At 36.6% G+C, this 72,089-nt stretch overlaps 2 non-coding genes and 1 pseudogene across 2 annotated transcripts; 2 read left to right on the top strand and 1 right to left on the bottom strand.

The window, feature by feature from the left end:
* Window positions 1-12,829: 12,829 nt before the first annotated feature.
* On the bottom strand, window positions 12,830-14,077 carry LOC148548483 (uncharacterized; annotated as a pseudogene).
* Window positions 14,078-32,289: 18,212 nt separating this feature from the next.
* On the top strand, window positions 32,290-32,397 carry LOC148548484 (small nucleolar RNA R71). The gene has a single exon (XR_015897150.1). It is a non-coding gene; the product is annotated as a small nucleolar RNA R71 (small nucleolar RNA).
* A 20,164-nt stretch (window positions 32,398-52,561) lies between these two features.
* On the top strand, window positions 52,562-52,669 carry LOC148548485 (small nucleolar RNA R71). Its single transcript, XR_015897033.1, has one exon. It is a non-coding gene; the product is annotated as a small nucleolar RNA R71 (small nucleolar RNA).
* The last annotated feature ends 19,420 nt before the right edge of the window (window positions 52,670-72,089 follow it).

Genomic DNA, 72,089 nt, shown 5'->3' on the forward strand with positions numbered 1-72,089 from the left:
ACTTTTATTATAGTTGAGAGAGATAACTAAGTTGGACCTCTAATTTCCCTTATCTTGCCAAAAGTTGTTTTACAGTTATTATTTATTTTTAATTGCCATTTAATTCACTCGTCATTTAAATTACTTGCTTCTCACCTTCTAAACCCCGATTACAACCTTTATAACCAATAATAAGAACATACTTCCTCGCAGTTCCTTGAGAAGATGACCCGAGGTTTGAATACCCGGTTAACAATTTTTAAGGGGTTTGTTACTTGTGACACCCAAAACGTTTGTACGAAGGGATTTTTGTCGGTTTAGAGACTATATCTACAACGCGACTGTTTTTATGACATTCTTTACTGGCAAAAATCCTAACGTCATGCACCGAGGACGGTACAATATTTAAGTGTGGGGAGGTCGATACCCACTTTCGTGGGTAATAACTCCTCTTTCAAACACCTATACTTTAATTTTCTTTGTTAGTTAGCATAATTTATTTTTTTTGTAGTTAGTTATTGCATGATAGATTGCATGACAGTTAGAGTTTGTACATATTATACCCATCTTTGTGCTACGACTACTTGGTTGAAGTGATGACTTCTTTCCCAAGAAAACTATTTTAGAGCATTCCACTAATATGAATCAGAATTTTTGTTGAACTTGCTTGAAGGAATTAATTTTGGAACATGGTTTAAGAGCTAGAACACACAAGCCTAGTGAGGTTTCAGCCTAATTGATTCGTTGCATCTTATCAACCAATATTTTATTTTAGTGTGTGTTGTTCTCTCTAAGATTGTGATCTTTGTCTTGCTTGATTCTATATGTCCATTGTTCAATGTATGAATGTGTTTATGTGATTGAGGCCTTTGTTTCACTAAAGCTCACATACCCAAATGGTCTTACCCTTTCATGATCCTTTGCAATCTAATGTTGATCCTATTTAACCCCATTTGTTCTTTATTTTAGCACATCACTAACGTTAAGCAAAAAATAATAAATATCCTTAATTTGAATCCTTGGTTGATTTAGACTAGTGAGAGTATGCATAATTTAAGTGTGGGAAAATTGGGTTTGGGAATATTTGGTTTGGGAATTAGGTATTTTATACTTTTTTGTTAAAATGTGGAAAAAATTTTGGGCGTATATTCATACATTCAATACTTTAATCATATGCATTCATCTCTTGTGTATATATATACATTCTCTACTATATACACATATAAAAAAATGAAAAAATAAAAAGAAAAATAAAAAAAAAGAAGAAAAAGAAAAAGAGAAAAAGAAAGCAATAAAAAGGGGACAAAAATGCCCCAAGGTAAATAGTGATAGCAATGCATATGAATTACGTTTAAAATTCGGATGCCTGAATATGTAGAAAAGATAGTTAATGGGTAGTTAGGCTTACGTTTTAATTACGTTGATTATTTTAGGTTAGGTTGGGAAGTTTAGGTTAATCAAGGATCCAAATTCTAGTCCACTTGACCAAATACAATCCCACATTGACCTTAATCCTATTACAACCCTTGAAAAGGCCTCTTGATATATGTATCCATAAATTGAATATATGTTGATTGGTTGAAGAAGAACAAGCCTAAGAAAGCAAGATTAGTAGAGAATGGAGAGAATCGACCCTCAAACACTAGAGAGATTAGAGTTACACTTCCAGTGAGGGTTCGATACTCAATCTCTTGTTCATTGCTTTCACGAGCTCTCTTCTTGCAAGTTTGTTTATATTTCATTTTGATATTTGTATTGGTGGAATTCATGAATCATCAAACTATGTTAGCCCTACATGTTCATATATGTTCTTGGAGATTGATTCATTTTTAATAAAGTAGGTAGAAGCATTTTGCATTTAGTTGCATTCATGTAGATAGGGTGCATTTCACAAGTCCGACCATCTCCTTCACCCCCTTTGTAGTTTTCTTGAGCTTAGCATGAGGACATGCTAATTTGTAAGTGTGGGGAGGTTGATAAACCACAATTTTATGGTTTATTTTGGATTGAATTGAGTGTATTTTGTCAACTTTTGTCATACTTATTCATATAAATTGAATGTTTTTCAGATTTCTTTATAATTGTGTGTTATGGTTCAAAACATACTTTTTTTTACCTTAAAAATGCTAATTTTTAATCCCTCTTATTGTAATTCGATGTCGTGATGCATGGGTTAAGTGATTTCAGGATTTATAGGGCAGGAATGGCTTAGAGGATGGAAAGGAAGCATCCAAAAGTGGAAGGAACACAAGAAATAGGAGAATTGAGAAGCTGGTACCGACGCGTGTGCGTGACTGATGCGTACGCGTGACCAGATGCAGTAGTCGACCGACATTAGTCTAGTTTTTACATATTTTTGAATTCTAGAGAGAGAAACTCTCACTTCTCTCTAGGTTTTAGTGTTCTTTGCTCATTTTGACTTGAATCCTTGGATTAGATCCTTTTTAATTTCAGTTTTTGTTGCTTTAATTGTAGTTTCTACTCTTTAATTTTACTTAGCACTTTTGCAACTTTAGTTATTTTGAGTTTTGAATATGGATCTTGTTGGAATTAATTTCTATTAATGCATTGAGTTTTCTTTCATGTTCATTGGTGTTATTTGGTTTGTTATTAACAATTTTTTTTAGTGGGTAGCTTTGATTTGGATTTATTTCTCAATTTTATAATGGCTTCTTTTAGTTCACATAAGTTATTTGTGAAAATGCATCTTATGATTATGGAGTAGTGATGAACAGATTTTTGCTAGTAAAGAATTCACAATAAATTCCCATTGCAAGTATAGTTTCTAAACCAACAATAATCCTTTCATACAAAAATTTAGTTGTCACTAAAACAAACCCAATAAAATTAGACCGAAGTTTTTAAACCTCGGGTCATCTCTTAAGGAATTGCAGGGAGGTGTGTTACTTATAATTGGTTATGAGACTGTATCTTTTTGGGTTTTTGAGAGGTTGGACAAGGAATGTAAATCATAAGAAAATAAACCAATAATTAAGAAAGCTCTTGGAAAGGTATGAAAATTAGAAGTCCTATCATAGCTATCATTATCAATTGTGATGAGAATTGTCCATTGCTCCCACTTAGTTAACCTCTAAATATGAAGGAAAGTCAAGTGGATGAATCAATTTGATTCCTCAAGTCCTAGTCAACTCCTAAGGAAATACTAGCTTTAGAGGGATCCAAATCAACTAGCATCTTTAAATTATCAATCAACAAAGGAGTTTGATAACTCAAGAGTCTCCAATTACTCAATCTAAGCTAAGAACATAAAAACGGAGAAAACAAGCAAGGAATATTAAATCTAAACAACCTATTGCAAGCATCAATGATGATAATTAAAGGAAGAAGCAATAAACATGAAATACCTCAAATTACAATAAATAGAAAATCAAATCTAACATGGAGTTCATAAACCAAATTGGAGAATAAATAAATCAACAAGGGAAGATAGATAAACTAAAGTGCTAGAACAAATAAGAGTAGAAGAGAGACTAATTAAACTGAGATAGAAATCTAACATTGAAAATAGCTAAACCTAAGAATCCTAAAACCTCAAGAGAGGAGAGACCATCTCTCTCTAGAAAACTACATCTAAAACCTAAAATTATGTGAATGAAAGTTGTGTCGCTGATTCCTCCACTCTGCAGCCTCTAATCTGTGTTTTCAGGCTTGGAACTGAGGTAAAAGCAGCCCAGAAATCACCCCAGCATTTTTTGATACGTACAGCACGTGGCTCTGTCACGCGTACGCGTCGCTGAACTTTTGCATGGTCACGTATACGCGTGATGCACGCGTGCGGGTCGCTTAACTATATGGCAACCATTGCAAATTGCATATCATTTTGGAACCCCAGATGTTATCTTTCCAACGCAACTGGAACCGCCTCATTTGGACTTTTGTAGCTCAAGTTATGATCAATTTAGTATGAAGAGGTCAGGCTTGACAACTTAGCAATTCCTTCATTTTCTTGTATTCCTTCCACTTTTGCATGCTTCCTTTCCATCCTCTAAGCCATTCCTACCCTATAAACCCTAAAATCACTTAACACACATATCAAGGCATCGAAGGGTAATAAGAGAGGATTAATAATTAGCAATATTTAAGGCCAAAGAAGCATGTTTTCAATCATAGCACAGAATTAGGAAGGAAAATGTAAAATATTCAATTTGCATGAAAAAGTGTGAGAATAATGGATAAAATCCACTCAATTTAGCATAAAATGTTCCATGAAATAGTGGTACATCAAATCTCCCCACACTTAAATATTAGCATGTCCTCATGCTAAGGTCAAGAGAAGCTATAAAGGAGTGAAGAGGAATGGTAAAACTTATAAAATGCAACCTATCTATATGAATGCAAATAAATGCAAAAATACTTCTACCTACTTGGTTAAAAGTAAATAAATTCTCCAAGACAAACATAAATCAGATTTTACTAATTCAAATCACATAATAAAAGACAAGTAAACTTGTAAGAAGATAGCTCATGAAAGCCGGGAACACAGAATCAAGCATTGAACCCTCACTGGAAGTGTATATGCACTCTAATCGCTTAAGTGTCTAGGGTTAATTCACTCTAATCTCCTCTAGTCATGCTTTCTAAAATTTTGTTCTTCATCTAACCAATCAACAAATATTTCATGTACAAATGCAAACATTATGAGGGCTTTTTAAGGTTGTAATGGGGCTAAGGTAAGGGTGAGGATACATGTTTGGGCAAGTGAGTTATACTTTGAATCTTTGACTAACCTAAATTCTCACCTAACACACACATATACTCTATATAATTCTAAAATCATGCCTAGCTACCCAAAATCTCACTTTTGTATATTTCACATACTCATGCATCAATTTTTAATTCCATCACATGTGCTTTGATCTTTTTATTGAACTTAGCATTGATCTTTTTATTGAACTTAGCATTGTGCAAGTATAGAGAAGAAACACACAAGAATAAAAATCATGGTTAAATAATGTAACCATATAATTAAGCTCAAAATCTCACAGGTTGTGTGTTCTTAGCTATAATTCATGTTCCAAATTACAATCTTCAAACAAGTTTAACAAAAAAGTTTTAATTTAAATTAGTGAAATGCTATAAAAAGGGTCTTGAAAAAGAATTTATCACTCCAACCAAGTAGTGGTAGAAGAACATGCACAAAATCAAACAAACATGCAATCAAACATGCAAATGCAACAACTAATTTAACAAGGAAAATTAAACATTGGTGTTGAAATAGGAAATAACTAACCCACGGAAGTCAGTATCGACCTCCCCACACTTAAAGATTGCACCGTCCTCAGTGCATGCTAAGATGTGCAAGTGGACGGGTTGCTCCAACTGACGCTTTTTTTCCCAAAGAATGTGCGTAGGAACTTGTTTGTCGCCCCATGTAAACGTCCTCCGGTTCCCTTCCTGGTGGCCATCCTGAAAGAAGAGAAAAGGGAAGAAAAGTAACCCAAAAACAAAGATAGAAAACAAATAAAATATGGTTGAGTTAATGCCAAATAGTGAGGGTCTCAATTACATGGTAGCTACAACATGCAAGTGAGAAAACAGTAAAAGCAAATGGCATATCAATAGTGCAAGAATTGCAACAATGGGGAAGAGAGTGTGGGTAATGAAAGACAATATAAATTCATGTCAATGTAAAAGGAATACAGGTATCATAAAAGATTGGCATTGGCAGATAAATAATATCACCAACCATGTAAAACAAGACACGAAGCACCAAAATAATACAAGAAAAGATACAACAGTTGAATAAGAACATTAACACCAATGGTAAAATAATAAAATTAGAAAAGAAAATAAAAAGATGAACAAAATTAAAATGCAATGAAGGAAAGTATGCAAATGCAATAAGTAAAAGAAATGGAAAGAGAATATGGATGAGAATGTAAGGAACTGAAGAAGAAGAAAGAAGGAGAAAAGATAAGAGAACAAGAAACGGACGCGACGCGCGCGCAAGCATCACTCGTACGCGTGAAAACTGAAGAAGCCATGCGACGCATAAGCGTCCCGCACGCGTACGTGTGGGTGGCCAAACATGCACACTGACGCGTGAGCATCGGTCACGCGTACGCGTGACTACTCGCACGCTTCTAGCACGGTGGCCGCACAACTCTCTGTCCAATTCACCAATAACGCCGATTTTTCATTCCACGCGTACGCATCACGGGCGCTTACATGTGGATTGGCAAAATCTCATAGGGCGCGTACGTATGGGGCATGCGTACGCGTGGGTTGGCTTATGTGCCAGGCACCCCTCCCGCGTCGTTCCAGCACAACTCGCTGTCCATTTTCTTAATATTACGCACTGACACATGACGCGTGCGCGTCATCGACGCTTACGCATCGAGGGCAAATTTTTTTGTTTTTAAATAATAATAAACCAGAAATTAATAAGCAACTAAACCATAAATTAAAGGAGATAAACATAACTAAAAATGAAAATATAACTTATTACTAACATAAACAAAAAGGGAAATTAGAAAGAATTTACCATGGTGGGGTGTCTCCCACCTAGCACTTTTAGTTATTGTCCATAAGTTGGACATTTGGTGAGCTCCTTGTCATGGTGGGTTGTGTTTGAACTCATCTTGAAACTACCACCAACGTTTGGACTTCCAATAAGCTCTATGAATACCAAGTAAATTCCCCATGCTTTGATGGAGTTCTTCACAAGTTCTGAGCTCCCAAAATTCATCCTCATATATTCCCGGATCCCAAATCTTGTTTCTACATCCGTCTTGAAGTGGATCCCCATTGTCCCAACTGGGTGGCAAGCAGTCCGAATTCTCAATGTACTATCAAACTATTCTTTTAGATCTAACCAAATTATCACCAGTTGAGCCCTTACATCTAACTCTTGAAATATCACCCTTAATGTTCCTTAATTTGCAACTCCAACCACTAAACATCCTTTTCTTACGCTTAATGCCACAAAGCCTCCTAAGTTGACCATCCGTTTCAAGAATACCATATTCAAGTGGGACAATAAAGAGAATAGAGATAAGTCTTACCCACTCAAATGAAGGAGTAGATGGCCACCTAGGTAGAGAAGTCTCCAACGTTCTTAACAAAGCGTACTCAACTCCCGTCCACCCTTTTTGAAGGACTTCTACTTCCACATCATTCTTAGACTCAATCAATGAAGGGTCTTCATATTCAAGGAGTTCATTTGCGAATGTAGATTCATCACTAGGACAGCTTGATTCATGATCCTCATCACCAAGGGAACTTGTTTCTTGATCTATCCCATCCAAGTCTTCATAGGAAATCTGCCATGGAGGTTGTGCACTGGCCTTCTTGACATCAATTTCAATCTTCTTGGAGGAATACTCTACAACTCTGGATTCCCTTGGAGGTTTAGCACCTCCTAAGTCTTTAACCACATCTTCCTCTTCAACTATTACAGCTTCCTCCACTTGTTCCAATACAAAATCACGCTCCTCAATGTCCACCGAAGTTTCTAGTGTCTCCTTCATACTACGCTCTTCTATTGATTCTCCACATGTAGCCATGGAAGTGCTTTGAGTATCGAAGTATAGAGAGGCTAAATTACCTACAACCTCGGTCAAGGTAGCTACGAACTCTTGTGTTGTCCTTTGCATCTCTCTTTGCCCTTGAAGAAGAACACTTAGAGTGTTATTCATTGAAGATTGGGGTGGATATGAGTGTTCATTACTTGGGAGAAAAGGTTCATGATATGAGGGTGGTTCATCATAACAAGGATGTGGTGGTTCAACACTCTCCATCTTTTCTACTTGTTGCACAACACACTTCAGTTCCTTATTCTCAGCTTGAGATACTTTAGCCATGAGAGCTTCATGTACTTTCCGAATTTTAACTTGCTCTAATTGATGAAGGGTTGCTTGAAATTTATCCAGTGTTTCCTTGAGACAATCCCTTGACTCTTGTTCTGCTTGGATTCCATAATTAGAATTATATGCCTCTTGGGTTGATGGATATGGGCAAGGTGTATGGAGGTAGTGGTTCTTGGGAGTAATTGGGTTGGAATTGGGGTGGTTCTATGTATGGTTCATATGGCTCATAAGGTGGATGGTATGGTGGATATGGGTTAGAATCATATGATGGTGTTTGGTAGTAAGGGGCTTGTGAGCATGGTGGTTCAAAGCTATGTTGATGAGGGGGTTTGTAGGCATATGGTGGGGCTTGTTGGTAACTACGAGGGGGTCCACCATATCCATTATCTTGGTACGCATCTCAGAATGGCTCTTGCTCATAGTAAGTTGGAGGGAGTTGTTGCCAAGAGGGTTGATCAAATCCTTGTGGCTCCTCCCATCTTTGATTGTCCCATCCTTGATGCAAGCTTTCATTGTAATCTCCCCTTTCTACAACATGATTGTAACCAAACTCATAGCCAAAGGGGTCAGAATTCATAGTATCAAGGGAAAATAGAAATAAAAACTAATAAGGAATAATGAAACTAAACTCCTAAAACTAGAAATAACTAACAGAGAAACGAAAAAGCAAATTTATTCACAATAACCAATAATAAGGCACACAATTGCAATTCTCCGGTAACGGCACCATTTTAATGAACGTATTTTTGCTAGTAAAGAATTCACAATAAATTTCCATTGCAAGTATAGTTTCTTAACCAACAATAATCCTTTCATACAAAAATTTAGTTGTCAGTAAAATAAACGCAATAAAATTAGATTGAAGTATTTAAACCTCGGGTCGTCTCTCAAGGAATTGCAAGGAGGTGTGTTACTTATAATTGGTTATGAGATTGTATCTTTTTGGGTTTTTGAAAGGTTGGACAAGGAATGTAAATGATAAGAAAATAAACTAATAATTAAGAAAGCTCTTGGCAAGGTATGAAAATTAGAAGTCCTATCCTAGCTATCCTTATCAATTGTGATGAGAATTGTACATTGCTCCCACTTAGTTAACCTCTAACTATGAAGGAAAGTCAAGTGGATAAATCAATTTGATTCCTCAAGTCCTAGTCAACTCCTAACGAAAGACTAGCTTTAGAGGTATCCAAATCAACTAGAAACTTTCAATTATCAATCAACAAAGGAGTTTGATAACTCAAGAGTCTCCAATTACTCAATCTAAGCTAAGAACATAAAAAGCTAATTTAAAATCCAACCAAGAATTTTGTCAAACACTTGGAAGGCACAACATAAAAATAGAGAAAGCAAGCAAGGAATATTAAATCTAAACAACCAATTTAAAGGATCAATGATGACAATTAAAGGAAGAAGCAATAAACATGAAATACCTCAAATTGCATTAAATAGAAAATCAAATCTAACATGGAGTTCATAAACCAAATTGGAGAATAAATAAATCAACAAGGGAAGATAGATAAACTAAAGTGCTAGAACAAATAAGAGTAGAAGAGAGACTAATTAAACTAAGATAGAAATCTATAATTGAAAATAGCTAAACCTAAGAATCCTAAAACCTAGAGAGAGGAGAGACCCTCTCTCTCTAGAAAACTACATCTAAAACCTAAAATTATGTGAATGAAAGATGTGTCACTGATTCTTCCACTCTGCAGTCTCTAATCTGTGTTTTCGGGCTTGGAACTGGGCCAAAAGCAGTCCAGAAATCGCCCCTAGCATTTTCTGATACGTACAGCATGTGGCTCTATCACGCGTACGCGTCGCCCATGCGTACGCATCACTTAACTGTATGGCAACTATGGCTAATTATATATCATTTTAAAGCCCCGGATGTTAGGTTTCCAACGCAACTAGAACCGCCTCATTTGGACCTCTGTAGCTCAAGTTATGATCGATTTAGTACGAAGAGGACAGGCTTGACAACTTAGCAATTCTTTCAATTTCTTGTATTCCTTCCACTTTTGCATGCTTCCTTTCCATCCTCTAAGCCTTTCTTGCCCTATAAACCCTAAAATCACTTAACACACATATCAAGGCGTCGAATGGTAATAAGAGAGGATTAATAATTAGCAATGTTTAAGGCCAAAGAAGCATGTTTTCAATCATAGCACAGAATTAGGAAGGAAAATGTAAAACATTGAATTTGTATGCATAAGTGTGAGAATAATGGATAAAATCCACTCAATTTAGCATAAAATGTACCACGAAATAGTGGTGCATCAAATCTCCCCACACTTAAATATTAGCATGTCCTCATGCTAAGGTCAAGAGAAGCTATAAAGGAATGAAGAGGAATGGTAAAACTTATGAAATGCAACCTATCTATATGAATGCAACTAAATGCAAAAATACTTCTACCTACTTAGTTAAAAGTAAACAAATTCTCCAAGACAAACATAAATCAGATTCCACTAATTCAAATCACACAATAAGAGACAAGTAAACTTGTAAGAAGATAGCTCATGAAAGCCGGGAACACAGAATCAAGCATTGACCCTCACTGGAAGTGTATATGCACTCTAATCGCTTAAGTGTCTAGGGTTAATTCACTCTAATCTCTTCTAGTTATGCTTTCTAAAATTTTGTTCTTCATCTAACCAATCAACAAATATTTAATGTACAAATGCAAACATTATGAGGGCTTTTTAAGGTTGTAATGGGGCTAAGGTAATGGTAAGGATACATGTATGGCCAAGTGAGTTATACTTTGAATCTTTGACTAACCTAAATTCTCACCTAACACACATATATACTCTATATAATTCTAAAATCATGCCTAGCTACCCAAAATCTCACTTTTGTATATTTCACATACTCATGCATCAATTTTTAATTCCATCACATGTGCGTTGATCTTTTTATTGAACTTAGCATTGGGGTGATTTTATCCCCTATTCATTTATTTCTTTTCTTTTCTCTTTTTTTTCATCTTTTTTTTTTTTATCAAAAATGAAAACATAATATATCAATGCATATGGTTTTTCTGATTTCATATGAGTAAGCACCCAAATTTCTAATATTTGTCAGTAAAAACACAACACATTTTCATCAACCTAAGTTTCCACATTTCTCCACACTTAGTTGACACACAATCTCTATCTTAAGCTAACCAAAGATTCAAATGGATTAATTAATTATTTTTCTGCTTAAGGCTATGGATGTGGTAAAATACAGAACAAATGGGGATTAAAAGGCTCAAAGTGGCAAACAAAGGTAATTGAAGTGGTAGGCTATTTGGGACAAGTGAGCTAATAATAAATTATGGCCTCAATCATATGTATGCATGCAAATACACTAAACAGTGGACATATAGATGGAACAAACTATAGATTGTAATCATAGAGAAGAAACACACAAGAATAAAAATCATAGTTAAATAATGTAACCATATAATTAAACTCAAAATCTCACAGGTTGTGTGTTCTTAGCTATAATTCATGTTCCAAATTACAATCTTCAAACAAGTTTAACAAAAAAGTGAAATGCTATAAAAAGGGTCTTGAAAAAGAATTTATCACTCCAACCAAGTAGTGGTAGAAGAACATGCACAAAATCAAACAAACATGCAATCAGACATGCAAATGTAACAACTAATTTAACAAGGAAAATTAAACATTGGTGTTGAAATAGGAAATAACTAACCCACGGAAGTCGGTATAGACCTCCCCACACTTAAAGATTGCACCGTCCTCGGTGCATGCTAAGATGTGCAAGTGGACGGGTTACTCCAACTGATACTTTTTTTCCTGAAGAATGTGCGTAGGAACTTGTTTGTCACCCCATGTAAACGTCTTCCGATTCCCTTCCTGGTGGCCATCCTGAAAGAAGAGAAAAGGAAAGAAAAGTTACCCAAAAACAAAGATAAGAAACAAATAAAATATAGTTGGATTAATGCCAAATAGTGAGGGTTTCAATTACATGGTAGCTACAATATGCAAGTGAGAAACAGTAAAAACAAATGGCATATCAATAGTGCAAGAATTGCAACAATGGGGAAGAGAGTATGGATAATGAAAGACAATATAAATTCATGTCAATGCAAAAGGAATACAGGTATCATAAAATATTGGCATTGACAGATAAATAATATCACCCAACAATATAAAATAAGTCCCGAAGTATCAAAATAATACAAGAAAAGATACAACAGTTGAATAAGAACATTTAACACCAATGGTAAAATAATAAAATTAGAAAAGAAAATAAAAAGATGAACAAAATTAAAATACAATGAAGGAAAGTATGCAATTGCAATAAGTAAAAGAAATGGAAAGAGAATATGGATGAGAATGTAAAGAAATGAAGAAGAAGAAAATAAGAAAAGAGGAAGAAAGAAGCAAAAAAGATAAGAGAACAAGAAACGGACACAATGCGTGCGCAAGCATCACGTGTACGCGTAAAAACTGAAGAAGCCATGCGACGCGTAAGCATCTCGCACGCGTATGCGTGGGTGGCCAAACATGCACACTGACGCGTGAGTGTCGGTCATGCGTACGCGTGACTACTCACAAGCTTCCAGCATGGTGGCCGCACAACTCTCTGTCCAATTCACCAATAACGCCGATTTTTCATTCCACACGTACGCATCATGGGCGCTTACGTGTGGATTGGCAAAATCTCATGGGGCGTGTACACGTGGGTTGGCTTATGCGCCAGGCACCCCTCCCGCGTCATTCCAGCACAACTTGCTGTCCATTTTCTCAATATTACGCACTGACACATGACGCGTGTGTGTCATCGACGCTTACGCATCGAGGGCAAATTTTTTTTTAATAATAATAAACCAGAAACTAATAAGCTACTAAACCATAAATTAAAAGAGATAAACATAACTAAAAATGAAAATATAACTTATTACTAACATAAACAAAAAGGGAAATTAGAAAGAATTTACCATGGTGGGGTGTCTCCCACCTAGAACTTTTAGTTATTGTCCTTAAGTTGGACATTTGGTGAGCTCCTTGTCATGGTGGGTTGTGCTTGAACTCATCTTGAAACTGCCACCAACGCTTGGACTTCCAATAAGCTCTATGAATACCAAGTAAATTCCCCAAGCTTTGATGGAGTTCTTCACAAGCTCTGAGCTCCCAAAATTGATCCTCATATATTCCCGGATCCCAAATCTTATTTCTACACCCGTCTTGAAGTGGATCACCATTGTCCCAACTGGGTGGCAAGCAGTCCGAATTCTCAATGTACTACCAAACTCTTCTTTTAGATCTAACCAAATTATCACCAGTTGAGCCCTTACATCTAACTCTTGAAATATCATCCTTGATGAGCCTTGATTTGCAACTCCAACCACTAAACATCCTTTTCTTACGCTTAATGCCACAAAGCCTCCTAAGTTGACCATCTGTTTCAAGAATACCATATTCAAGTGGGACAGTAAAGCGAATAGAGATAGGTCTTACCCACTCAAATGAAGGAGTAGATGGCCACCTAGGTAGAGAAGTCTTTAACGTTCTTGACAAAGCGTACTCCACGCCCCTCCACCCTTTCCAAAGGACTTCCGCTTCCACATCATTCTCAGACTCAATTAGGGAAGGGTCTTCATATTCAAGGAGTTCATTTACAAATGTAGATTCATCACTAGGAGGGCTTGATTCATGATCCTCATCACCAAGGGAACTTGTTTCTTGATCTATCCCATCCAAGTCTTCATAGGGAATCTGCCATGGAGGTTGTGCACTGACCTTCTTGACATCAATTTCAATCTTCTTGGAGGAATACTCTACAACTCTGGATTCCCATGGAGGTTCGGCATCTCCTAAGTCTTCAACCACTTCTTCCTCTTCAACTATTACGGATTCCTCCACTTGTTCAAATACAAAATCACGCTCTTCATTGTCCACCGGAGTTTCTAGTGTCTCTTTCATGCTACGCTCTTCTATTGATTCTCCACATGTAGCCATGGGAGTGCTTTGAGTATCGAAGCGCAGAGAGGCTAAATTACCTACTACCTTGATCAAGGTAGCTACGAACTCTTGTGTTGTCCTTTGCATCTCTCTTTGCCCTTGAAGAAGAACACTTAGAGTGTCATTCATTAAAGATTGGGGTGGATATGAGTGTTCATTACTTGGGAGAAAAGGTTCATGATATGAGGGTGGTTCATCATAACAAGGATGTGGTGGTTCAACACTCTCCATCTTTTCTACTTGTTGCACAACACACTTCAGTTCCTTGTTCTCAGGTTGAGATGCTTTAGCCATGAGAGCTTCGTGTACTTTTCGGATTTCAACTTACTCTAATTGATGAAGGGTTGCTTGAAATTTATCCAGTATTTCCTAGAGACGATCCCTTGACTCTTGTTCTGCTTGGATTCCTAATTAGAATCATATGCCTCTTAGGTTGATGGATATGGGCAAGGTGTGTATAGAGGTGGTAGTTTTTGGGAGTAATTGGATTGGAATTGGGGTGGTTCTATGTATGGTTCATATGGCTCATAAGGTGGTTGGTATGGTGGATAAGGGTTAGAATCATATGAGGGTGTTTGGTAGTAAGGGCATTGTGAGCATGGTGGTTCAAAGCTATGTTGAGGAGGGGGTTCGTAGGCATATGGTGGGGCTTGTTGGTAACTACAAGGGGGTCCACCATATCCATTATCTTGGTATGCACCTCGGAATCGCTCTTGCTCATAGTAAGTTGGAGGAGGTTGTTGCCAAGATTGTTGATCAAATCCTTGTGGCTCCTCCCATCTTTGATTGTCCCATCCTTGATGCAAGCTTTCATTGTAATCTCCCATTCCAACAACATGATTGTAACCAAACTCATAGCCAAAGGGGTTAGAATTCATAGTATCAAGAGAAAATAGAAACAAAAACTAATAAGGAATAATGAAACTAAACTCCTAAAACTAGAAACAACTAACAGAGAAATGAAAAAGCAAATTTATTCACAATATTCACAATAACCAATAATAAGGCACATATTTGCAATTTCCCGGAAACGGCACCATTTTAATGAACGGATTTTTGCTAGTAAAGAATTCACAATAAATTCCCGTTGCAAGTATAGTTTCTAAACCAACAATAATCCTTTCGTACAAAAATTTAGTTGTCACTTATAATTGGTTATGAGATTGCAGGGAGGTGTGTTACTTATAATTGGTTATGAGATTGTATCTTTTTGGGTTTTTGAAAGGTTGGACAAGGAATGTAAATGATAAGAAAATAAACTAATAATTAAGAAAGCTCTTGGCAAGGTATGAAAATTAGAAGTCCTGTCCTAGCTATCCTTATCAATTGTGATGAGAATTGTCCATTGCTCCCACTTAGTTAACCTCTAACTATGAAGGAAAGTCAAGTGGATGAATCAATTTGATTCCTCAAGTCCTAGTAAAATCCTAACGAAAGACTAGCTTTATAGGGATCCAAATCAACTAGCAACTTTCAATTATCAATCAACAAAGGAGTTTGATAACTCAAGAGACTCCAATTATTCAATCTAAGCTAAGAACATAAAAAGCTAATTTAAAATCCAACCAAGTATTTTGTCAAACACTTGGAAGGCACAACATAAAAACAGAGAAAACTAGCAAGGAATATTAAATTTAAACAACTAATTGCAAGCATCAATGATGACAATTAAAGGAAGAAGCAATAAACACGAAATACCTCAAATTACATTAACTAGAAAATCAAATCTAACATGGAGTTCATAAACCAAATTGGAGAATAAATAAATCAACAAGGGAAGATAGATAAACTAAAGTGCTAGAACAAATAAAAGTAGAAGAGAGACTAATTAAACTAAGATAGAAATCTAAAATTAAAAATAGCTAAACCTAAGAATCCTAAAACCTAGAGAGAGGGTCTCTCTAGAAAACTACATCTAAAACCTAAAATTATGTGAATGAAAGTTGTATCACTGATTCCTCCACTTTGAAACCACTAATCTGTGTTTTTGGGCTTAGAACTGGGCCAAAAGCAGCCCAAAAATTGCCCCCAACATTTTCTGATACGTACAGCATGTGGCTCTGTCACGCGTACGCGTCGCCCACATATACGCGTCGCTGAACTTTTGCAAGGTCACACGTACGCGTGATGCACGCGTGCGCATCACTTAACTGCATGGCAACTATGGGAAATTGCATATCATTTTGAAGCCCCAGATGTTAACTTTCCAACGCAACTAGAACCGCCTCATTTGGACCTCTGTAGCTCAAGTTATGATCGATTTAGTACGAAGAGGTCAGGCTTGACAGCTTAGTAATTCCTTCAATTTCTTGTATTCCTTCCACTTTTGCATGCTTCCTTTCCATCCTCTAAGCCATTCCTGCCCTATAAACCCTGAAATCACTTAACACACATATCAAGGCATCGAATGGTAATAAGAGAGGATTAATAATTAGCAATATTTAAGGCCAAAGAAGCATGTTTTAAATCATAGCACAGAATTAGGAAGGAAAATGTAAAACATTCAATTTGTATGCATAAGTGTGAGAATAATGGATAAAATCCACTTAATTTAGCATAAAATGTACCATGAAATAGTGGTACATCAAGTAGATTTCTACTATTGTTTTTGGGGTTGAGTATTGGAAGTGAATTGTCAAAACCTAATGCGGATTGTTAATTGGAAGGTTCTAGTTAGCTTGAACTTCACTAAAGCTAGTCTTTCACTAGGAGTTAACTAGGACTTCTGAACTCAAGTTAATTGTATTCACTTGACTTTCCTTCATTTGTTAGAGGATAACTAAGTCAAAGCAATAGACAATTTCCATCACATTTGGTAATGATAATGAGGATAGGAACTCCAATTCTCACCCCTAGCCAAGGTCTTTATATTGATTGATTGTTATTCTTATATGCTTTTAGTTGTAGTTGTCTTGATGCATGCTTGTTAGTTAGACAATGCTTGATTGATGTATCTAGTTGTCTCATTTCATTGTTAGTTGGTTGTTGCTTTTATATACTTGCCATTTTACTTCTTCCGTAAGCAATCCAAACTTCCAAAATTCCTAAACAATGATGTGCATCATGTTGCAAGTCCTGGAAGACGACCCAGGATTCTACTCCCGGTTATGGATTTGATTATTATGACGTTCTTATAAACTTTGACTTGAGGATAATTTGTCGGTTGGGACTATACTTTGCGACATTGAATTGGAAAATCCTTTGGTCATTTCTTAACCGACATTTATCCTCTATCACACAGCTTGAAAGTAAATTTCTCCTATATTGCTAATTACTTGAACTAATCTGGATACATCACATATAATTCGTTTAGCTTTGGGTAATTAGGGTTTTTATAGCCATAAACTAGATTTGAACTTAACCCTCTAATCAGAATCAAGTGACCAAGAGATTGGTGGTTTATGAAGATTAGATGAGACTAAATCACTAAGAGATTAGGGTTTAGTCAATTACAATTTTTCATGAAATGAATCTTGCATGATTCAAATAGTTGGTAAAAAAACTTGATCTGAAAATGTAAACATCTCCGATACCTTAACTATTTCTCTCATTGATTTCTACACCAAACTCATTATTTGCTTTCTTTACTCTTGCTTTATTGTTTAATGCTTTTTAAAACCCATGAAACCAACTTTTTATTTCGCCTGACTAAGCCAGTCAGTTGACCATTGTTGCTCAGTTCCTCAATCCTCGTGGGATCGATCCTTACTTGCCTGAGGTATTACTTGGATGACTTGGTGCATTTGCCGGTTTAATTGTGGATATTCTCAAAATCTGCACCAAGTTTTTGGCGCCGTTATCGGGGACTGACTTTGATTGACAACTACCGGTTATCTGATTGCTTAGATTAGATATTTTTCTTAGTTTTTTTGTTTATTTTTATTCTATTTCTCTTTCAACTTTCGAATTAGGTTTTATTAGTTTTCCTTAATTTCTTATTTTAAGTTTCATGTTCCTTTAGTGATTTTTCTTATTCACTATTTTCAAAAACTCTAGTATTTTTCATTGTTTAATTTTTGAAAATTTTGGTTTACCTTTTCTTACTAGTTTTCAAAATCCTTAGCTTAATTGCTTGCTTTATTTTATTTCTTTTTACGTAGGATATCTGACTGGGAATTCTCTATACTCTGAAATAGAGATTTCCACTTTTCTTTATTTTCTATTTGTTTATGAGAAGGAACAGGAATAGAGAACCACTTCTTGATTTTGATCCTGAACCGGAAAGGACACTGAGGCGACGTTTGCAATAAGCTAGAGCTTACAGAGCCGGTGAGAATCTCAGGGACACCTTTGAGAAGGAAGCCATGGACCCCAACAATCTCAATAATGGGGGAAATCTGAATGGTAATTAGCATACAAGGAAGACTTTGAGCTCCTACACTGCTCCCACTCCTAACTTTTATGGGCATAGTATTTCAGTACCTCCCATAGGTGCCAATAATTTTGAACTAAAGCCCAGTTGATCACTCTCGTGGAACAAAACTGCCAGTTTCATGGACTCCCACAGGAAGATCCCAATTTGTTTATTTCTAATTTTCTGCAGATCTGTGACACTGTAAAGACTAATGGAGTAAATCATGATGTCTACAAGCTCACACTCTTCCCATTTACTGTGAGTGACAGAGCAAAGCAGTGGCTGGATACTCAGCCCAAGGAGAGCTTAGACTCCTTGGACAAGGTGATCAATGAATTTCTGACCAAATTTTTTCCACCTCAGAAGTTGACTAAGTTAAGGGTGGATATCCAAACTTTCAGGCAGAAAGATGGTGAGTCCCTCTATGAAACCTAGAAAAGATACAAGCAGATGATCAAGAAGTGAACCCCAGATATGTTTTCAGACTGGACCAAGCTGCAGATTTTCTATGATGGCCTCTCTGAAATGGCAAAAATGTCTTTGGACAATTTTGCAGGTGGTTCTTTGCACCTGAAGAAGACGCCTATAGAGGCTAATGAGCTTATTGAGATGGTTGCTAACAACCAGTATCTATACTCTTCTGAGAGGAATCCTGTGAATCTTGTAAAGAAAGGAGTTATGGAGGTGGACACCTTTGATGCCATCTTAGCTCAGAACAAGATTATGTCACAACAAATCAACATGATTTCTCAGTACTTGAGTGGGATGCAAGTCTCAGGTGTTAGTACTCAAGAGGCACCTTAAGACATGAATGGAGGATTCAACCAAGGGGAGAATTATGGTTATGCTCAACCCACTCCTGAGCAAGTTAATTATATGAGAAATTCCTCCAGAAATCCCAATAATGATTCTTATTCAAACACATTCAATCAAGGATGGAGGAATCACCCTAATTTTGGATGGAGAGACTAACCCCAGAAGTCTCAACAGAACATCAACAACAACTCTCAGGGCAGTTTCAATCAGAACAAGTTCAACAAATTCACCAACTGTTTATGTTGTGCCTTCCAAGTGTTTGATAAAATGCTTGGGAGAGTTTTAAGTTAGATTTTTATATTCTTAGGTTGAATTGATTAATTGGAGACTCTTGAATCATCAAAGTCTCTTGTTGGTTGGTGATTGAAACTAGCTAGTTGACTTAAACTTCACTAACTCTAGTATTTGATTAGAACTTGTGAATCCAAGTTGATTATTGCTCACTTGACTTTCCTTTATTGTTAGAGGTTAACTAAGTGAGAGCAAAAGGCAATTACCATCACAAGTGACTATGGTAATAGGGATAGGAATTCCAATTATCAATCCTTGGTAGGACTTTTCTTAATTATTAGTTTATTTCCTTGTCCTTTATATTCCTTGTTCAACCTTTAAAAACCCAAAAACATACTATCTCAAAACCAATAATAACATACTTCCCTGCAATTCCTTGAGAGATGACCCGAAGTTTAAATACTTCAGTTTATTTTTATTGGGTTTGCTTAAGTGACAAACAAATTAAATTTGATTGAGGTTTAATTGTCGGTTTAGATCTATACTTGCAACGCGATTACTTTTGTGAAATTCTTTACTAACAATTTTGCCCCCGTCAATTTTTGGCGCTGTTGCTGGGGAATTGCAAACGCGTGCCTTATTATTGGTTATTGTGAATATTATGAATAATTTTGCTTTTTCATTTCTTTGTTAGTGTTTCTAGTTTTAGGAGTTTATTTTTATTAATTCTTATTAGTTTTTGTTTTTACTTGTTACTATGAATTCTCACCCCTTTGGCTATGAGTTTGGTTCAAATTATGTTGTAGGGAATGGAAGCTATAATGAGAACATGCATCAAGGTTGGAACAATCAAAAATGGGAGGAGTCACAAAGATTTGATCAACCCTCTTGGCAACAACCCCCTCCAATGTGCTATGAGCAACAACCATTCTACGATGCATACCAAGACAATGGTTATGGTGGACCCCCTTATAGTTACCAACAAGTTCCACCATATGCCTATAAACCCCCTCCTCAACATAGCTTTGAACCACCATACTCACAAGCCACCTACTACCAAATACCCTCATATGATCCTAATCCTTATGCACCATACCAACCACCTTATGAACCATATGAACCATATATGGAACCACCCCAATTCTAACACAATTACTCCCAAGAACCACTACCTCCATACACACCTTGTCCATATCCATCAACCCAAGAGGCATATGATCTTAATTATGCAATCCAAGCGGAATAAGAATCAACGGATCGTCTCAAGAAAACAATGGATCGGCTTCAAGCAACCATCCGTCAAAAGATAGACTCATGGGATTCATATCATAAGCAAAACATGCCCACAGATAATTGTGGAAAAGTAGCCGAAGAGAGGAGTATGGGTGAGATTCTAGAGTCTCAACTTGAGAACAAGGAAATGGAGTGTGTTTTGCAACAAGTTGAAAGGATGGAGAGTGTTGAACTGCTACATCCGTATCATTATGAACCACCTTCCTATCATGAACCTTTTCTTCCAATCAATGAACCCTTATATCCACTCCAATCTTCAATGCATGACACTCTTGGTGTTCTTCTTCAAGGGCAAAGAAATATGCAAAGGGAAGTACTAGAAATCACGGCTGCCTTGACCGAGGTAGTAAAACGATTAGCTTCTCAATATTTGGACACTCAAGGAACTCCCATAGCTACATGTGGAGAATCAATAGAAGAGCGTAGGATGAAGGAGACACTAGAAACTCTGGTGGACAATGAGAAACGTGATTTTGTATTGGAACAAGCGGAGGAAGCCGTAATAATTGAAGAGGAAGAAGTGGTTGAGGACTTAGGAGATGCCGAAACTCTATGGGAATCTAGAGTTGTAGAGTATTCCTCCAAGAAAATTGAAATTAATGTTAAGGAGGCTAGTGCACAACCTCCATGGCATATTTCCTCTGAAGAATTGGATGGAATAGATCAAGAAGCAAGTTCCCTTGGAGATGATGATCATGAATCAAGTCTTCCTAGTGATGAATCCACATCCACAAATGAATTCGTTGAATATGAAGATCCTTCTTCGGTTGAATCTGAGAATGATGTAGAAGTAGAAGCCCTTAGGCAAGGATGGGCAGGAGTTGAACATGCGTTGTCAAGATCGTTGGAGACTTCTCTACCTAGGTTGTCGTCTACTCTTTCACTTGAGTGGGTAAGACTTATCTCTATTCGCTTTACTGTCCCACTTGAATATGGTATTCTTGAAACAGATGGTCAACTTAGGAGGCTTTGTGGGATTAAGCGTAAGAGAAGAATGTTTAGTGGTTGAAGTTGCAAATCAAGGCTCATCAAGGTTGATATTTCAAGAGCTAGATGCAAGGGTGAGACTAGTGAAAATTTGGTTGGATCTAAGAGAAGGGTTTGGTATTGCATTAAGAATTCGTATTGTTTGCCACCCGGTTGGAGCGATGATGAGCAACTTATAGACGGGTGTAGGAACAAGATTTGGGATCCGGGCATACAAGAGGATCAACATTGGGAGCTCAAAGCTTGTGGAAAACTTCATCAAGGCTTGGCAAATTCACTTAGGAATGTTGAAGCTTATTGGAAGTCCAAGCATTGGTGGAAGTTTCAGGATAAGTTCAAGCACAAGCCACCATGACAAGGAGCTCGCCAAATGTCCAACTTAAGGACTTTAACTGAAAGTGCTAGGTGGGAGACACCCTACCATGGTAATTTCTTTCTAATTTCCCTTTTATTTATATTAGTAATAAGTTAGATTTTTATTTTTGTTTTTAGATATGTTTATTTGGTTTAATTCATGGTTTAGTTGTCTAAACAAAAAAAAAAGCAGAGGTGCAAGCGTCTATGACGCATACGCGTCATGCGTGAATGCGAAACACATTAGAAATGAACAGAAAGTCATGCGGGAGCTGTGCAGGAAGCATGCTAGGAGCACAAGCCAACCCACGCGTACGCGTGCCTCACGCGTGCGCGTCACCTGCGTTTTTGACAATCCACGCGTAAGCATCCCTGATGTATGCGTGGGCATGAAAATCGGCATTAATAGTGAATTGAACAAAGAGTTGGGCTGCCATTGTGCTGGAAACGTGCGAGTAGTCACGCGTACGTGTGACCGACGCGCACACGTCAGTTTTCAATTTTTGGCCACCCACGCGTATGCGTGGTCAACGGTTACGCGTCGCATGGCCGTTTCAGTTTTCACGCGCACGCGTGATGCATGCACATGCGTCGCGTCCTATTTCTCATTTTCTTCTCCTTTCTTCTCTCATTTCTCCTTCTTTCTTCTCTCCTTTCTTACTCTTTCCTCTTCCTTTCTCACTTTCTTCTTCTCCAATCTCATCCTTATTCTCTTTCATTCTCTTACTTCTTGCATTTGCATACTTTAATTCATTGCATTTTTTAATTTTGAGCATATGTTTTATTTTCTTTTCTAAGTTTATTATTTTACCATTGGTGTTAAATGTTCTTATTCAACTGTTGCGTCTTTTCTTGCATTATTTTGGTGCTTCGTGACTTGTTTTATATTGTTGGGTGATATTATTTATAGGTGAATGCTACTCCTTTATGATACTTATATTCCCTTGCATTGATATGAACTTATATTGTCTTTCATTACCCATTATCTCTTCACTATTGTTGTAATTTTTACACTATTGATATGTCATGTGCTTCTATTATTTTCTCACTTGCATGTTGTAGGTACCATGTAGTGAGACCCTAATCATTATTTGGCATTAACCCACCCATAATTTATTTGTTTTCTTATCTTTGTTTCTGGGTTACTTTTCTTTTTTTTTTCTCTTCTTTCAAGATGGCCACCGAGAAGGAAAAGGAAAAGCTTCTCAATGGGGCAACAAACAAGTCCATCTGCATAATCTTTGGAGAAAAGCATCAGTTATAGCAACCTGTCCACTTGCACATCTTAGCATGCACCGAGGATGGTGCAATCTTTAAGTGTGGGAAGGTCAATACCGACTTTCGTGGGTTAGTTATTTCCTATTTCAACACCAATGTTTAATTTTTCTTGTTAAATTAGTTGTTGCATTTGCATGTTTGATTGCATGTTTGTTTGATTTTGTACATGTTCTTCTACCACTACTTGGTTGGAGTGATAAGTTCTTTTTAAAGAACCTTTTTATAGCATTTCACTAATTTAAATTAAAACTTTTTAAACCTTGCTTGAAGAAATTTTATTTTGGAACATGGTTTAGAGCTCGAACACACAAAACCAGTGAGATTTTTGAGCCTATTTGATTGGTTGCATTTTATCATCCAATATTTTATTTTTTGTGTGTGTTGTTTTCTCTAAAATTGTGATCTTTGTCTTGCTTAATTCTATATTTCCATTGTTTGATGTATGCATGCACTTATATGATTGAGGCCTTGTTTCACTGAGCTTACATACCCATATGGCCTTAACCTTTTCATTATCTTTTGTAAACCAATGTTGAGCCTACTTATCCCATTTGTTCTTTACTTTAGCACATCATCAACTCTAAGCGTAAAACAATAATATCCTTAATTTGAATCCTTGGTTAGCTTAGACTAGTGAGAGTATTCATGATTTAAGTGTGGGGAAGTTGGGTTTAGAAACATTTGATTTGAGAATTGGGTGTTGTATATTCTTGTGAAAATGTGCAAAACAATAGTTGAGCATATATTCTAGCATTCAATATCTTAATCGTATGCATTGAGAAAAACAAAAGAAAAAAAACATTAAAAAACGGAGAAAAAGAAAAGAAAATGAGCAAATAATAAAAGGGGACAAAATGCCCCAAAGTAAATGGTGAAAGCAATGCATATGTACTGTACTCGAAATTAGGATGCATGAATATGTGGAAAACATGGTTAATGGATAGTTAGGTTTTGTATTTTGATTACATGGATTGTCCTAAGTTAGGTGGGAAGTTTGGGTTAATTAAGGATTCAGATTTTAGTTCACTTGACCAAATACAGTCCTACCTTGACCCTAACCCCATTACAACCCTAAAAAGACCTCTTGATATGTGTATTTGTGCATCAAATTATTTGTTGATTGGTAGAAGAAGAGCAAGCCTTAGAAAGCAAGGTTAGTAGAGAATTGCGAGAATCGAACCTTAAACACTTGAGCGATTAGAGCGTATACACTTCCGGTGAAGGTTCGATGCTCGATTCTTTGTTCCCGGCTTTCATGAGATATTTTCTTTTGCAAGTCTACTTGTACTTTATTTTGAGATTTGAATTAGTGGAATCCAGCTTATATTTATTCTTGGAGAATTTATTTACTTTTAAACCAAGTAGGAAAAAGCATTTTGCATTTAGTTGCATTCATATAGATAGGTTACATTTCATAAGTTTTACCATTCCTCTTCACTCCTTTATAGCTTCTCTTGAGCTTAGCATGAGGACATGCTAATGTTTAAGTGTGGGGAGATTGATAAATCCCATTTTTAGGGTTTATCTTGTGCTTAATTTAGTAGATTTTTTATCCACTATTTTTACACGTATTCATAGAATTTGCATGTTTTACATTTTCCTTCCTAATTTTGTGCCATGATTGAAAACATGCTTCTTTTGCCTTAAATTTGCTAATTTTAATCCCCTCTTATTACCATTCGATACCGTGATATGTTTGCTGAGTGTTTTCAGGGTTTATAGGGCAGGAATGACTTAGAGGACGGAAAGGAAGCATGCAAAAGTGGAAGAAATACAAGAAATTGAAGGAATTGCTAAGCTGTCAATCCTGACCTCTTCGTACTAAATCGATCATAACTTGAGATACAGAGGTCCGAATGAGGCGGCTCTAGTTATGTTGGAAAGCTAACATCCGGGGCTTTGAAATGATATGCAATTTGCCATAGTTGCCTTGCAGTTAGGCGACGCACATGCGTGGTATGACGCGTACGTGTGACTGGTGCGACAGACAAGCGACACGTACGCACGTACGCATGACCAGGATTTTTGCTAAGCGACGCATACGCGTGAGTGACGTGTACACATGACAGAGCATCACGTGCTGGATTACACAGAAGATTCTGGGGGCAATTTCTAGGCTCCCTTTGGCCCAGTTCCAAGCCCGAAAACACAGAATAGAGGCTACAAAGTGGGGGAATCATTAATACAACATTCATTCACACAAAATTAGGTTTTAGATGTAGTTTTTCTAGAAATAGGTTTTAGGGTTCTTAGCTTATTCCTTTTCAATTTCTGAATTCTATCTTATTTCAATTGAGTTTCTCTTCAACTTTTAATTGTTCTAGTATTCTAGTTTATTTATTTCCCTTATTGATTACTTTATGTTGCCATTTTGGTTTATGACTTCTCATGTTAGATTTGATTTCCCTTTTTAATGCAATTTGAGGTATTTCATATTCATTGCTCATTTCTTCATTTGTTATTATTGATATTTGTAATTGGTTATTTAGATTTAATATTCCTTAATAGTTTTCTATGTTTTTATGTTGTGCCTTCCAAGTGTTTGATAAAATACTTGGGAGGGTTTTAAGTTAGATTTTTATATTATTAGCTTGAATTGATTAATTAAAGACTCTTGAATCATCAAAGTCTCTTGTTGGTTGGTGATTGAAACTAGCTAGTTGACTTAAACTTCACTAACTCTAGTCTTTGATTAGGACTTGTGAACCCAAGTTGATTATTGCTCACTTGAATTTCTTTCATTGTTAGAGGTTAACTAAGTGAGAGTAAAAGGCAATTACCATCACAAGTGACTATGATAATAGGGATAGGAATTCCAATTATCAATCCTTGCTAGGATTTTTCTTAATTATTAGTTTATTTTTTTGTCATTTATATTCCTTGTTCAACCTTTAAAAACCCAAAAATATATTATCTCATAACCAATAATAACATACTTCCCTACAATTCCTTGAGAGATGACCCGAGGTTTAAATACTTCAGTTTATTTTTATTGGGTTTGCTTAAGTGATAAACAAATTAAATTTGATTGAGGTTTAATTGTTGGTTTAGATCTATACTTGCAACGCGATTACTTTTGTTAAATTCTTTACCGACGATTTTGCCCCCGTCAATCCACTTAGCCTCAGAATACTCCTAACTTGGCCTCTTTAGTTGCAGAACTTTCCAAGAGCACTCATAGCTTTATGCAGGAGACTAGAGCTTCCATTCGGAACTTGGAAGTACAAGTGCGTCAGTTGAGTAAGAGGATACCTGAGAGGCCTCCTAACACTCTTCCTAGTGACACACAGGTAAACCCAAGAGAAGAGTGTAAGACCCTCACAATGGATACTGAATCCATACTATAGAAGGAGGTGCAAGTTGCTAAGAGGTTAGAGGAGAAAGAAGCTTCAAGAAAGGCTGAGGTTAATGTTACATGCCCCACTGGTGCACGAAATCGTGATCGTTCATTCCTTGGTAACGGCGCCAAAAACTTGATACGCACATTCATAATCTTAGTTCTTTGTCACAACTTCGCACAACTAACAAGCAAGTGCATTGGGTCATCTAAGTAATAAACCTTACGTGAGTAAGGATCAATCCCACGGAGATTGTCGGCTTGAAGCAAGCTATGGTCACCTTGTAAATCTCAGTCAGGCGGATTCAATTGGTTATGGAGATTTGATAATTAAAATATAATTTAAATATAAAATAGGATAGAAATACTTATGTAATTCATTGGTGAGAATTTCAGATAAGTGTATGGAGATGCTTTTGTTCTTTCTGAACCTCTACTTTCCTACTGCTTTCATCCAATCACTCATACTCCTTTCCATGGCAAGCTGTAGGTTAGGCATCACCGTTGTCAATGGTTACATCCTGTCCTCTCAGTGAAAATGGTCTAAATGCGCTGTCACCGCACGGCTAATCATCTGTCGGTTTTCGATCATGCTAGAATAGGATTCAATAATCCTTTTGCGTCTATCACTACGCCCAACACTCGCGAGTTTGAAGCTCGTCACATCCATCCCTTCCCAGATCCTACTCGGAATACCACAAACAAGGTTTAGACTTTCCGGATCTCAAGAATGGCCACCAATAATTCTAGCCTATACCACGAAGACTCTGATCGTAAATCAGGAGGCTAAGAGATATGCATTCAAGCTTGCTTTCATGTAGAATGGAAGTGTTTGTCAGGCACGCGTTCATAAGTGAGAATGATGATGAGCGTCACATAATTATCATATTCATCATGTTCTTGTGTGCAAATGAATATCTTAGAGAAGAAATAGGCTTGAGTTGAATAGAAAAACAATAGTACTTTGCATTAATTCATGAGGAACAGCAGAGCTCCACACCTTAATCTATGGTGTGTAGAAACTCTACCGTTGAAAATACATAAGTGAAAATAGGGTAGACATGGCCGAGTGGCCAGCCTCCCATGGAGGTCTCAGAACGTAAAAGTTACATAATGTGTTCCAGAGATGTGAAATAAATCACTAAAAGTAGTTTTTATACTAAACTAGTAACTAGGGTTTACAGAAATGAGTGAATGATGCAGAAATCCACTTCCGAGCCCACTTGGTGTGTGCTTGGGCTGAGCATTGAGCTTTCATGTGTAGAGGTCTTCTTTAGAGTTGAACGCCAGTTTGTAACCTGTTTTTGGAGTTTAACTCTGCTTTGCAACCTGTTACTGGCGTTTAACTCCAGAATAGGGCAGAAAGCTGGCGTTGAACGCCAGTTTGCGTCGTCTAAACTCGGGCAAAGTATGGACTATTATATATTTCTAGAAATCCCTGGATGTCTACTTTCCAACACAGTTGAGAGCGCCCCATTTAAGCTCTTGTAGCTCCAGAAAATCCACTTTGAGTGCAGGGAGGTCAGAATCAAACAGCATCTGCAGTCCTTCTTCAGCCTCTGAATAAGATTTTTGCTCAAGTCCCTCAATTTCCGCCAGAAAATACCTGAAATCATAGAAAAATACAAAAACTCATAGTAAAGTCCAGAAATGTGATTTTTATTTAAAAACTAATAAAAATATACTAAAAACTAACTAAATCATACTAAAAACTATGTAAAAACAATGCCAAAAAGCGTATAAATTATCCGCTCATCACAACACCAAACTTAAATTGTTGCTTGTTCCCAAGCAACTAAAAATCAAATAGGGTAAAAAGAAGAGAATATACTATAAATCCCAAAATATCAATGAAACTTTGCTCCAATCAGATGAGCGGGACTAGTAGCTTTTTGTCTCTGAACAGTTTTGGCATCTCACTTTATCCTTTGAAGTTCAGAATGATTGGCATCTATAGGAACTCAGAGTTCAGATAGTGTTATTGATTCTCCTAGTTCAGTATGTTGATTCTTGAACACATCTACTTTATGAGTCTTGGCCGTGGCCCTAAGCACTTTGTTTTCCAGTATTACCACCGGATACATAAATGCCACAGACACATAATTGGGTGAACCTTTTCAGATTGTGACTCAGCTTTGCTAAAGTCCCCAGTTAGAGGTGTCCAGGGTTCTTAAGCACACTCTGTTTTTTCTTTGGACCTCGACCTTAACCGCTCAGTCTCAAGCTTTTCACTTGACACCTTCACACCACAAGCACATGGTTAGGGATAGCTTGGTTTAGCCGCTTAGGCCAGGATTTTATTCATTTTGGCCCTCCTATCCACTGATGCTCAAAGCCTTGGATCCTTTTTACCCTTGCCTTTTGGTTTAAAGGGTTACTGGCTTTTTGCTCTTGCCTTTTGGTTTTAAGAGCTCTTGGCTTTTTCTGCTTGCTTTTTTTCTTTTTTTTCTTTTTCTTTTATTTTTGCCATTTTTTTTTCTGCAAGCTTTTGTATTCATTGCTTTTTCTTGCTTCAAGAATCAATTTTATGATTTTTCATATTATCAAATAACATTTTTCCTTTTCATCATTCTTTCAAGAGCCAACAATTTTAACATTCATAATCAACAAATTCAAAAGACATATGCATTGTTCAAGCATTTATTCAGAAAATAAAAAGTATTGTCACTACATCAAAATAATTAAACTAGTTTCAAGGATGAATTCAAAACCATGTACTTCTTGTTCTTTTGTTTTTAGAACAGTTTTCATTTAAGAGAGGTGATGGATTCATAGGACACTCATAGCTTTAAGACATAGACACTTAGACACTAATGATCATGTAGTAAAGACACAAACATAAATAAAAGATAAGGCTCAAAAATCAAAAAACAGAAAAATAAGAACAAGAAGATTAAGGAACGGGTCCACCTTAGTGAGGATGGCGTCTTCCTCTTCTTGAAGAATCAATGGTTCTCTTGAGCTCCTCTATGTCTCTTCCTTGCCTTTGTTGCTTCATTCCTAGTGATTTTGGTGCTCCTATCCTTAGTTGCTCCCAATAGTTGTGTGGAGGAAAATGTATCCCTTGAGGCATCTTAGGAATTTCTTGGTGAGGGAATTTCTCATACTCTTGTTGAGGTCCATGAGTGGGCTCTCTTGTTGTGCAGTCAAATGCTCTACTACTGAGCTATGGACCCTTGAGATGAATCTCTCCATCTCCCATGAATGACTTGGAGGTGGAAGCTTTTGTCTTCCCTTTCCTCTTTCTAAAGGTTTCTCCGGCCTTAGGTGCCATAAATGGTTATGGAAAAACAAAAAGAAATGCCTTTACCACATCAAACTTAAAAGGTTTGCTCGTCCTCGAGCAAAAGAAGAAAGGAAGTAGTAGAAGAAGAAGATAATGGAGGAGATAGAGGGAGAAGGTGTATTCGGCCAAAGGGGAGAAGTGGTGGTTGTAATGTGTGAAAATGGAGTAGTGTTGAGGGGTTTATATAGGGGTGGGGGGGAGGGTAGGATTCGGCCATTAGGGTTGGGTTTGCGAGGGAAAATAATTTGAATTTTGGAGGTAGGTGGGGTTTTTGGGGAAGAGTGGATGGATGTGATTTGTTAAGGGTATTTAAGGAAGAGATATGGAGGTGATTGGTGAAGGGTATTTGGGGAAGAGAGTTATAAAAAGGTGTAAAGAGGAGAGAAGGAGAGGTGGGGTAGGTGGGGATCCTGTGGGGTCCACAGATCCAGAGGGGTCAAGGACTTAACATCCCTGCTCCATTTAGACGTGCAAAATGCCCTCTGTATGCAATACTGGCGTTTAACGCCAAACTGATGCTTGTTGTTGGCGTTAAACGCCCAAATGTAGCCTGTTTATGGCATTTAACGCCAGGTTGATGCTTGTTTCTTGCGTTAAACGCCAGCTTGGTGATTGTTTCTGGCGTTAAACGCTAGACAGATGCTTGTTTCTGGCGTTTAAACGCTAGAATGCTCTTCCTCCAGGGTGTGCTGCTTTTAATGCTGTTTTTCATTCTGTTTTTGATTTTTCAGTAGTTTTTGTCACTTCACATGATCATCAACCTAAAGAAAACATAAAATAGCAATGGAAAATAAATAGATATAATTAAATAAAATTGAGTTGCCTCCCAACAAGCGCTTCTTTAATGTCAATAGCTTGATAGTGAGCTCTCATGGAGCCTCACAAATGTTCAGAGCATTGTTGGGACCTCCCAACACCAAACTTAGAGTTTGAATGTGGGGGTTCAACACCAAACTTAGAGTTTGGTTGTGGCCTCCCAACACCAAACTTAGAGTTTGACAGTGGGGGCTTTGGTTGACTCTGTAGTGAGAGAAGCTTTTCATACTTCCTCTCCATGGTTACAGAAGGAGAACCTTGAGTCTTAAATACAAGGTAGTCCTCATTTAGTTGAAGGACCAACTCTCCTCTGTCCACATCAATCACATCTCTTGCTGTGGCCAGGAAGGGTCTTCCAAGGATGATGGATTCATCCTCATCCTTCCCAATGTCTAGGATTGTGAAATCAACAGGGATGTAAAGGCCATCAACCTTTACTAACACGTCCTCTACTAGTCCATAAGCCTGTTTTCTTGAGTTGTCTGCCATCTCTAATGAGATTCTGGTAGCTTGCACCTCAAAGATCCCAAGTTTTTCCATTACAGAGAGTAGCATAAGGTTAATGCCTGACCCCAGGTCACACAGAGACTTCTCAAAGGTCATGGTGCCTATGTTACAGGGTATTAAGAATTTACCAGAATCCTGTTTCTTTTGAGGTAATTTCTGCCTATCTAATGCATTCAGTTCATTGGTGAGCAAGGGAGGTTCATCTTCCCAAGTCTCACTACTAAATAATTTGGCATTCAGCTTCATGATTGTACCAAGGTACTTAGCAACTTGCTCTTCAGTAATGTCTTCATCCTCTTCAGAGGAAGAATACTCATCAGAGCTCATGAAGGGCAGAAGTAAGTTGAATGGAATCTCTATGGTCTCTGTATGAGCCTCGGATTCCTTCAGGTCCTCATTGAAGAACCCCTTAGTGTCCAGAGGACATCCCATGAGGTCTTCCTTATTAGGATTCACGTCCCCCTCCTCCCTTGTAGGTTCGGCCATGATGGTCAAATCAATGGCCTTGCACTCTCTTTTTGGATTTTCTTCTGTATTGCCTGGGAGAGTACTAGGAGGAGTTTAGTGATTTTCTTACTCAGCTGACCCACTTGTTCCTCCAGATTTCTGATAGAGGACCGTGCCTCATTCATGAAACTGAGAGTGGTTTTGGATAGATCAGAGACTATGGTTGCTAAGCTAGAGAGACTCTGCTCAGAATTTTCTGTCTGTTGCTGAGAAGATGATGGAAAAGGCTTGCTATTGCTAAACCTGTTTCTTCCACCATTATTAAAGCCTTGTTGAGGCTTCTGTTGGTCCTTCCATGAGAAATTTGGATGATTTCTCCATGAAGGATTATAGGTGTTTCCATAGGGTTCTTCCATGTAATTCACCTCTGCTATTGCAGGGTTCTCAGGATCATAAGCTTCTTCTTCTGAAGATGCTTCTTTAGTACTGTTGGATGCAGCTTGCAATCCATTCAAACTCTGAAAAATCATATTGACTTGCTGAGTCAATATTTTATTCTGAGCCAATATGGCATTCAGAGTATCAATTTCAAGCACTGCCTTCCTCTGAGGCTTCCCATTACTCACAGGATTCCTTTCAGAAGTGTACATGAACTGGTTATTTGCAACCATGTCAATGAGTTCCTGAGCTTCTGCAGGCGTTTTCTTTAGGTGAATGGATCCACCTGCAGAATGGTCCAATGACATCTTTAATAATTCAGACAGACCATCATAGAATATATCCAGGATGGTCCATTCTGAAAGCATGTCAGAAGGACACTTTTTGGTCAGTTGCTTGTATCTCTCCCAAGCTTCATAGAGGGATTCACCTTCTTTCTGTTTGAAGGTTTGAACATCCACTCTAAGCTTGCTAAGCTTTTGAGGAGGAAAGAACTTGGCTAAGAAAGCCGTGACCAGCTTATCCCAAGAGTTCAGGCTATTTTTAGGTTGAGAGTCTAACCATATTCTAGCTCTGTCTCTTACAGCAAATGGGAAAAGCATAAGCCTGTAGACCTCAGGATCAACCCCATTGGTCTTAACAGTCTCACAGATTTGCAAGAATTCAGTTAAGAACTGAAAAGGATCTTCTGATGGAAGTCCATGAAACTTGCAATTCTGTTGCATCAGAGAAACTAATTGAGGCTTAAGCTCAAAATTGTTTGCTCCAATGGCAGGGATTGAGATGCTTCTTCCATGTAAGTTGGAATCTGGTGCAGTAAAGTCACCAAGCATCTTCCTTGCATTGTTTTTGGGTTCGGCCATGTCTCCTTCTTTTTCGAAAATTTCAGTAAAGTCCTCTTCAGAGTGTTGTGTTTTAGCTTCTCTTAGCTTCCTCTTCAGAGTCCTTTCAGGTTCCGGATCAGCTTCAACAAGAATGTTCTTGTCCTTGCTCCTGCTCATATAAAAAAGAAGGGAATAGAAAATAATAGGGATCCTCTTTGCCACAGTAGAGAGGTTCCTTTATGTGAGTAGAAGAGAAGAAAAAGAATTCGAACACAGAAAGAGGGAGAAGGTTCGAATTTTTAAGAAGAAGAGAAGTGTTAGTAGATAAATAAAATAATTAGAAAGAGATGAGGGGGAGAGAATTTCGAAAATTAGAAGGAAAAAAAAAAGAAAAATATTTTTGTTTTTTATTTTATTTATTAATTAGTATTTGAAAAAAGTTAGAAGAAACAATTAATTAATTAAAAAGATTTTTGAAAACGAGGGAGGTGATTTTCAAAAATTAGGAGAGAGAAAAGTAGTTAGGTGGTTTTGAAAAAGATATGATTGAAATAGTAAACTTTTAAAATCAAACAAAAAGTCAAGTAGTTAATTGAAAAAGATTTGAAAATCAATTTTGAAAAGATAAGAGGTTAGAAAAGATTTTGAAATTGATTTTGAAAAAGATGTGATTGACATTTATTTTGAAAAAGATTTGAAAAAGAAATTTAAAAAAAAAAAGTTTCATTTTGAAAATTAAAGTTGATTACTTGACTAACATGAAACAAAAAGATATGATTTTAAAATTTAAAGATTGAACCTTTCTTACTAGGCAAATAACAACTAAAAATTTTTGAATCAATCACATTAATTGTTAGCATTTATTTTGAAAATATGAAAGAAAAAATGAAAAAGATTTGATTTTTGAAAAAGATTTGAAAAAGATAAAATTTTTAAATTGAAAATTTGATTTGACTCATAAGAAACAACTAGATTTTAAAAATTTTTGAAAAAGTCAACTCAAATTTTCGAATTTTATGAGGAGAAAAAGGGAAAGATATTTTTTTATTTTTGAATTTTTAATGAATAAAGAGAAAAATAACAAAAAGACTCAAAACATGAAAATTTTGGATCAAAACCAATGATGCATGCAAGAACACTTTGAATGTCAAGATGAACACCAAGAACACTTTGAATGTCAAGATGAACATCAAGACTTTATTTTTGAAAAATTTTTAAGAAAAAAAAAATATGCAAGACACCAAACTTAGAAATTTTTCATGTTTAAACACTATGAATTCAAAAAATGCATATGGAAAACAACAAAAGACACAAAATAAGAAAATATGAAGATCAAACAAGGAGACTTACCAAGAACAACTTGAAGATCATGAAGAATGCAATGCATGAATTTTCGAAAAATGCACAAATTTTAAAAACATGCAATTGACACCAAACTTAAAAATTGACACAAGATTCAAACAAGAAACATCAAATTATTTTTTATTTTATGATTTTATAAATTTTTTTGGTATTTTTCAAAAATTATTTTGAAAAAAGAAAATAAGGATTTAAAAAATTTCTAATGAGAATTCCAGGAATCATGCAATGTTAGTTTAAAGCTCCGGTCCAGGAATTAGACATGGCTTACTAGCCAGCCAAGCTTTCAGTGAAAGCTCCGGTCCAAAACACTAGACATGGCCAATGGCTAGCCAAGCTTCAGTATACATAGTTCAAGCATGTGAAGAGGAAGCCTCAGTCCAAAAGAATTTAGACATGACTTTACAGCCAACCAGGCTTCAACAGATCATGATGAAACTCTAGAATTCATTCTTAAAAATTCTGAAGAACATAGAATAAAATTGAAAAAAATTTTTTTATTTGAAAATTTTTCGAAAATAAAAAGCTTTTAAAAATAAAATAAATTTACCTAATCTGAGCAACAAGATGAACCATCCGTTGTCCAAACTCGAACAATCCCCGGCAACGGTGCCAAAAACTTGGTGCACGAAATCGAGATCGTTCATTCCTTGGTAACGGCGCCAAAAACTTGATACGCACGTTCATAATCTTAGTTCTTTGTCACAACTTCGCACAACTAACCAGCAAGTGCACTGGGTTGTCCAAGTAATAAACCTTACGTGAGATATAAAATAGGTTATGGAGATTTGATAATTAAAATATATTTTAAATATAAAATAGGATAGAAATACTTATGTAATTCATTGGTGAGAATTTCAGATAAGCGTATGGAGATGCTTTTGTTCCTTCTGAACCTCTGCTTTCCTACTACTTTCATCTAATCACTCATACTCCTTTCCATGGCAAGCTGTATGTTGGGCATCACCATTGTCAATGGCTACATCCCGTCCTCTCAGGGAAAATGGTCCAAATGCGCTATCACCGCACGGCTAATCAACTGTCGGTTCTCGATCATGCTAGAATAGGATTCACTAATACTTTTGCGTCTGTCACTACGCCCAGCACTCGTGAGTTTGAAGCTCGTCACAGCCATCCCTTCCCAGATCCTACTTGGAATACCACAGACAAGATTTAGACTTTCCAGATCTCAAGAATGGCCGCCAATAATTCTAGCCTATACCACGAAGACTCTGATCGTATATCAGGAGGCTAAGAGATATGCATTCAAGCTTGCTTTCATGTAGAACGGAAGTATTTGTCAGGCACGCATTCATAAGTGAGAATGATGATGAGCGTCACATAATTATCACATTCATCATGTTCTTGTGTGCGAATGAATATCTTAGAGAAGAAATAGGCTTGAGTTGAATAGAAAAACAATAGTACTTTGCATTAATTCATGAGGAACAGCAGAGCTCCACACCTTAATCTATGGTGTGTAGAAACTCTACTGTTGAAAATACATAAGTGAAAATAGGGTAGACATGGCCAAGTGGCCAGCCTCCCATGCAGGTCTCAGAACATAAAAGTTACATAATATGTTCCAGAGATGTGAAATAAATCACTAAAAGTAGTTTTTATACTAAACTAGTAACTAGGGTTTACAGAAATGAGTGAATGATGTAGAAATCCACTTCCGGGCCCACTTGGTGTGTGCTTGGGCTGAGCATTGAGCTTTCATGTGTAGAGGTCTTCCTTGGAGTTGAACGCCAGTTTGTAACCTGTTTCTGGCGTTTAACTCTGCTTTGCAACCTGTTACTGGCGTTTAACTCCAGAATAGGGCAGAAAGCTGGCGTTGAACGCCAGTTTGCATCGTCTAAACTCAGGCAAAGTATGGACTATTATATATTGCTGGAAAGCCCTGGATGTCTACTTTCTAACACAATTGAGAGAGCGCCATTTGGACTCTTGTAGCTCCAGAAATTCCACTTTGATTTCAGGGAGGTCAGAATCAAACAGCATTTGCAGTCCTTCTTCAGCCTCTGAATCAGATTTTTGCTCAAGTCCCTCAATTTCAGCCAAAAAATACCTGAAATCATAGAAAAACACACAAACTCGTAGTAAAGTCTAGAAATGTGATTTTTATTTAAAAACTAATAAAAATATACTAAAAACTAACTAAATCATACTAAAAACTATGTAAAAATAATGCCAAAAAGCGTATAAATTATCTGCTCATCACCCACCTAGGGCACCTATCCAAGAGCCTGAATTATCACTCTTAGGAGCTCCAAAAGGAGACCAAGGACGAGCAGTTCTCTTAGTTTTTTGAAGTCTTTAAAAAGCTACAAGTCAATATTCCTTTTGTGGAGACTCTTGAGAAAATGCCTCCCTATGCTGCATTCAGGAAGACTTACTTTCTGAGAAGAAGGCCTTGAAGGGAGATAAAACAGTGGTGCTAACCACAGAGTCCAGTGCACTCATTCAGAGCAAGCTTCCTAACAAGATGTCAGATCTAGGGAGCTTTCAGATTCCCTGTACTATCGAGAATATCACTTTTGACAAAGCCCTTTATGATCTTGGCTCAAGTATTAATTTAATGTCCTTGTCTGTGATAACAAAAATGCAAATTCAAGAAGCACATCCTAAAAGGATAGCATTGGAGATGGCTTCGAAATCTCTAAAGCAGGCACACGAGCTAGTGGAAAATATCTTGGTCAAGGTTGGAGAGCTCTTCCTTCCTGCAAATTTTGTGATACTTGATATGGGAGAGGATGCAAATGACTCCCTCATCTTAGAAAGACCATTCCTAGCCACAGAGAGAGCTCTCATAGATGTTGAGAAAGGAGAGTTTGTTCTGAGGATGCATGAGGACTATTTGGTGTTCAAAGTTTTCAAACCTTTACCAATCTTTGGAGTGGGAAGTACTTGCATACAAAGCTTATTGCTTAAGCCTTCCCCCTTGGTAGAACCCATACCGTTCCCCCTAACATCAAACCTAAGTTTGGTGTTGGGCATTCATCATCCACCAAGGAGGAAAGAGGTCCTAAAAGAAGGTACCCAAGGGCTGGAGGAACAAAAAGTTTTCCACTTAAGACTTCTCATCTGGGATAAAAGTGGTGTTCACTAGAAGTCCAGTCCTACCTCATACAGTGAGCAGGATCTTGTCTCTAGAGCATATTGAGCTAATCCATAAGAGCACAAGAAAAAAGTTCACAATGAGGGGCAAGGATCTGAGCACCTATGACCCTCCACCCTAGAAGAGCTGACCGTCAAGCTAGTGACAGTAAAGAAGCCCTTGTTGGGAGGCAACCCAACCATGAGTATCCTTTAATTTTATTTCAGTTGATTTCTATTTTATTTTCGTTGATTTTCATAAGTTTTCCAAGGTTTAATCTTGATTGTGATCTTGTATAGTACTTAGAACAGGGACAGGAGGACTCAAAATAAAGAACAGATCACCCTGAAGTACATTTACTCAAAAAGCTTGGGTGCTAAACGCCAGGGAGGGTGTTTAGCACTAGAAAGGGGGCATGGGGAGCTGGCATTTAACGCCACGAAGAGGAGGCAGAAGCTAGCGTTAAACGTTAGGAGGGTGTTTAACGCCCAGCTAGGGCACTATTTTGAGGCTCTTTTCACCCCACCAAGGGCGCTAAACACCAACTGGGCGATTAGTGCCATACAAGACCCACCCAAAAAAAAAGAGTCCCTTTGCTGGCGCTAAATGCGAAGACTGGAATTTAGCTCATAGTACACCAGTTTCAAATTTGAAGGAGGGGGTTTAACCCATGGTTAAACCCCAACCCCCACCCACTTTGACCAGTCAATGCACTCTTTCTCTCTCTCTCTCTCACCAACTATTCCATCCATATTCAACCACTGCATTCCCCAAGATCACATCCCATCCATCTATCTAATACCATGAATCTCTTAACTCACCCCGCCATTCTACCCAATCACCACTCATCTTTTCCATCAATCTCTCTTTTCCATTAACCACATTGAAATTCCTTTTCCCTCTTAAAACCACCACCTATAACCAATCCCTCTCTCCCATCCTCTATGAATACCCACTTCTTCAAATTTTATCCCCACATCTCATATTACCATCTTCCATCCTTATTCTTCCCTCCCTTCATACAATAGCATCTTCCCATCTTCATTCCCACCTCATAACAGTGAGTACCCTCCCTCCTTCCACTATTTTTTGCTTTTGCTTTTCCATCACCACACCACTTTCTTCAATCTCTTTCCTATTCTCTCTTTTACTTTTCTTGGGGATGAGCAAACCATTTAATTTTGGTGTTAGGCACTCCATTTTTTCCTTCATTTTTACTATTCTTACGGCACCCAAAACTGGTGAATTCTCCTCAAGGAAGAGGAAAGAGAAGGCACCCACCTTCGGGTCGTATGATTTCACCCGATTCTTCTCCAAGACCCACGAGAATCACTTTAATGAGATAGTAAGCAAAAAGAAAGTGATCCCCGAGGTTTGTTTCGATCTGAAGCAGGATGAGTATCCAGAGATCCAATACCAGATTCTGAGACGGAGTTGAAAAGTTCTGACCAACCCTGTGATTAACGTGGGCGTGCTTATGGTTAGAGAGTTCTACACTAACACTTGGTTGATGTAAAAGCATGCACAAGGTGTGAACCCAGACCCGAAGAACTGGCGCACCATGGTCTGAGGATTGATTATGGAGTTTAGTCCCGAGAGTGTGAGGAAGGCACTGCACCTGCCACCTTCTAGAGAGGACCCTCATTCATACACTCAGAGAGTCAACACTGACCAGAGACTGGACTAGGTCCTTGCTAATATTTGCCTCTCTGGAGCACAATAGAGGAAGGATGCCAGAGGTCAGTCATACCAGCTGGGTGGGCATGACCTGAAGCCGGTTGCTAGAAGATGATTGGAAAGTTTAAAATCAATAGAATGGAAAGAATGATTTATGAACCTGATCACACAGAAGTGTTAATGGCGAACTACTGCATTTGGAAGGTTTCCTGGTTGTCTTTGGAGTTTGGCTTGAAGAAGTTAGATGTTGATGCTGATTTGATTGCAATGATCAAGTCTTGTAGGAGGAATAACAATGTTATTAACATATACTTTGAGCATGGTGTTTTAGAACCACAACTGGTGGGGGGCGTGGGTAAAGATGTAGCTATACGTGCAAATGATGAAGGAAAGAGTGTCCCAAAGTCCAGAAAAACTTACTCTCAGCCCATAGTATCCAGAAGTGAGTTAATACTTTCACTGTTACAACCCAACAAAAGCTCCTTTCAGCCCACAACAAGATTACAACAAGATGAATATGAAGCAGACTATGAAGGTGGATCTGATGCTAACTCGTGGCACTTGAAAGAATCGGACAAGGTGCTGGACTCTGACGATGAGGAACCACGTGTGTTTCTAAGATACAATGACAAGACAAGATTTGAAAATTTGAAGTTTGAGGTTAGTATAGTTTTCAATAGCAAACATGACTTTATGAATGCCACTAGAGACTATAAAATACAATGGGGTAGGACTATAACATTCATTCAGAATGACAAGGTTATATGTAGGGTTGTTTGTAAGAATGAGGACTATCCTTGGTAGTATATTGTGCACTTAACAAATAGGACATATCATGGCAGATTAAGACTCTTGTTGATAACTATACATGTGGAAGAAAGAGGAAAAATAGGGCTGCCAATCAAGAGTGAAATGTGAATAAATTGTATCCTAAGCATAGAAAGCATCCTACAATGACGCATATGGAGGTTTATTCATGGTTTGTTAGAAAGTGTAACATTAGGCTGAACAGTATATGCATCACAAGGGCTTTGAAAACAACTAGAAAAATTGTGCAAGGTGATGTGATAAGGATTTAAAACACAAGGATGATAGATAAAGGGGATTTTTCCTACTAGACCTCTAAGAAACCTGTTCTTAGCAACCTAGGTCACCGGAAGGGGCTCCCTACTAGACCTTCAAAGAACCTGTCCTTGACAACCTAGATCAGAGGGATGAAAATTGAATCACTCAATCTTCTCCATGCAACCAGCGAAGCAAATCACTCACCTCACTCAATCACACTTAAAAAAACGTGCATAAAGCACTAAGGAAATTTTATTCATCAAAGTTATTCCAAATGGTCTCACCAGAGGTGTTTAAATAGGCTCCTAACAAACTAACTAAAAGATAAGATAACTAATTTAAATCAGATTTGATCTTATTAGATTAGATCATATTTGATTTAAATTTTAAAATCCTAAAGATATGATAACTAATTTAAATCAGATTTGATCTTATTAGATTAGATCAGATTTGATTTAAATTTAAAATTCCTAAAAATACTACTAAGCAAATCAGGAGTAATTCAAATCTTTCAACAAACTCTAACAACAAAACAAACTAACATAAATGCCAAAAAATTCGAAAATTAATAATAAATTATGTCTCTAATTGAATTTGAAAAGCATTATTGGGCTTCTTGCTGTCCTGACTTAGCCCAATGGGCTTTATGAGTTGTCGCCCTTTCAGCACCACTGTTTTTGAGACGGACTCTTGGTCTTCTAGATGTCCAAGACTGGCATGGCACAATTCTTCTAGAATTCAGATCCTTGAATATGACAAGATTATCATTCCGTCCTTTAGCTCTAAGATTACGAAAATGTCCTCCTGACCACATATCATTCTCTCCCTCTTCAAAAAGATTCGTCCTCGAATCTTGCATGAGATGCTCTTCGTCCCTCCAAAGAATCCAAACCCAATCTCCAGGTTTAAATACCATGGTTTGATGACTCTTCTCTACCCACTGAATTGTGGCTATGTCCTTCATGTGTGCAAGTTCAATCTTTCCAACCATAGTTTCACCATCTTGTTCAAAGTGTGAAATTTGTCTTCCTTTCTTTTCATCCATATTAATGCCTCTATAGTTGATCAGTGAATCTACAAAGCCTGGGAAAGTTGATATAAAAACACTAGGAATTTCATGGTTAGATGTATGAGAAACTAAGGACTCTGTGGATTTCAATGAGACTAATGCACTCTTGTCTAAGCTAGAACTTTCTAGATCTCTCTCACAAGTGTGTTTAATGAACTCAGTTTCTTTTTCGCTTATTGACTCCTCTCGCTCACTATTATCATCTTTTCTCTCAAAACTCTCGCTTTCAATCAAACATGGATTTTTTTTACTCAAACACTCATTCTCTTTCTCAATTTCTTTTCTCTCATATTTTTCAAATTGCTCACATCCCAAGGACCTAGTTGAGAAATTCTGCACTGTTGAATCTTCCAAGGACACATCACCCTCTACAGCATACTCAACAAAGTCTTTCATTTCTGGCTTTGAAGAAGAATGAAAGATAGGCGTAGAAGAATTCCTCTTGTTATGGCGATCTATCATTTGTTGCACTTGCTCCCAGTTAATGGCCAATTTGACCAAATCGTCCATGGTCATGTAACGGTAACGTTGGACTGTATTTGCAAGTTCTTCGCGTAATCCAAGCAAAAATCGATCCATAAGAACCTCAGGACTCCTTTTGATATTAGCCTTGTCCATCAAATATAAAAACTCCTTGTGGTACTCCATCACTGATTATGAACCTTGTTGCAACTTACAAAATCTTCCAAAAAATTCATTGTGGTAAGATGATGGTACAACTCGATTCCTCATGTGGTATGATGATGGCACAAACTGTCTCCTCATGATTTTCTTCATCTTCTTCCAGCTGCAAATTGGGATCTTTCTGTACCGTCTTCTAGATCTTCCCAATTCAGTCCACCATATACGGGCAGCATCGGAAAAATTGGCTTGTACCAGTTGAACCTTCTTTTCCTCTGAAAGGATGCAATTTGCAAAAAACGACTCTACCTTTCTTTCCCATTCGAAATAAGCTTCAGGATTGTTCCTCCCTTTAAATGCAGGGATTTTCAACCGAAAACCCTTTTTCACATATGAGATCCCGTCATCATCACTATCGTATTCAATCATATTTTTATTTATTTTTTTTATATTTTTTTTTTCAGACACTGACTTAAAGATAGAATAAGTGCAAAAATAAAATTAAAAAAAATATTTTTTTTCGTTTTTTTTTGTTTGACTCTAACGTGAATTTACAGAAATTAAAGAAAAAAAAGGACTAACAAGACCCATGGAACGTGTAGATAAATAAGAATTTACCTACGACCTGTAAATGATACCAGATGATAAGGAAATTAAAACAAAGATGATAGATAAAGGGGGTTTTTCCTACTAGACCTCTAAGAAACCTGTTCTTAGCAACCTAGGTCACCGGAAGGGACTCCCTACTAGACCTTCAAAGAACCTGTCCTTGACAACCTAGATCAGAGGGATAAAAATTGAATCACTAAATCTTCTCCATGCAACCAGCGAAGCAAATCACTCACCTCACTCAATCACACTTAAAAAAACGTGCATAAAGCACTAAGGAAATTTTATTCATCAAAGTTATTCCAAATGGTCTCACCAGAGGTGTTTAAATAGGCTCCTAACAAACTAACTAAAAGATAAGATAACTAATTTAAATCAGATTTGATCTTATTAGATTAGATCAGATTTGATTTAAATTTTAAAATCCTAAAGATATGATAACTAATTTAAATCAAATTTGATCTTATTAGATTAGATCAGATTTGATTTAAATTTAAAATCCCTAAAAATACTACTAAGCAAATCAGGAGTAATTCAAATCTTTCAACAAACTCTAACAACAAAACAAACTAACATAAATGCCTAAAAATTCAAAAATTAATAATAAATTATGTCTCTAATTGAATTTGAAAAGCATTATTGGGCTTCTTGCTGTTCTGACTTAGCCCAATGGGCTTTATGAGTTGTCGCCCTTTCAGCACCACTGTTTTTGAGACGGACTCTTGGTCTTCTAGATGTCCAAGACTGGCATGGCACAATTCTTCTAGAATTCAGATCCTTGAATATGACAAGATTATCATTCCGTCCCTTAGCTCTAAGATTACGAAAATGTCCTCCTGACCACATATCATGATGAGATAGCAAAATATGGAATAATTTGAGATTATGCACATGAATTTCTCACAGCTAACCCTGGCTCTAGTGTTAAGGTTGGTGTCGTTCCTATGCCTGAGGGGCCCCCACACTTTGAACGATTTTATGTTTGCCTCGATGCTTGTAAAAAAGCATTTACAGTGGGAGTATTGTCATGAATGGTTAAGGATGGAGTCATACAGAAGAACCTATGCTATCAATGTCAACCCGATCAAGGGACAAGATCTTTGAGAGAAAATATCATCCCCAGTCCCCGTCCTGCCGCCAATTAAGCCTAAGTCAGGAAGGCCAACAATAAAGAAGAGAAAAGACAAGAATGAAGGCCCTACCGGCACAAGGTCAAACATGAAGTGAAAATACAATCCCATTAGGTGCATGTTCTATAGTGAAGTTGGTCATAATAAGAGAACTTGTAAAAAGAAGAAACAGATGGAGGCTGAGGAACAAGCAAGACAAATACAGCTGCAACTTACAGTTGTACCTACTGCTACCCTTCCATCTGATACTGCCCCATTACTGAACCAGCCGCGGCTGAGTAGATCGCTCCAACTAAACTTGTGCTTAGCCAGACAGATGCCTACCCATTAACACAACACACACAAAACTCACAACATGTTGCATTTGTAACTTGAAAAAATTAGATGTTGCTGTTTATATTTGTAATTGAAATTGTTTTTAAATGTTGGATTAAATTCTTGCTTAAATTATGTAGGAAACTATTCCAAGGCCATCAAAATTGAAAGTTGTCAAGGGAAGAGCCAGAGAAAATGCCTCCCCCCAAGCTGTTGCAACATCAACAGCTTCTCTTTCTGCTAAAACCATTAGGGGAACTAGTTCTGCCACTGCCAAGAGTCTTGCAGACTTTATGACGTTTGTTCCTACTCCAAGATTCAAACCTCCTAAGAAGAATGATAAACCTGCTTGATGCTGGTATCTGAACATTATGTAATTAGAGCTAGTGATATATTTTTTTGTATAGGGCTCTCTTATTGCCATTAAAAACATTACGGTTAGTTTCATTTTTAAGTCTCTTTTTTTGGTTTTGCCCTTGATTAAGTTAATATGGTTAACATTTTAGATATCGATTAGACAATTGTGATAAAACAATGTTGTTGTTTCAGTTTCAATATATGAAAATAATTAGTTTATCTACATATTACTGTAACATTGTGTAATTAGGTACAATTGTGTAATGTGTTTACTAATTTCATAAAGTGTTAACTTCAACCACTAATTTTAAGTTCAATTAACCAGGTTACAATTTAAAAGATAATCTTGCTAAAATAAAATTTAGAAAAAACAATTTGCTCAATTAAAAGCTAAATTGAATATAATAGGACATATCTTCTAGTTCTTGTTCATACCAAATTACATGCCTAATTACAAATTAATTGCACTATCACTTGAAAATACAAAATGTACAAATTAATCTCACAAATAAAATCACAATTATCAATCCAATGAATATAACATCATTAGCATTCCTGCAAATTTGACTTCTGCTTTCAAAATCCCCATTCTCCATGCAATGTTTACCTTCCACTCATCATGATTGTTTTCTACTTCCGCATCAATTTCTGCATCTCTATTCTCTCCATTACATTCATCTTCATCAACCTACTTGAAGAAGTTTCAATGGCTGTCCTTCTGCAAAAATTTAAAGAATCTTATGATAGAAAACCACAACTAGTAAGAATATTGAAGATAAAGGAATTTATGAGAACAACTCACCCGGTATCTTGGACATATATAAAACAATTTATCTAGGTTCTCTGAAGTTCCAGATTTCTTAATCAATGTCTTCAGCCCACAATGACATATAATGTCTTCATTCTTCCTCTTTCTTCGCATAAACGATCTAGACCCATAGCTACCAACTGAGTGACAAGAGATCCCTCCACGACGACCTCCGTTTTCACCACCCATCATGCCGGCGACCTCCAATATTGGTCTCTGAACCTATGCGACTGCACTCAACGTAAAGGGACATATATACACTATAATGGAATTAGGGTTTATTAGTTAGGGATTAATTTGACGAAATTTTGTGAAGTAGTCGTGTTGGCAAACAACTAGGATGGATGGAGGTGTGCTCACGTGTATTCCTAACGTGCCACGTCAGCTTCCGTTAACGGTGTTAGCGAGAGAATCGACAGAAGGACTAACATAACTAATTGAAAATCTTTTAAGAATGCATTTGATTAAAAAAATCTTTTGAAGACCGAATTGAAACGTGATCTTTCAGGAACCATTTTGACTATTTACTCTATTTTTTATTAAATACAAAAGATTTTTTTTTTCTTATTGATTAAATAAATCTTAATTTTTTATTTATTATACTTTATATTAATTGTTTAGATTTAAGATTTAAAATTTAAAATTTATACTTTAGAATTTATGATCTAAGACTTAAAGTTTAAGGTATTTTGTTTTTTATTTTTTATTTTTTTTCATCTTTAATGACAAATTAATTTTAAAAAAATAATACCCTCATTAGTTACTTCTTTCGCGTATTAACATTCGCCGTATATTTATTATCACATAAAAAAAAATATTTTTTGTTTTGTTTTACATTCATCAGGAAAATAATTTTTAAAAAAAGGATTTTCCGGATTTAAAGATTGTGGTTGTGTATATTTTGAAGCACACAAGCCGCAAGGATGGGCCGGGAGTATCCCTTTTTATTAGAATTTTCTAGACATCAACATCATCTATCTGATTTCATTTATGGCACTAGTGTCGTCTCTCATTAAAAAACTTCTAGTACTTAACTTGAACTTATTATAACCACTGATAACTATAAATCAAAAACTAAGAATATTCAGCATTCGTTTTGTTTAATTTTCCTGGACCAATCAGAGATCCCAAAAGTATTTTTAGGGAAACAAAATCTTATGGTGATTATTCAATCAATAGCGAAAGCATCGTGTGAAGGCCATTCATAAAAGAAAAGAAAAGCTGAAATTTTATTAACTGATCTTGATGATCATTCCAATATATATATATATCTCTGAAAAAAATGTTTTTCTTTCAATAGCTTTGGACTTTCAAAGTTCATAGTACTACCACAATTGGAACATGGAAAATTCTTTGGTTCCATGTAACAATATATTCAATTCATTCAATATATCATCGACGGTCATGTGCGCATTAATTAATTACTATGACCAAATCAACAAGAGAATTAAAAAAGAATATATATAAAATAAATGTTTAATTAGTCAACTTTAAATAATTTTAATTAATAATTAATAATTTTTAATTTTTAAAAATATTAAATTTAAATAATCAACATTAAACACATTTTGAATAATAAAAATTAGTAAAATAATCATCCCATAATTACGTCTTCACCTCTTTTCCATCGTGTCAACGAAAACCTTTACGCAAACTTTGGTGATCAAACCCCATACCCCCCTCGAGCTATTGTCTTCATTGTCATGTCGTCGCCAAACCACTGCATCTTTACTTTTAATATTAGTGTAACAACTCGTATTTTTAAAACTTCTATTATAGATTATTTACTATTTATTTTAATAACCTGAACTTATTATTTTTAAAATATTATTTTATTAAAATAATTATATTAATTTTATAATTATTGAAGTTTAAATTAATTATGATTTATTCTATTAAAAGGAGCTATTTATCAAAAATTATATTCTAATAGACAAAATTAAATTAATTTTTCTAATTATTATTAGGGTTAAGTACTAAAATCGTCCCTAAGATTTTGAGCAAAAATCAAATTCGTCCTCGACCTTTTTTTGTTATTAAAATCATCCTCAACAATACAAAATATTCTTTTCTACTTTAATTTTATTTTTTTATCAAATTACTCATAATAATTAATATAAATAAAAAAAATAATATTAAAAAATAAAAACAAAATAACCCCTCACACCCGTCCCCCCACACCCCTTCCTGGTACCCCCTCCCACCCCATCCCCTTCAATTTTCAACACCCCATCCCCCTTCCTCGTACCCCCCTCCCACCTCATCCCCTTCCTCGTACCCCTCCCATCCCATCCCCTTCAATTTTTTTTCCATATAACTCCGCATCCCTTTCAATTAAAAAAATTTATTCAGTATGATAAAAAAAACAGCTTAGAGCGCCGATCGTCTTCAGCGCGACGCAGAGTCCCTTGTGTGGCCCTCTCCATTGAACTTCATCAGTGGTGCGCAGAAATCGTGATCGTTCATTCCTTGGTAACGGCACTAAAAATTTTATACGCACGTTCATAATCTTAGTTCTTTGTCACAACTTCGCACAACTAACCAGCATGTGCACTGGGTCGTCCAAGTAATAAACCTTATATGAGTAAGGGTCGATCCCACGGAGATTGTCGACTTGAAGCAAGCTATGGTCACCTTGTAAATCTCAGTCAGGCGGATTCAAATGGTTATGTAGAATTGATAATTAAAATATAAATAGGATAGAGATACTTATGTAATTCATTGGTGAGAATTTCAGATAAGCGTATAGAGATGCTTTTGTTCCTTCTGAACCTCTGCTTTCCTACTGCTTTCATCCAATCCTTTATACTCCTTTCCATGGCAAGCTGTATGTTGGGAATCACCATTGTCAATGGCTACTTCCCGTCCTCTCAGTGAAAATGGTCCAATGCGCTGTCACTGCATGGCTAATCATCTGTCGGTTCTCAATCATACTGGAATAGGATTCAGTAATCCTTTTGCGTCTGTCACTACGCCCAGCACTCGCGAGTTTGTAGCTCGTCATAGCCATCCCTTCCCAGATCCTACTCGAAATACCACAGACAAGGTTTAGACTTTCCGAATCTCAAGAATGGCCGCCAATAATTCTAGCCTATACCACGAAGACTCTGATCTCACGATCAGGAGGCTAAGAGATACTCATTCAAGTTTGTAGAACGGGAGTGTTTGTCAGGCACGCGTTCATAAGTGAGAATGATGATGAGCGTCACATAATCATCATATTCATCATGTTCTTGTGTGCGAATGGATATCTTAGAGAAGAAATAGGCTTGAATTGAATAGAAAAACATTAGTACTTTGCATTAATTCAAGAGGAACAGCAGAGCTCCACACCTTAATCTATGGTGTGTAGAAACTCTACCGTTAAAAATACATAAGAACAAGGTCTAGGCATGGCCGAATGGCCAGCCTCCCTAAATGGCAAATGAATTCGAAAATAGGGAAAAAGACCCTTAGTACAATAGTAAAAAGTTCTATTTAAACTAAACTAGTTACTAGGGTTTACAGAAATGAGTAAATGATGCAGAAATCCATTTTCGGGCCCACTTGGTGTGTGCTTGGGCTGAGCATTGAAGCTTTCACGTGTAGAGGTCTTCCTTGGACTTAAACACCAGTTTGTAACCTGTTTCTGGCGTTTAACTCTAGAATAGGGCAGAGAGCTGGCGTTGAACGCCAGTTTTTGTCATCTAAAGTCGGGCAAAGTATGGACTATTATATATTTCTGGAAAGCCCTGGATGTCTACTTTCCAACGTAATTGAGAGCGCACCATTTGGAGTTCTGTAGCTCCAGAAAATCCACTTTGAGTGCAGGGAGGTCAGAATCCAACAGCATATGCAGTCCTTCTTCAACCTCTGAATCTGATATTTGTTCAAGTCCCTCAATTTCAGCCAGAAAATACCTGAAATCACAGAAAAATACACAAACTCATAGTAAAGTCTAGAAATGTGATTTTTATTTAAAAACTAATAAAAATATACTAAAAACTAACTAAATTATACTAAAAACATACTAAAAATAATGCCAAAAAGCATATAAATTATCTGCTCATCACAACACCAAACTTAAATTGTTGCTTGTTCCCAAGCAACTAAAAATCAAATAGGTTAAAAACAAGAGAATATACTATAAATTCCAAAATATCAATGAAACTTAGCTCCAATCAGATGAGCGGGACTAGTAACTTTTTGCCTCTTGAATAGTTTTGGCATCTCACTTTATCCATTGAAGTTTAGAATGATTGGCATCTATAGGAACTTAGAATTCAGATAGTGTTATTGATTCTCCTAGTTCAGTATGTTGATTTTTGAACACAGTTACTTTATGAGTCTTGGCCGTGGCCCTAAGCACTTTGTTTTCCAGTATTACCACCGGATACATAAATGCCACAAACACATAACTGGGTGAACCTTTTCAGATTGTGACTCAGCTTTGCAAAAGTCCCCAATTAGAGGTGTCCAGGGTTCTTAAGCACACTCTTCTTTTGCTTTGGACCTCGACTTTAACCGCTTAGTCTCAAGTTTTCACTTGACACCTTCACGCCACAAGCACATGGTTAGGGACAGCTTGGTTTAGCCGCTTAGGCCGAATTTTATTCCTTTAGGCCCTCCTATCCACTGATGCTCAAAGCCTTAGATCCTTTTTATTACGGCCTTTTGGTTTTAAGGGCTATTGGCTTTTTGCTCTTGCCTTTTGGTTTAAAGAGCTTTTGGCTTTTTCTGCTTGCTTTCTCTTTCTCTTTCTCTTTTTTCGCCATTTTTTTTTGCAAGCTTTTGTATTCACTGCTTTTTCTTGCTTCAAGAATCAATTTTATGATTTTTCAGATTATCAAATAACATTTCTCCTTTTTCATTATTCTTCAAGAGCCAACATATTTAACATTCATAAACAACAAATTCAAAAGACATATGCACTGTTCAAGCATTCATTCAAAAAACAAAAAGTATTGTCACCACATCAAAATAATTAAACTAATTTCAAGGATGAATTCGAAACCATGTACTTCTTGTTCTTTTGTTTTTAGAACAGTTTTCATTTAAGAGAGGTGATGGATTCATAGGACACTCATAGCTTTAAGACATAAACACTTAAATACTAATGATCATGCAATAAGACACAAACATAAACATAAAGCATAGTAAACAAAAAACAGGAAAATAAATAGACAAGGAGATTAAAGAATGAGTCCACCTTAGTGAGGGTGGCGTCTTCCTCTTCTTGAAGAACCAATGGTGCTCTTGAGTTCCTCTATGTCTCTTCCTTGCCTTTGTTGCTCCTCCCTCATAGCTCTTTGATCTTCTCTAATTTCATGAAGGACGATGGAATGTTCTTGGTGCTCCATCCTTAGTTGTCCTATGTTGGAGCTTAATTCTCCTAGGGAAGTGTTGATTTGCTCCCAGTAGTTTTGTGGAGGAAAGTGCATCCCTTGAGGCATTTCAGGAATTTCATGATGAGGAATTTCCTCATGCTCTTGTTGAGGTCCATGAGTGGGCTCTCTTGTTTGCTCCATCCTTTTCTTAGTGATGGGCTTTTGAGATGAATCTCTCCATCTCCCATGACTCGGAGGTGGAAGCAATTGCCTTTCCTTTCCTCTTTCTAGAGGTTTCTCCGGCCTTAGATACCATAAATAGTTATGGAAAAATAAAAGCAACGCTTTTACCACACCAAACTTAAAAGGTTTGCTCGTCCTCGAGCAAAAGAAGAAAGAAAGTAGTAGAAGAAAAAGAAGATGGAGGTGTGTGAATGGTTCGGCCAAGGGGGTTTTAGGTGGTTATGATGTCTGAAAAGGAAGGAGTGATGGTTTGAATTTGAGTGGGTGGGTGTAGGTAGGTTATATGATGGTTTTGGAGGAGTAATGGAGGTGATTGGTAGAGGTTATTTTGGGGGAAGAGTGTTATGGAAAGGTGTGAGGAGGAGAGGAGAAGAGGTGTGGTAGGTGGGGATCCTGTGGGATCCACAGATCTAGTGGTCAAGGACTTAGCATCCCTGCTCCAATTAGGCGTGCAAAACGCCCTCAGAGTGCATGTCTGGCGTTAAACGCCAGCTGGCTGCTTGTTTCTGGCGTTTAACGCCACTTCCATGCTCTGTTCTGGCGTTAAACGCCAGTCTGGTGCTTGTTTCTGGCGTTTAACGCCAGCTTGATGCTTCTTTCTGGCGTTAAACGCCAGTTTGATGCTTCTTACTGGCGTTTAAACGGGAGTAAGTTCTTCTTCCAGGGTGAGCTGTTTTTAAAGCTGTTTTTCATTCTGTTTCTGATTTTTCAGTAGTTTTTGTGACTCCACATGATCATCAACCTAAAAAAAAATAAAATAACAATAGGAAATAAATAGATATAATTAAATAACATTGGGTTGCCTCCCAACAAGCGCTTCTTTAATGTCAATAGCTTGATAGTGAGAGCCTCACAGATAATCAGAGCATTGTTGGGACCTCCCAACACCAAACTTAGAGTTTGAATGTGGGGGTTCAACACCAAACATAGAGTTTGGTTGTGGCCTCCCAACACCAAACTTAGAGTTTGACTGTGGGGGCTTTGGTTGACTCTGTAGTGAGAGAAGCTTTTCATGCTTACTCTCCATGGTTACAAAAGGAGATCCTTGAGTTTTAAATACAAGGTTGTCCTCATTCAGTTGAAGGACTAATTCTCCTCTGTCCACATCAATCACAGCTCTTGCTGTGGCTAGGAAGGTTCTTCCAAGGATGATGGATTCATCCTCATCCTTCCCAGTGTCTAGGATTATGAAATCAGCAGGGATGTAAAGGCCTTCAACCTTTACTAGCACGTCCTCTACTTGTCCATAAGCCTGTTTTTTTGAGTTGTCTGCCATCTCTAATGAGATTCTGGCAGCTTGTACCTCAGAGATCCCAAGTTTCTCCATTACAGAGAGTGGCATTAAGTTTATTCCTGATCCCAGATCACACAGAGCCTTCTCAAAGGTCATGGAGCCTATGGTACAGGGTATTAAGAATTTACCAGGATCCTGTTTCTTTTGAAGTAATTTCTGCTGGGAGGAGTTTCAGTGACTCTTTTACTCAGCTGGCCCACTTGTGCCTCCAGATTTCTAATGGAGGACCTTGTTTCATTCATGAAACTTAAAATGGCCTTGGATAGATCAGAGACTATATTCACTAAGCTAGATGGACTCTGCTCAAAATTCTCTGTCTGTTGCTGAGTGGATGATCGAAAAGGCTTGCTATTGCTAAACCTGTTTCTTCCACCATTATTAAAGCCTTGTTGAGGCTTTTATTGATCCTTCCATGAGAAATTTGGATAATTTCTCCATGAGGGATTATAGGTGTTTCCATAGGGTTCACCCATGTAATTCACCTCTGCTATTGCAGGGTTCTCAGGATCATAAGCTTCTTCTTCAGAAGATGCCTCTTGAGTACTGTTGGATGCAGCTTGCATTCTATTCAGACTCTGAGAAATTATATTGACTTGCTGAGTCAATATTTTGTTCTGAGCCAATATGGCGTTCAGAGTATCAATTTCAAGAACTCCCTTCCTCTAAGGCGTCCCATTATTTACAGGATTCCTCTCGGAAGTGTACATAAACTGGTTATTTGCAACCATGTTATTGAGTTCCTGAGCTTCTGCAGGCGTTTTCTTTAGGTGAATGGATCCACCTGCAGAATGGTCCAATGACATCTTAGATAATTCACACAGACCATCATAGAATATATCCAGGATGGTCCATTCTGAAAGCATGTCAGAAGGACACTTTTTAGTCAGTTTCTTGTATCTCTCCCAAGCTTCATAGAGGGATTCACCTTCTTTCTGTTTGAAGGTTTGAACATCCACTCTAAGCTTGCTAAGCCTTTGAGGAGGAAAGAACTTGGCTAAGAAAGCCGTGACCAGCTTATCCCAAGAGTTTAGGCTATCTTTAGGTTGAGAGTCCAACCATATTCTAGCTCTGTCTCTTACAGCAAACGGGAAAAGCATAAGCCTGTAGACCTCGGGATCAACCCCATTGGTCTTAACAGTATCACAGATTTGCAAGAATTCAGTTAAGAACTGAAAAGGATCTTCTGATGGAAGTCCATGAAACTTGCAATTCTGTTGCATCAGAGAAACTAATTGAAGCTTTAGCTCAAAATTGTTTGCTCCAATGGAAGGGATTGAGATGCTTCTTCCATGTAAATTGGAATTTGGTGCAGTAAAGTCACCAAGCATCTTCCTTGCATTGTTATTATTTTCGGCCATGTCTCCTTCTTTTTCGAAAATTTCTGTCAGATTTTCTGCAGAGAGTTGTGCTTTAGCTTCCCTTAGCTTCCTCTTCAGAGTCCTTTCAGGTTCAGGATCAGCTTCAACAAGAATATTCTTATCCTTATTCCTGCTCATATGAAAAAGAAGAAAATAGAAAAGAAAATATGGAATCCTCTATGTCACAGTATAGAGATTCCTTTATGTGAGTAGAAGAAGAAAAGAATAGAAGAAGAGAAATTTGAACACCAAGAGGAAGAGAGGGTTCGAATTTTGAGATGAAGAGAAGTGTTAGTAAATAAATAAATAATTAGATGAGAGAGAAAAATTTTCGAAAATAATTGAAAAGAAAAAAATATTTTTGTTTTTAATTTAAAATTAAAGTTATAATTCGAAAAAAGAAAATTGAAATTAAATTAAAATTTAATTCAATTAGTTAATTAAAAATGAATTTTGAAAAAGAGGAAGGTGATTTTAAAAAATTAGAGAGAGAATTAGTTAGGTAGTTTTGAAAAAGATATGATTGAAACAAAAAGATAGGATTGATTTGAAGAATATTTGAAAACCAATTTAAAAAGATAAGAAGTTAGAAAAGATTTTGAAATTGATTTTGAAAAAGATGTGATTGAAAGATATTTTGAAAAGGATTTGAAAAAGAAATTTAAAAAGATTTGATTTTGAAAATTAAAGTTGATTACTTGACTAACATGAAACTAAAAAGATATGATTCTAGAATTTAAAGATTGAACCTTTCTTACTAGGCAAGTAACAAACTTAAAGATTTTTGAATCAATCACATCAATTGTTAGCATTAACTTTGAAAATATGAAATAAAAACAAGAAAAAGATTTTTGAAAATCAATTTGAAATTTTCAAAAATTATGAAAGAAAAATGAAAAAGATTTGATTTTTTTGAAAAAGATTTGAAAAAGATAAGGTTTTTAAATTGAAAATTTGACTTGACTCATAAGAAACAATTAAATTTTAAAAAGTTTTGAAAAGGTCAACTCAAATTTTTTAAAATTTATGAGTGAAAAAAGGAAAAGATATTTTTTTTTTGAATTTTAATGATGAGAGAGAAAAACATCAAAAAGACTCAATGCATGAAAATTTTGGATCAAAACAAATGATGCATGCAAGAACACTATGAATGTTAAGATGAACACCAAGAACACTTTGAATGTCAAGATGAACACCAAGAACTTATTTTTGAAAATTTTCAAGAAAGGAAAACATGCAAGACACCTAACTTAGAAATTTTAAATTTTTAGACACTATGAATGCAAGAATGCATATGAAAAATAAGAAAAGACACAAACAAGAAAATTTAAAGATTAAACAAAGAAATTCATCAAGAACAACTTTAAAGATCATGAAGAATGCAATGCATGAATTTTCGAAAAATACAAGGAGATAAACATGCAATGGACACCGAACTTATGACTTGACACTAGACTCAAGCAAGAAACACAAAATTATTTTTGGTTTTATGATTTTATAATATTTTTTTGGATTTTCAAAAATTAATTGGAAAAAGGAAAATAAATATTTCAAAATTTTTAATGAGAATTCCAGGAATCATGAAGTGTTAGTCTAAAGCTCCGGTACAGGAATTAGACATGGCTTATTAGCCAGCCAAGCTTTCAGTGAAAGCTCCGGTCCAAAACACTAAACATCGCCAATGGCCAGCCAAGCTTTAGCAGATACAAATCGGGCATACAACAGCTGAATTGCTGAAGAAGACAAAGAAGCTCTTCTCTTGAAGATAAGTGAAACCTCGGTCCAAAAGATTAGACATGGCTTAACAGCCAGCCAGGATTCAACATATCTCTTGAAACACTAGAATTCATTCTTAAAAATTCTGAAGAACATAGAATAAATTAAAAATTTTTTTGAAAATTTTTCGAAAATAAAAAGAATAAAAATAAAAACTTAAAATTAAAATAAAATTACCTAATCTGAGAAACAAGATGAACCGTCAGTTGTCCAAACTCGAACAATCCCCGGCAACGGCGCCAAAAACTTGGTGCGCAGAAATCGTGATCGTTCATTCCTTGGTAACGGCGCTGAAAACTTTATACGCATGTTCATAATCTTAGTTCTTTGTCACAACTTCGCACAACTAACCAACAAGTGCACTGGGTCGTCCAAGTAATAAACCTTACGTGAGTAAGGGTCGATCCCACGAATATTGTCGGCTTGAAGCAAGTTATGGTCACCTTGTAAATCTCAGTCAGGCGGATTCAAATGGTTATGGAGAATTGATAATTAAAATATAATTAAAATGTAAATAGGATAGAGATACTTATGTAATTCATTGGTGAGAATTTTAGATAAGCGTATAGAGATGCTTTTGTTCCTTCTGAACCTCTGCTTTCCTACTACTTTCATCCAATCCTTCATACTCCTTTCCATGGCAAGCTGTATGTTGGGCATCACCGTTGTCAATGGCTACTTCCCGTCCTCTCAGTGAAAATGGTCCAACGCGCTGTCACGGCATGGCTAATCATCTGTCAGTTCTCGATCATACTGGAATAGGATTCGGTAATCCTTTTGTGTCTGTCACTATGCACATCACTCGCGAGTTTGAAGCTCGTCACAGCCATCCCTTCCCAGATCCTACTCGAAATACCACAGACAAGGTTTAGACTTTCTGCATCTCAAGAATGGCCGCCAATAATTCTAGCCTATACCACGAAGACTCTGATCTCAGGATCAGAAGGCTAAGAGATACTCATTCAAGTTTGTAGAATGGGAGTGTTTGTCAGGCACGCGTTCATAAGTGAGAATGATGATGAGCGTCACATAATCATCACAGTCATCATGTTCTTGTGTGCGAATGGATATCTTAGAGAAGAAATAGGCTTGAATTGAATAGAAAAACATTAGTACTTTGCATTAATTCATGAAGAACAGCAGAGCTCCACACCTTAATCTATGGTGTGTAGAAACTCTACCGTTGAAAATACATAAGAACAAGGTCTAGGCATGGCCGAATGGCCAGCCTCCCTAAATGGCATATGAATTCAAAAATAGGGAAAAAGACCCTTAGTACAATAGTAAAAAGTTCTATTTAAACTAAACTAGTTACTAGGGTTTACAGAAATGAGTAAATGATGCAGAAATCCACTTCCGGACCCACTTGGTGTGTGCTTGGGCTGAGCATTGAAGCTTTCACGTGTAGAGGTCTTCCTTGGAGTTAAACGCCAGTTTGTAACCTGTTTCTGGCGTTTAACTCTACTTTGCAACTTGTTTCTGGCGTTTAACTCCAGAATAGGGCAGAGAGCTGGCGTTGAACGCCAGTTTGTGTCGTCTAAACTCGGGCAAAGTATGGACTATTATATATGGCTGGAAAACCCTGGATGTCTAATTTCCAATGCAATTGAGAGCGTGCCATTTGGAGTTCTGTAGCTCCAGAAAATCCACTTTGAGTGCAGGGAGGTCAGAATCCAACAACATCTGCAGTCCTTCTTCAACCTCTGAATCTGATTTTTGCTCAAGTCCCTCAATTTCAGCCAGAAAATACCTGAAATCACAGAAAAACACACAAACTCACAGTAAAGTCCAGAAATGTAATTTTTATTTAAAAACTAATAAAAATATACTAAAAACTAACTAAAATATACTAAAAACATACTAAAAACAATGCCAAAAAGCGTATAAATTATCCGCTCATCAATCAGCGAACTTAATCAAGAAGCCAAGGCTTTATTAGAGCATGCCTTGAAGGATGCAAACAGAGAGAGGGAGAAAAATATATTATTGAAGCCTACCACTTACTCTCTCCCATCTCCATCTTATTCTGATGATGATAATATCTCTCAGGTTATTCAATTCAATTCAATTCCACCCACTCTGCATCTGTCTCTCAAATTGGATTTAACAAGATATTATTTGTTTCAGGTTAGCGAATCAGCATTATGCTGCATTTGCTTTGAGCAAGAATGCACAATTGAAGTCCAGAACTGTGGGAACCAGATGTGTGCACTATGCACATAAGCCCTATGTTGCCACAACAAAGCAAACCCTGCCACAGCTGCCCTTATGCCACCAGTTTGTCCCTTCTGTCGAAGCTCCATAGCCAGGTTGGTGGCCGTGAAGGTGGAAGCTCAGGAGGAAGTGGATCAAGAATTAAGTTGTTGCTACCAAGTTTTTTTTTTCTTTTTTCACTTTAAAATTGAGTTGCTGTTGCTATTGTTGGTGTTGTGATAGGTTTAGGGTTAATGGATGGATGAAGAATGGTGTGGTGGTGGTAGTAGTAATGACTAATGCTGTAGGGGATAGTGGTGATAATGGGGGAGGATTTTTTTGTTTAAGGACAAAATTGTCCAAAAAATTTTATTTATAGATAAAAGGTCGATTTTATAATTTTATAACGTTGGGGATGATTTTAATAACAAAAAAAAGTCGGGGACGAATTTGATTTTCACCCCAGACCTTAGGGATGATTTTAGTACTTAACCCTTATTATTATCATTTGAGTTTGGATTAATTAAGTTTATTATATAATTTTGCTATAATAAGATATTTTACATAATGGAAACTATAATTTTAGTACTTTATTAATAATGAATATTTTATAATTTCATTTGGGCAATTAATTAATATTTCATGTTCAAAATATGCTAGTATGGGTATATATAGATCAATACTTTTCGATGAACTTAGCTTTGCTAATGCTTCATCATATATCTTCTATCTTTATAATCAATATGTTATTAATGTCATTTATATTAGTAACTCATATATAGTTACCTCCATATGTATTATTACTTGTGTTTTAATACATTTGACTTTTATAATTATCTGTTTAAGATATTTATAACTTGAATTATTGACTCATTAGCTTTATAACTAATCTTTCCTTCCCTCATTAATTACCGAACCAAGAGGGAAAAGAGAGAGAGAGAAAGAGTCCGTGAGTGAGAGAGAGATTCCATGGCACCGTAAACCTCACTACAAGAAAAACACCTATTCAGCCACATTATTTTTAGGCTACATTTAAAAAATGTAGAATAGGCTACGCCTTTTATAGCACCCTAACTTTTAGCACCTCATGATCGTACTAAAAGTAACGCATCACTAACCTAATTCCTTTTATTATCTATTTAATATTGAGCCTTTACGCGTAAATCTATCGATGATTTTACTAAAACTATAACTTTTTCAACAAGTACAAACAACACATATTCACATACTTAATATTAATAATACGTTGGAGTATTACATACAAAAGAAATTATAGAACCTACCCCTCTGATTAAAACTCTAACTAACAAGGCGAGGGAAAAATAAATTCTAACAACTCGACTCGTAATCATATTCCTTTGTGCTCCCGTAGCTTCGCAATAAGCCTTCACACCTGTAGTTAAAAGGGATGGAGATAGGGGATAAGAACTGGAGATTTTTTAGTAGGGTCGGGGTTAGAAGTTAAGTTCATTATCCAAATTTAAAACTCTTATTTTCCTTATAAAAATTTCATGCAAAGTGACATTTCTTGTATTTCACCGTTTACTAAGAAACCATTTTAACCTAAGCCTACCGCTGGTCCTTCCAATCATGACCTTTGTCCCAAATCAAATCAACTCAGTCTCTGGTGCAAATTAAATCAACTTGGCCTACGGCCCAATTCAATACGAATCATTATCAAAACTCAATCACAAAACAGAATCAATCATAGGCACAAACAATGTAAGACAAATACAAATTAGAAGGCAATTATCGAACAAAGAATCCAATCACAAGTATACACAATCATGAAAACATCATCACAACAAGTATGCATAAACAAGTATGATGCGTGTTTAGTCCTATACAGGCCATGAGCTCATGTGTCAGTTTCTTGCCCGATTCCCGACACTGGTCTTGAGATAAGCGTTTTGTATCGCCGTCCTTATCTCAGCCAATGTCCACTCCATGAGCGTTACGCATCGCCGTCCTCATGGGGGAACCTTTTTTACGGTCTCCAATGAGCGTTACGCATCGCTGTCCTCATGGGGGAACCTTTCTTTCGGTCTCTAGTGAGCGTTACGCATCGCCGTCCTCACTGAGCTGTCCTTAAAGTGTCAAGTGAGCGTTACGTATCGCTATCCCCACTAGACACTTGGCACTAAAGCCCAAATAGCACTCAATTTCTTTTCAATCTTTGCTCTCTACTCTACTACAGTAGAGATCCCTTTAATTAATACCTTCTTTTCTATCTGCTCTACTGTGGTAGACGTTTATTAAAATCTTTTAGCCTTTGATCTTTTCTCTCCTGTGGCAGACAGTGTTTTAAAGTCTTTTTATCTTTGGTCTCTGCTCTCGTGTGGTAGAGATTTCTTTAGTGGATACATTCTTTTCTTTTTCATCTTTCTTTTTATTTTCTTACTTCTTTTCTTTTTCATTTCTTTTCTTCAATCTTTTAATTCTTTATCATAACTCAACTTCACATTCTTCCCTCGCCTTTTCCTAAGTATCTTATGGAAAAGAATTATAAAGTACTTTAATTAAGTCTGCGTTCTCTAAGGCTTTTAAGATTACTCTATTTGCTCTTCTCTAACATATAATAATATTAATAATATCTTTACTAGATAATAATCTTAATAAAATAATAATAACAATAATATAAATAAGATATTTTAAATCGTAAATAAATAATATATTTATATCTTTTCTTAAAACTTAGTTTATAAAATCTTACATTTAAACTCTTATCAATTACTTTCTAAATCACGAATCTTTTAATGTTCTATTTTGTTTAACCTCAATATTTTATAAAATTATATTCAAATCCTCAATTATTTTCATATTTATAAAAATAGCTTGAACTTTTATAAAATATCCATTTTACTCCTAAACTTTACTTATTATCTAAAATACCCGAAAAACATATAATTATAAAATTAACTTCAATTTTTTTTATTAAATTACTATTTCATTCTCAAATATAAATCTTAATTCCCCGATTATAACTTCATCAAAGAACTTAATCTCATTTCCAAAATTCTTCAAGTTTTTCAACTTGAGTTTTAAGTCCATTTTTTTAAGCTTTACTATTACCGATTTTTTCTTAGTTTTTAATTTAATCTTTCAACTACCAAATCTCATCAATTTCCTAAAAAATAACATATCACAATAGTCCCAAAATCATTAAAATAACCACCACTCAGCTATTTTTCAAAGTTAAACTAACAAATCACAAGCAACAACAATAATTTAACATAAACTCATTTAAAGTTAAACAATTATCAACCAAATCAACATTCACTTATCAGATTCACATTTAATTTTTTATAAAATTACCAAAACCTTACCTCCGTACGTAATTAAACCAATGGGACCTCCAAAAAAATTTTTTGACCGAACTACTGAAAAAGAAATCGTCAGAAATTGTTTGTGCCTCCTAGAATTTCAATTGACCGACCTCAAGAGGAAAAAGAACTACCTCACCATCAACTTCTAATGAACAAAAATAACGTTAATATATAAAAAAAATGATACAAATACTTTTATCGAATTAAATTTTTTATTGAAGTTATGGGCTCAAAAAATCGAAACCTAAAGTTCGAAAGTTCCACGGTTTCACTCACTCACCTACGATCTTTCCCTCTTTATTTTCTTTCCTAATAGCTTCGTTAATGAAACAGGATGATGATGATGATTAGTGAAATAAGAAAACTTAGGTGTCATTAAGCATATATAAAAAGAAAACGTGTCATGCTTTATATATATACACTTACATGCAAGCCAAGCCTTTTTTTTCTTATCACTATTTCCTTAATACCATTCGGCCAAGGATAATAATAATAATAATAATAATAATAATAATAATAATAATAATAATAATTTTTTATCTTTTTTAAAATATTTTATTATGATAAAAATTATATAAAAATTTTAATTTATTTAAATTTTAAATATCATAAAATTAATTATGTAAAATATCTTATTATAAAAAAATTATATAATAACCTTAAATTTATTCAAATTTAAATGATAATAATAATAATTATAAAAATTTATTTAATTTTACCTAATAAAATAATTTTTAAGAAATAGTTCAAATTAATAGAATAAATTATAATTAAATTAAATTTTAATAATCATAAATTTTATTTAATTAAATTTTTTTTGGTAAAATAATTTTTCTTAAAAACAAAATCTCAATAAACATAATAACTCATAAATACTAATTATTTAATTTTAAAAAATCTGGGATCTTACATCCTACCCCACTTATAAAAATTTTTGCGCTAAAAAATTGTTATTTTGAAACAAGTTCGAACCTAAATCAAAGAAAATAGGATCTACGAAGAAAGGTATAGGAAAAGTTAAAGATAATGTTCGAAAGAGGTTAGATAGGCAATTAGATTTACAGACAAATAGAAGTACATAGGAACAATAAGGTTTGGTCGGAAAAGAATCAAATCACATTTTGAGAAAATTCAAGGCAGAGAATTCCAATGAAGATAATGAAGAAAGAGATGGCACGAGTTCGTGTAGCATGAATAAAGATTATACTTTAGAACCAAGCTAACTTCGTAATATCTAACGTTCCTAAACCCTGTAATTCGCATAACATATTATTTCTATCTCGTCTATGATAATCTATTAGTATTCCCTTATACAAAAGTCATTAGTATTAAGTTGGCTAGACCTAATACAATGAGAAACGCAACGGTCAACTAGCAGCATTAATCAATAGATAGTCATGCATTTGAAACTCAAATTCTTGTTATTAGGACAAGTCCTACTGCATGACAGACGCTCAGAGTATGCAGTGAAGTATAGTCAGTCCATTCCCAGGCTCTAACAGGAACGAACTGCTTTGATATCATAATGTAACACCCTAACTTTTAGCACCTCATGATTGTACCAAAAGTAAGGCATCACTAACTGATGAGTCCATATTTTTCGATATATTTTGGCTTTGATTTGAAGGGATTTCATCACACAAACTCACACTTAAGCACAAAAATAGCATACTTTTGTATTATCTCCCCAATTTGGACTTAAATACAAAAATATGTAATTTTGTGCCTAAATTAGTGATTTTTAATTCCACTTTCATGCCATTTGATTCCGTGATATGTTTTGTGAGTGATTTCAGGTCATTTTGGCAAGATTGGCTAGGCAAAAGTGGAAGAAAGCATGTACAAGGGAGAATACATGAAGAAAACAAGGAAAAACACACACAGACAAGTGTGCGTGCGCACAAGCAAGCGTGCGTGCGCACAAGAAGAAATTTGTACGTGTGCGCGCGCACAACCCTCTGTGCGTACGCACAGGAGAAAATTCAGCAAATTGTGCGTACGTGCACATTTGTGCGTACGCACAGGACCCTGAACGTGGTTTCATTAATGAAACATATGCTGCACAATTTCTGATGAATTTTGGCCCAATTTTGGAAGCCTAGATGCTGAATTGAAGTGCTATATGAAGGGGATATCAACACTAATGAAGGCATTAGGTAATATGACACTAGAATTAGGTTTTAGTTTGGTTTTTCTTAGGTAGAAATCATCCTTAGGAGTAGGAGTAGTGTAGATAGTAAATGCTCTCCTAGGGTTTTGATTGTAGCATTTTATAGCAAGTTTGATCTTAGATTTTGCTTCTTTAACTGTAAGTACTCTTTAATTCCTCTTTAATTACATTATCTTTACTTTCAAGTTCCTTTGGTTCAAGCACTTTGTCAATATTTACAATTTTAAGTTCTTGAAGTTTTGATTGATGAATTTAGTGTTTTATGCTTGCCTTATATTTGTTTGGATGTTTATTGTTGAGTTTGTGCATAGTAGGTTATAACTTTCCATTTTGCTTTGCAATTTCTTATGATTTGGTTTTTTGCACACAAGCTACTTGTGAAAATGCCAACCTTAGAATTTGAGTAGATTTTCACACCTTGGCTTGGAATTTGAGTTCCTAGGATAATAGAGTCATGATGTCCAACATTTAGTGGTAATTTTTGGGTAGTTAGTTGACTCTTGTGTCAATTGAAGCTAGCTCTTTATTAACTAGTTTGGTAAGTTAGCTAGGACTTATGGATTAAGGTCAATTATGCTTGCTTGACTTACTCCTCGATGTTAGGGGTTAATTAAGCGATATTGACTCATCATAATTATCATAGTTGTAGTCATGGCGATGATAGGATTCCTTAGATCCTCATTCCCAAGTCAAGGCTCTTTTTATCCATATCTTAGCATTTTCACTAGTTTTGATCTTGTTTCCTTGTTAATTGCATTAATCCCCAATTTTTATCATTCTTTAGTTCTTTCATTTCTTAAGTTCTTTTAATCTTTCATTCTTTGATTTGGAAACCACTCTGTTTGACCTAACAACCGAAAGCGTAGCACTTCCAATTGCATTCCAAGGGAGAACGACCTGAGGTTTCATTACTCTCGGTTTCTATATTTTGAATTTGAAAAATCTAAACTTTGATTGAGAGGATTGTTTGTTGGTCTAGGCTATACTTGCAACCAACATATTCTATTTTCAGAGATTCTAGATTGACAATAGTCGTCTCGTCAAGTTTTTGGCGCCGTTGCTGGGGAACACAATTGAGTAATAACTTTTGGTTGTTGTAAATATGTTGATAGTATAAATATCTTTCTTTTTGGTTGTTTGGTTATTTTTGTTAATATCTAGGTGTTTGTTTTTCTTGTTTGTTAATGTCTTTTGTTTTTATTTTATACTTTTTCTTTGAGCTATCACCCTTGTTGCTTGGAGCTTGGTTGTGCGTATTTTGTAGGGTATGACGAATTCAAATTGGGATTGCATCATGGAATGGGAGAAGCGATGAAGGGAGGAGTAATCTTCCCCATACTACAACGAGCCAAATCCTCCCCCAAACCCTCCCCAATGTGCATACCAAATCCAAGAATATGAGAGATACCCTATACACACCCTTCAACCACCAAACCTTCAAGCACCACACCATACACCTCCATGGGATCAAAATATCTATACACCTTGTTACCAACCATATGAACCACCACACTCTTATACACCACCTCAATACCCTCATCCACATGACACACCTTCCAACTATACAACCTTTCTCCCAACCTTTGAACCTTCTTTTCCATCAAATTGTGAAGTTTTCCAACTCTTGCCCCAAGAACAACAAGACCTTCAAGCATTCTTCCAAGAGCAAGAAGGATTCTGAAAGAAGCAAGGGGAGTTCATTGCTACCATGGCCGAAGCGGTGAACCGCTTGGCCTCACTACGCTCAATCATTCAAGACATCCCCCTTGAAGAAGGTGGAGGATCAAGTAAGGAGTATAGAGAGCAAGAGAACATGGAGCCTCAAGGAAAGGTAGAGGAGCTAAGGCTTGAATCACAAGAGGATGAAGGTAGAACTAGTGAACCGGAAGAGGTAAATGGAGAATTATGGGAGTTTGATCAAGAAGTGGATTGCATCATCAATGATTTTTTGTCCACCTTGGTCAACCCCCTCAATGATCTTGAGGAACCTTCCACTCTTTGAGTTTGAGAGAGAAAGGAAAGAGCTAGAAAAGAGTGGTAAGGAAGAGGTGATCATCCAAGAAGTGGAGGCATACATGCAAGAGTTTACAAGAGTGACTCCAACTCAAGGGAAATTTGAATGGGTGACAATTTCCTCTATGAGCTTCATAGGCCCATACCAATTTTCTATCTTGGAGACAGATCACCAACTTAAGGTGCTTCTTGGAGTGCTAAATGGTGAAAGATTGGGTGTTGATTGCCAAAGGAGTTCAAGGCATAAGTGGTGCAAGATTCAATTAGGAAGATTTCAAGGTTTATTTGGGTGCTTCAAAGGTTTGGAGAGGTTGTTCGTCCAAGGGTACAAGTGAAAGTCAACAAGAGGATGATAGAGAAACCAAAGTGTGGGATCCGGGCATACAACTTTACAACCAACAATTTTGGATCCCAATTTCTTGCTTGAGATTGCTTGAGAGCTTAATGTACTTCGTTTGGGATCCCGGAGGATTTTTGAAGAGCAAGCATGGTTGGCAACTCAAGGATGGATGGAAGCACAAGCCTCCTTGATGTGAGCTCCAACCAAAAGTCCAACTTGAGGATTTAAAACCAAAGTGCTAGGTGGGAGACACCTTATCATGGTAACATCCTTACATCTCTTCTCTCTTTTAGCTTTTGGTTATTGAATTTTGCCTCTTTGATTAACTTAGTTTGATCGCATTCTAGGTTTAAATTAGTGGTATTTTATGTTTGATCATGTGTTTTTGATGAATGGTATGTTTTGGGCTTGAAAACCCTTGATTGATATCATGGTTGTTGCCTTAGAGGCTTTAAAAATGTTGCAGAAACAGAGTTCTGTGCATGCGCACAGCAGTGTGCGCACGCACACCCGTTGTAACATGCTCTGTTCGCAGTGATTGCACCCCCTATGCACGCGCACCCCACCACAGTTTCATTCTGTGCGTGCGCACGAGTCCCTGTGCGTGCGTACACATGGTCATTTTACCCTGTTCCTTTAAAAAAAAGAGAAGTGTTCTGTGCGTGGGGACGGTCCTGTGCGCACGCACACATCTTGAGACCCCCTCTGCCAGCAGCGCTCGCACGTCCTGTGCGTATGAACGCCCCTCCCCCCCCCACTTTTGCTGGTGTGTATACGCACACTCCTTTGTGCGTACGCACGAGTCGCGGTCTGGGCAGTAATGAGAAAGGGTGTCCTGTTACGCCAGCCCCTTTCACACCCCTTCTTCCTTTCTTCTTCACTTCTTCTTCTTCATCAACCCAACCACCCAACCTCATCCCTTCCGGCGACCACCACCATCCCCGTCTGACCACCACCGCCACCATATTTCTCCCTATTTCTTCTCTTTTCTTCTTCTTCTTCTTCTTCTTCTTCTTCTTCTCCTTCTTCTTTCTTTTATTCCTTCTTTTTTTTTCTTCTCTTCTCTCTTTCTTCTCTTCTCCAGAAAAATTCCGCCGCCGTGAGGCTCGCAATGTCTACACAAGTGCCACTGTTACCTATCCCTTTCTTTTCTATTCTTCAACTTTTTAATTTTCTTGTTTTACTCTTCTTTGTTTTGTTTACTTACTTCCTTAATTTTCATTTTCTTTATTTAGTTTGCATAATTTAGCTTGAGTTTTGCTTAATTGTTTTTTATTGCATTGCAAGTGTTCAATTTTAACTTATGGGTTGTTCATGCTTGAATTTTGGCTTGAAATTGATGAATATGTGCACTGCATACTATGTGTTTGACATAATGCTTGAATAAACTTTTTGTCTAATGCATGTGTTGTAGCTACCATATGTGTTAGACTATATCCTTGTTTAGCATTCTAATCAAGAATTGTGCACCTTTGAATGGTTTTATTTTCAATAATGTACTTGTTGTTTGTTGCTTTGACTTGCTAACACCAAATGGATATGGACATTGACATTTAATTTCTTGTTTGGTGCAATTTTTAACAAGTACATATTAAATTTAGTGAATTGAATGGAATTGCTTGTTCATCATGGTTTTTAAGTCAATATAATTACATCACAAGGTATTTGCTCCTTGTTAATGCTTTGCATTTGTTTGAGTTGACTTGACTTGATTCTTATCAAGACTTGTCACTTTTTGTAGCAAGCACCTTCCCATGTGATTATTGCCTTATTCTTAAGGATGAGACGTGAAGGCAAGGAGCTGGGGGAGGAGGAGGTCATTGAGGATGAAGATGCCAAGAATGCATTGGACTTGGCAATTTCGACACAACACAAGCCCTCGCATCCACCAACTGAAGGTGGAGCTCTTGAAAGACATTCTCTCCGGATCGTGTTCGTGCATGGAGGACCGTGCAACACTTAAGTGTGGGGGATGATTCACCATTTTTGGGGCGTAAATTCTCTTTTTCGAACACTTTGCACTTTATTTTTTGTTTCTTTTTACTATGTTTCTTGTAGATATTTGGAGTGTTTTTTATTATTGCATTGCACTTTCTTCTAGTATATATATATACATCTTAGTTCATCCATAGTTATTGCATTATGCATTTTTGCATGGTATATATTATATAGATAGAAGTTGTGATTGGATGATGTGAATAGTATAGCACCTAGTTCAATTTTGTCCTAATTGTTCATGTTAGTTTTTGCAATGTTGAAAATTAGGAATAGAACTAAGAAAATTTTGAAAATTGCATCCATCACATACATACATACATATAGGAAATAATTTTGGTGAAAAACAACAAAAATTTTTAAGAATTTTGTTTCAAGGGCACTCTATTGAATTAATTTGGAAAATTATTTTTTAAACTTGCTTGAATGATTTTTATGGAACATAGATGAGGAAAGAACAAATACCTTGTGAGTTTTTGAGCTTGAATGAGTGGTTATACCTTTTAACCACTAATTTTGTTCATTGTGTGCTATATCTCTTCTATGATTGTAATCTTGACTTTGCTTGATTCTTTATTTCCAATGATTGATGTTTGAATGCATTGAGCATGATTGAGACCATCTTTGAATTAAACTCACTCACCCATATAGACTTACCCTTGCATCCACCTTTGTTAATCCCCTTTGAGCCTTATTTACCCACATTGTTTTAATATTACTGATAAACTCCAATTTTGTGGTTTATCTTGTGCTTAATTTGGGGGATTTTATCACCTTTTCTCACATTTATTCAATGAAATAGCATTGTTTTGTAATTCTCCCTTAATTTGTGCTTAAGTGTAAAAACATAGTTTTTAGGCCTTAAAATTGGTGATTTTAATTCACTTTAATTCCATTCGATGCCTTGATGTATTTGTTGAGTGATTTCAGGTTCATAAGGCAAGTATTGGATGGAAGGAGAGAAGAGAAAAGCATGCAAAGTGGAGAATTCATGGAAAAATAAGGATTTGGAGTGCATACATCGACGTGCACGCGTGATAGACGTGCATGCGTTAAGATGAGGTCGTCCAGGCGACGCGCACGCGTGACATGACGCGTACGCGTGGGAAGGAAAACGCCAGACGATGCGTACGCGTCGCAACTCGCATGTGATCTCATTAAAGTGAAAACGCTGGGGGCAATTTCTGAGCTGCCTAGGCCCAAATCCAACTCATTCCTAAGGCTATTTCATGCAGAATTCAAGCTTGGGCAAAGGGGGGGAGCAATTAGTTGTAGCTTAGGAAGCATGTAGTAAGTTTATAGAGAGAGAAGCTCCCTCTTCTCTCTAGAATTAGGTTAGGATTAGGACAAATTCACCTAGATATTGGTTTAATTCCTTGTTTTCATCTTGCCTTATTCATAATTCCTTGTTGTATTGTCTTAATTCTCCTATTTTCTCTTGTTAATTTCCCTTCGTATGCCTCTTTTATGTTGATGCAATATTGTTGGATTTTGATTTCCTTTTAATGCAATTCATATTTTATATTCCTTTGTTATTGATTTGAGTTGTTGTGTTAATTTTCTTACAATTAGTAGTTGTTAGATTTTATTCTTGCAATTTATTATGCTTTCCTTTTATGCCTCCCAAGTGTTTGACAAAATGCTTGGTAGGATGTTAGAGTAGCTTTTTGGGCATTCTTGGCTTGGAAAAAGGAATTAGGTAATCTTGAGTCATGAATACCCAACTCAAGTTGGTAATCTAGAGTTGTTAGCTAATATTGTTTCCATTAATGCTAATATTTTGCTAATTCAATTAGTAAGTTGATTAGGACTTTTAGAGTGAGATTAGCTAGTCTTATTTGACTTTTTCTCGTGTGAAGAGAACATTGTACTTTCTTCCATTGTTAGAGATGACAAAATAGGATAAATTCTTGTTAATTGTTGTTATGAGTGACTAGGATAGAAAGCCTATATTCTCAATCCTTGCCATGAATGTCTCTATTTATTACTCGCTTTCTTTAGTTACTTGATTTACTTTTCTTGTCATTTATTTTCTTGCCCTTTTATAAATCAAACCCCATGTTCCTTCATAGCCAATAATTGAACACTTCATTGCAATTCTTTCTGAGACGACCCGAGGTTTAAATACTTCAGTTAATTTTCATAGGGGTTTGTACTAGTGACAACCAATCTTTTAAATTTGATTGATAATTGTTAGTTGGTTTGGAACTATGCTTACAACGAATTTCCTTTTCTATTAAGAGAAATTCTAGACCGACAATAATTTTCACATCAAATTTATGGTGCCGTTGCCGGGGAATTACAATGGTGTTATGTTATTGGCTATTGTATATACTGTGAATATGTGAATATATTTGCCTTTGGCTTCTTTGTTAGTTGTTGCTAGTTGTAGGACTTTTCTTTCTTTGTTTCTTATTAGTATTTGTTTTTGTTTTCTCTTTCACTATGAATTCTCATCCTTTTGGCTATGAGTTTGGTTACAATTATGTTGTAGGAAATGAAAGCTTCAATGAGGAACCCCATTATGGGAATGGATATCAATTTAGGGAGGAGCCACATACTTATGGTCAACCTTCATGGAAACAACCTCTTCCAACTCTCATGGTTACAATCCACCCCATAATGTACATAATTATGACCCAAACCCTCAACATTGTTGTCAATCATGCTCACAAGCCTCATACCACCATTCACCTCCATATGACCCTAACCAACATCCATCATACCAATCACCATATGAACCATACCTAGAGACACCACATTTCCAACACCAATACTCCCAAGAACCACAATTTTCTTACACATCACCTCAAGACTTTCACCTATATGAACCACTTTCCAACTATAATACCTTTTCCTGAAATAATAAACGCTCTCTTCAACCACCTCCAATAGATGAAAGTCTTCATGCCCTCATGCTAAAGTAAAGAGATCTTAGATCTTATATCCGAAGGCAACAAGAGGAGACGGAAAAAGAGTTCAAGGAGGTAGAAGCCAATATTGCTATCGTGATAGAAACCGTTAGAAATATGGTCTCATCCCACCTAAGCTTACGCGATCAAGGCACTTCCATTGTTGGATGTGGAGAAGCACTCAAGGAGCTTAATGAGGGAATGGACTTGAAGCTTCAAGGTGAAGATGAGGAGTCAAAGCAAGAAGTGCAACAAGAGGAAGAGGTAGAGATTATTGAACAAGAGGAAGTAGTGGTTGAAGATTTAGGAGATGTTGGATGCAAGGAGGAATCTAGAGTTGAAGAACCTTCTTCCATAGAGTTTGAAGTTGATGTCAAGGAGGATAGTGCACAACCTCCAAGGCATGATGTGATTGAAGAATTGGAAGAAGTGGGGCAAGCACCAAGTTTCCCTATATATGATGATTCTACATCAACATATCATCCTTTTGAGTTTGAGGAATCCTACCCCATTGGACTTGGAATTGATGAAGAGGTAGATTTCACTCAACCCCCTATTTATGATTTGAGTGATGGGGAAGAGATAGAAGAATTTGGTGAAGAAGCATGTGAACTTGAGGAAGCTTGGCAAGAGGTAGAGGTTGAAGAACGTTGCCAAGTAGTGGAAGCCTCTAGAAAAGGATGGACGGGAGTGGAACATGCTTTGTCAAGATCATTGGGAACTCCTCCACCTAAATTGCCATCTAATCCTTCATTTGAGTGGGTAAAACTTCTAACTCTTAGCTTTATTATCCTACTTGAATTTGGCTTGGTTGAAACGGATGGCCAACTTAGGGCGCTTTGCGGAATTAAGCGTAAGAGGAGGATGTTTAGTGGTTGGCGTTGTAAGTCTAGGCTCATTATGGTTGGAAGCTCAAAATTGAGGAGCATGGATTGGTGTAGTTCTCAAATGGATGGGTCTAGGAGGGTCGTTTGGTGTTTAAGTGAGAATTCAGCTTTTCTACCACCCGGAGAGAATCAACATGATCAACTTGAAGACAGGTGTGAAAACAAAATATGGGATCCCGGATTGCTAGAGGAGGATCAACTTTGGGAGCTCATCGTTTGTGAAGAACTCCATCAAGGCTTGGAGATACCAATTTTGAATGATGGAGCTTATTGGAAGTCCAAGAATTGGTAGATGTTCAAGGATGGATTCAAGCACAAGCCACCTTGATGGAGAGCTTCCCATAAGTCCAACTTAAGGACAATAAACAAAAGTGCTAGGTGGGAGACACCCTACCATGGTAACATCTTTCCCTTTTCCTTTTTGTAAATATTGGTAAAATTAGTTTAATTTCATATTTTATTTAGTTAGTTGAGTTTATTTGGGAGTCTAGTAGGTTAAATAACATTTTATGGTGTATTGGTAGCTGTTTAGAGGTTTGAAATGCTTGGTTTGGTGCAAGAACTTGAAAAATTTAGAAAAATAGAGCACCATGCCACGCGTACGCGTCACCCACGCGTACGCATGACCCCGAGCATTTTGACAATCCATGCATACACCTCACCCACGCGTACGCGTGGATTCAAAATTTCCACCTCCCATACAAATTCCAGAGAGTTGTACGAGTTTTGGGCTGGAATTTTGCGTTTAGCACAAAATCCACGCCACGCGTACGTGTCGCCTCTCTGAATATCCCATCACGCGTACGTATGACCCACGTGTACGCGTCGATCCCCTGTCACCTCACCATGTGCACGCGTCACTTTACGCGTACGCGTGGGTTGCCCTGCATCACCCATCTTCTTTTCTTCTCTTCTTTCCATTTCTTTCCTTCTTCTCTCTTCTCTTCTCTTCTTTTCACCCTTCAATTATCATCCAACACTACCAATTACCATCTATTACCATTTATTTTAGTTAGTTTGATTTTCATTTAATTTTTATTTTTCTTTATGAGTGTTGGATTTATTAATCTTGTTTACAATTTATTGCTGCCGATTACTAATGGGATGTTAGTTTAACATCATTATTGTTAATTGTCATTGTTGGATTCTTTTGTTGAGGTTACAATATGTTACTTGGTTTGAGTTTTTAATGCTTAATTTTGTGAATACCGAGTACATGTGACATTGCCTTCAAGCATCTTAACTCTTTTGAATTGCATGTCTTGACCACCTTGCATTCATCATCCATTGTTAGGCAATTGTATATTATTAATGCATTTTTTGTTAGGTGATGCTTGTTTATGATTTGCCTTTATTGACACCACCTATCGCATGGGCGACGCGGCCGCATGCCAGCGCGAAAAGGCATTGACGCG

The sequence above is a fragment of the Arachis ipaensis genome, chromosome B8 (genome assembly GCF_059453495.1).
Source record: "Arachis ipaensis isolate K30076 ecotype BB chromosome B8, ASM5945349v1, whole genome shotgun sequence".
Classification (NCBI taxonomy): Eukaryota; Viridiplantae; Streptophyta; class Magnoliopsida; order Fabales; family Fabaceae; genus Arachis; species Arachis ipaensis.